General features: G+C 40.1%; 1 protein-coding gene and 1 pseudogene across 1 annotated transcript; one reads left to right on the top strand and one right to left on the bottom strand.

Moving 5' to 3' along the window:
* Positions 1-18,119: 18,119 nt before the first annotated feature.
* LOC133754533 (zinc finger protein 345-like) lies at positions 18,120-31,713 on the bottom strand. The gene is made up of 4 exons (XM_062184979.1): positions 31,656-31,713; positions 28,634-28,760; positions 28,297-28,389; positions 18,120-24,620 (listed from the first exon to the last, which is right to left on the bottom strand). Exons 1-4 carry the CDS (start codon positions 31,689-31,691, stop codon positions 22,327-22,329), a joined length of 2,550 nt encoding a protein of 849 aa, XP_062040963.1. The 5' UTR covers positions 31,692-31,713; the 3' UTR covers positions 18,120-22,326.
* A 23,004-nt stretch (positions 31,714-54,717) lies between these two features.
* On the top strand, positions 54,718-56,610 carry LOC133754534 (vacuolar protein sorting-associated protein VTA1 homolog; annotated as a pseudogene).
* The last annotated feature ends 15,479 nt before the right edge of the window (positions 56,611-72,089 follow it).

Genomic DNA, 72,089 nt, shown 5'->3' with positions numbered 1-72,089 from the left:
AGACCTAAATGAATGATCTCTGTGAGTGAGATCCCAGTGGAAAGAACGGGGCCATCAAAGAAGGAGGTACCCTTCTCCGAAGGGAGGAGAGAACCTCCACTTTGACTATGACCCTATCGGAATAAGATCAAAGTCAGCGAACTCTAAAGTCTTCCATAGCCCTGGCAACTCATGACTAGAGCCTAGGGAGATTACTGACGCCATGAACAGGAGTGTCAAATTGTTAAGTCAGCAACAGGAGTCACTGTGTACTTACACCCCATGTGGGATCTGTCCCTAATGTGTCGTCTAAAGCCAAGTGATGCTATGACTGGTACTGAAACAGTATTTTTACACTTTGCGTTTCTGTGTGGGCGCAGACTGATGAGGTCTTTGCTAATTATATACTGAAGTGATCTTCTGTATATAAAGAGAATTGGAAATGAAAAAAAAAAACAACCTGGTGTTAAAATGGAAATGGCATAGAAAATTAATTAATTTGAAAAAAAAATTATGTAGGATCTCTGTCTTTAATGTGCTGTACATTGCTATTTAATGCTATAATTAGTAATCCAATGGTAGTTTTTTCACTTGATGTTGCTATATGGGCAAAATGTTGAAATCTTTACCTAATATATACAAAACTGATCTTCTGTATACAAAGAGAATTTAAAATGAATCTTTACATGAATGGAAGGGGAAAGGGAGCGGGAAAGGGGAGGGTTGCGGGCGGGAGGGAAGTTATGGGAAGGGGGAAGCCATTGTAACCCATAAGCTATACTTTGGAAATTTATATTCATTAAATAAAAGTTTAAAAAAAAAGAAATAAAAGACTCGATAATTTGGCCCTAAGACTTCAGCACTTATTAATATTTCTGAAATTAATAATCTGTGTGGGTTCTTGCCATGAATTCAGAGACAAATTCTGAATACTGGCTCAAATAGACCAGATGATAAGCTGAGTTTTTAAGCTTTTATTCAGTGAGAGAAACACATAGGAGAGTGAGGGCTTTATCTAAAGGAGAAAGGAAAGTGGAAATTCAGTAGGGTCCATACCAAGCAGGGAGCAGGCCAAGAGCTGTGGACTTGTCCTGTGAGGCCCCACCATTGGGGAGAGTGAGGCAATGGTGTTCTTCCACAGAGAGCACCAGGGACAGGCTTCAGTGATCATGTCCACCTTTACTAATGACCATGTACACTTTCAAAGGGCAGGCAGAAGGGGCATAACTAATTCAGGGCAACCCTAACTCTATAGGATAGAACCAACACTGGCACCAATATGCATCTCCAATTACCTTAAAGGTCTCATAGTTAGGGTAGCTTTCAAGGTGGGCCTGGACCACTCCCAGCAACAGTTTACCTAATTGGCAGAAGGTGGGGGTGGGAGGAAATGTGCCTGAGGCTCCCACCTCCCACCATCAGTCAGGCTAGCCACATGGGCTAGGCAGAAAGTCTCACAGGATCACCCACATCTCCTCCCTTTGTTTTAGGGCAAGTGTGACTCTGCTTAGCGTGGCACGGCAACAAGCTGCAACCCATAATAAGCTTTAAATTAAATTGAAGAATGCCTACCATGGGAATTAAGGGCAGGGAGGAAAAGAAGGGCAAAGGGAAAAAGATCAGGCCCACCATGTTTCAGGCCTTTGTAATTGGCAGGCGGGTGCACAGATATGGGAAAGCAGGGGCATGAGATCACGCAGGGGGCATGGGGAAAGTGTGATGAAGTCATAGCCTTTCAGCTCTCAAGTCTAATGATGTATGACTATACCTGCATCATTCCCCCTTCAGAGACTCCATTCCCTTAATCCTAGGGATGTTGAAGGGTGTAGAATCATCACATCTTCTATAGCTGCTTCCTGTTTATGAGGGATGTAGTGCAGGCCCTGCCTGTCCTGGGTCTGGAAGTCTCTGCCTATCTCATTTAACAAATTCTCTTTGTGAGCTGGAGCAATCTTGGTCACTACCAATGTCTGTGTCCCCTGCATGGTCAGTTACTCCCAGAAGTTGTTGAGTTCTGGAACATGTAAGTTTGTTAATTAGTATGAGCAAAACTGGAACATGACCAATTGTAAGTGGAGTGCCCCTTTAAGATGAAAAGACCACATCCTACAGACTCCCAGATAGTGGGTGGTGATACATTATAAACCCATTTAGCTTGAGTATAGAGAATTATAATAGAAGAACACATTAGGAGTTTTATTATTAATAACAGAGAATCAAAAGAGGCAGGTACACCATGCCTGCCTTCAGGTGCAGCACTCTTGATGTGAGGAAAGCAAAGGCTTTACTTTTCTTTTTGCTTAAGATCTCTGGCTTACAGGAATAATCAGGCATGTCTTTTGAGTACACCTGTTAGGACTTGAGAGGTAGACATTTAATCCTAATTTTACTGAGGTAGTCATGTTCAGTAGCACCTGGTAAGGTCCCTTCCATTTAAGCTGTAGCTGATCTGAAGAGGATCTTTCTGTGAATGGCTTGTTCAGGGAAAGGCGCTGAAGTTGGCTTGTCAGAGGGTGAGCTTTCAGAGACTGGGTCCAGGGTTTGGCATTTCAGGCTGCTATCCACACAGGCTGCAGAGTGATCTCTGGAAAACACAAGCAAAACCTTTGCCCATCATTATGAGGGGATCAGGCCCCTTCCATTGTTGGGTGGTTGGGTCCCTCCATCAAACTAGAGGCAATTGGGTTGCACCTGTGAGAGGTCTCCAGCATTTCAATGCTGGTGGCTCTCCAGGGGGTGAGACCTATAAGAACTTTATGGTGAAAGGAGCAAAGTTAATACACTAATAGTGGGGGTATCATACTCTCCCCTCTGTTTTTTTAAGCATAGTCTTGAGGTCCTGCATGGGAAGTTAGTGCACAGTGACTCCTATGGTTAATTTAACAATTCACACTCTTTTGTGTGATGTCAGTGATCATCCAAGGCTCTTGACATGAGCTGTCTAGGCTATGGAAGCCTTCTGAATCCACAAACTCAGTCAATATTTAGAGAAGGATGTAAGCAAAGTGAAAGTTCTCCCTTTGAAGAGAGTACATCCTTCTTTGATGACCACTTCTTTCCACAGGAGTCTCACCCAGGGAGACTCTCCCTGTAGGTACACCTTTTCGCACAAGTGTCCTGACTTTCCATGCCTGAAATGCTCTTGTGGGCTTTTTAGCCAGATCAGAATGCCTTTAGGGATGACTCTGAGGTCACTGAGCGTTACTTAGAGCAATTGCCATTCTATGAGTCTGCTGTATGGACTGCTTCCCATGTTAAAGCATTTACTCCTCTTTAATTATATTAATTCTATTGATATGATCACTTTAACAATTAGTGCCTCCTACATGACCAACTTAAAACTTAATGCAATCAAATACAGTCACTTTTAAACTTAATTATATATATATATATATATATATATATATATATATATATATATGTCAAAACTTAAGATGGCACTTTCACCATCTAGCCCAAGGGAATTTGGGATCCCATGGTGAAGTAAGTCTAGCCATGAAATTATGATTTAAGCTCTCATTTTGGCTATGCTGTTACACAGAACATGTTAGTCACTCCTTTCATAAGATCTAAAAATCAAACTACATCCTGAGGAATCCCTCAGGACAGAGTCAGTGTCCCATCTTAAAGAGAATAGAGAAATGTGGGAGCAAGTCAGGCTTGCCTGAATGCCCACTGACAATGTCAAATGGAATATTAACAAGTGGTTTTAACCATTAAATAATAGCCTATAAAATATTTACTGTAGGTCCAATGCCTTCTATAAATTTTAAGAATACATGTATTTAAATATATCTTAAATATCTAACATGATGTGGCTTGTTTAAACAACAAACAGAAACATAAAACATTTTTTAGTTCCTTTCTATCAACAAATTTAAAGCATCTGACAAAGAGATTCAGGTCAGATGAATCAAATGTATCTTCAATTAATTTTAGCTATTAAATTTATGAGCAATCCTTCCTTGATAAACCAATTAAGACAGAGCTCAAAGTAAATTTTCCCATGTAGACATACAATATGAATACACACATAACACAACATACAAGATAGAACCATAAAGCAGTTTTAGTAATAGTTTCCTAAAATCTTTAGCTTTTTTTATTACCAACCAATTAAAATTACTTTCTGTTCTTGAAAACTTGATTAACTATACTTTCTTCCAGTTGGAACCTGTAGTGCATTATTGACTTCATCTGTTTACAGAACAATTCAAAACTACTGAATTCAATAGAAGTGGCTGGAAAAAGTCCATCAGAACCTTTAGGAGGGCAGCTAAACACAGAACCAACAATATTTTAGTTTAGAGTAGCAAATCTGATATACAAAACTGTGGATGAGTAAAGACTTTAAATAGCTATGTTTAAAATGATAAACTCATTAACCAACAAGAGGCATTTGCATACTTCACACAGTATTTTCAAAAGCACCTGTAGGATTTTACAAAACATTTAATTCTTTTAGGCCTCTGGGCCTTTCTCATTAAGAGTAACACAAGATTGTCTAGTAACACATGATCATTAGACTTTTTAACTTTCAGACATTTGTATCAGTGGCATTTTATTTTATATTATCAAAACTTAAATTGAGCACGACTTCACATTTTAACAGTATCTGTAATGTAACCCAAATAGCTTGATTAATTAGCTGATGTCTCTCCAAGATGAGAGACATATATCCTTTGACATTTCCAGGAACCCAACTGGAAATATCAAAGTTCAAATTCTTTGGAACTTTGATTTTTTTGAATGCCTGTAAAAGATGACAAGAAAGGAGAGCGGCAAGATGGCGGAATAGGAAGGGAGCACACTATTAGTCCGGGGGAGAGACAGGTTAATAAAAATGGAGATACTGCAGGGTCAAGGAAGAGTAGGGGAAGAAACAGCAGAGAAAACTCTTCTGGAACTAGTGATTCACAGCGGACCTGTGTGGAGAGCGGGGGAGCCCAAGTTCGGGACACCAGCGGCAGACTCAACACACCAGCGCTGGAACGCGAGGTGAGCCGAACCTCAATAGTTCGAGACACCAGCGGGAAAGCAGAAAGAGGAGACTAGAGGGAACGAGGCTTGGAACTCTGTGGGGAAAAGTTCACCAGGCTAACTAGAAGAGAGAGAGGGAAAAAAAAAAGTGACCAATGCGGACACGAGTTTCTTTCTCTACTCTCACCCTTCAAAGGCGAGCAAGACAAAGAGCAGGCGCCATTTTGACATACGTCATAAGCAGGGCGACCTCAGGTCTGCACCGGCCCTGACCTAGCAGAAAGAGTTGACTCTGGGGGGAGGGGTGAAATAACAGAAGATTAGGATATAACTTGGCAACCCAGTGGGAGACTGCAGGAGACTTGGAGCCCACACTGAGGGCAGCACAGATTCCCTGTGTGGTCCTTGGGAAAGAGCTTCCAATCTCTGGCTCCTGTGGGTGTATCATTTGCCTGCTAACTACCTCCAATTACGTTCAGCTGTGCGGAATTACTTCCCTTTTGAATCAAAAAAAGAAAGAGAGATTTACCAAGCCTAACCTGGGAGTGTCATCTTTGACACACCCTCAACCCTGAGGAAACAAACACAGCTCTCAGTCCACACTCATCTCAAGCCTCTAAGGCTCCACTGAAAGCAGACAGTCCACTTAATATAGAGCCATAGTGTAACAAGAAAAAACACCACAGTGAAGAAACCAAATATCTCCAACATGCCAAACAACAAATGCAAAATCCAAGGTAACAAGAACAAGGAAGACACTATGACATCCCCAAATGAAAAAGACACCCCAATTCAAGATTATGAAGATGATGAGATAGAAGAAATGCAAGAATCGGATCTCAAAAAATTGATAAGAACATTAAGAAGTTCTCAAAAACAAATTCTTGAACTACAGAAATCCTTAATGGACAAGATAGAAAATCTCTCTCGTGAAAATGAAATATTAAGGAGGAATCAAAGTGAAATGAAACAACTAGTACAACAAGAAACTGTGATAGTAACAAACAACCACAATGAAATGAAGAACTCAATAGATCAAATGACAAACATATTAGAGAGCCTTAAAAACAGAATGGACGAAGCAGAAGGGAGAATATCAGACTTAGAAGACAGAACAGGAAAGAGGCAAACCAAAGAAAAGAAGAATAAATTAGAAATCTAAAAAATACTGTCAGGAATCTACAGGATACTATTAAAAAACCCAACATTCAGGTTCTAGGAGTTCCTGAAGGCATGGAGAGGGAGAAAGGATTCGAAGGCATTTTCAGTGACATACTAGCAGAAAATTTCCCAGGTTTGGAGAAGGAAAGAGGCATCTTAGTACAGGAAGCTTATAGAACCCCTAATAAACATGACCAAAAGAGATCCTCACCACGACATGTTGTAATCAAACTCACCACAGTGAAACATAAAGGAAAGATCCTAAAATGTGCAAGAGAGAAACATCAGATTACTCTTAGAGGATCTCCAATTAGACTCACAGCAGACTTCTCATCAGAAACCCTACAAGCTAGAAGGGAATGGCGAGACATAGCCCAGGTACTAAGAGAGAAAAACTGCCAGCCCAGAATATTATATCCTGCAAAGCTCTCATTTGTGAATGAAGGGGAAATTAAGACTTTTCATAGCAAACAGAAACTGAAAGAATTTGTTGCCACTCATCCTGCCCTGCAAAAGATGCTTAAAGATGTGTAACACACAGAAACACAGAAACACGGTCACCAATATGAAAGAAGGTAAAGGAAGGAAACCTCACAGCAAAAGATCACAGGAAGCTCAATTTCTCTTTGACATAGAATTAAACTCTGATGCTCTGTTAAAGCAATGTGTTAACATATCTATTATGTTCTCATGATGTCTGTTAAATTCTAATTGTTCAAAAACAGCTGAATTTTTATTAAGAGCTAAGGGTTATTTAAATATGTGCTTATTTTCAAAGATTTGAATAATCACCTTGTAACAATGATCAAATTTGGTCTATGTTATGTCATGATTTTAAGGAATCTTATTTCAATCAGATATTTTGGATTTTGAGCCTTCTTGGCATTCTTGACAGGCATTCAAAAAATCAAAGTTTCAAACAATCTGGTCTCTAAAATTTCCAGTAAATCCTGAACTTTGGTTTTTCCAGTTTGTTCCCAACTTAAAAAATCGAAGGACCTATGTCTCTCATCTTATAGAGACACCAACTAACATCCAACTATTTGGATTATATTAGAAGGACTGTCAAGATGTGATGTGGTACCAGACTTTAAGTTTCTATAATGGAAAATGCTATTAATATAAATGTTTGAGAATTAAAAAGTCTAATGATTTTGTGTTACTAGACATGATAGTTATCTTATTGAGAAAGCCCCAGAGGCCTAAAGGGTTAAATACTTGTAAAATCCTACAGGTGCTTTCAAAAATACTGTGAAGTAGGCAAGTGCCTCTTGTTGGTTGAAGAGTTTATAATTTTAAACATGGCGACTTAAAGTCTTTTGTCATCCATAATTATATATGATGTGCTGCTCATAAAACTAAAGCCTTGTTGGTTCTGTGTTTAGCTGTCCTCCTATAGGTTCCTATGGACTTTTTCCAGCCACTTCTATTGTATTCAGTACTTTGGGATGGCTCTGTAAACAGATGAAGCCAATAATGTATTCACAGTACCAACTGAGAGAAAGTATGGTTAACTGAGGTTTCTAAAAACAAAAAGCAATTCAAATCAATTGGCAATCTACAAAAAGAGTTAAAGATTTTAAAAGCTAGTATTAAAATTGCTATATTGGTCTATTTTGTTATGTTATATGTGTATGTCCACATGGGGAAATTTTATTATTAAAATTATTATAAAATAATTAAAATTATTATAAAAATATTATTATTAAGAGTTTTATTTTAAATGGCTTATAGATAAGATTGTCCATAAATTTAAGCTGCTAAAATCAAAGATACATTTTAATTTGGGTGACCTGAATCTGTGTATCATATGTTTTAAACTTGTTGGTAGAAAGAAACTAAAAACATTTTAGATGGTTGTGCTTAAGTTTACTGGCTAAACAAACTACACCATGTTAGATATTTAAGAGGTGTTTTCAAATACATGATTCTTAAAATTTATGGAAGGCATTGGACCTTCTGGTAAACGTTTTCTTAAGTTGTTATCTAATGGTTGAAACGGTTTGCTAAGTATTCATGTGATATTGCTATTGTCAGCAAGCGATCTAGGACTTGCTCCCTCATTTCTCTATTCTAAGCCCAACTTGTTCTTTCATTTCTCTATTCTCTTCAAGGTAGGAAACTAATTCTATTATGAAGGAATCTGTAGGATGCACAATTTAATCTTTAGACCTTATCAAAGAGATGGCTAACATTTTTCTGTAATAGCATAGCCAAAATAAGAACTTAAATAATAATCTCACAGCTAGATTCTCTTCGCCATCAGCGAAGTATACAGTAAGTAGAAAAAACCTCCCTTTCAGACCAAAGGGAAAGAAAGTTTTAAAGTGAGAATATAATTTTCCTCATGGGCATTGTCTACCTTAGAAAAACTACTACAGAACATGCCTGTGACTATAGACTTGTAGTTCAGGCCACCGAAGATTAGAGATGGGACATGGGCACTCTCTTGACTTGCATCCTCTGGTCTGCTTTAACACAAACCAGGAGGAAAAGAAAGCTAGGCACCAGAAGCAATGGGTGGCAGGCCTATTAATGGCTGATCTGTACAGTGATCTGCCCTCAAGGAGACCCAACCAGCCAGTCCACTGCAGTGGCTTTCAATGTGGTAAGCCTGGGCTTCAGCAGAAGTCAGCTTGTGAAGAGCCCTGGCAGCTCTGCCAAGAATTGGATCACTGGAAATGGACCTGCCCTGGAGTCGAAGGATGCCCAGGTCAGAGCCACAGATCTTATTGGCTCTAAGCTGAGAAGCCCTTCACTCAGCCCAACTTCCAAAGTGACCACTGCAGCTGAGGGGATGGTCAAGTAGGGTCAGCAACATTGCAGGCAGAACTGTAAATTTCTTGTTAGAGATGCCACCTGCCTTTACCTGGCCAGCTCTCCTCCCAGGCCAGCCAAGTAATGAAAGTCAACAGTGTGCCTTCCCCTAGGAGGTTCACACCTCCCTTATGATATAAACCCCTTGTGAAGAGATAGATAGGTCTGGGCCTCTTAACTTACAAGGCCTAAAGCCCACCAGATTATTATCAAGCCCCTTCTATCAGGTTCTATTTGCCTCTCAATCAGAAAACTTAATTGTAGCTTAGACAGCACCCTTCTTAGCTCCTCTAATAATGACTCTGTCCTTTGTTCTAGACCCTGTCTAGCGTACTTGGGCCTCATTCCTTTGTAATCATAACCTCTACTCTACCACCAATGGCTCTACTCCCAACCTGTGTGTACTGATGGTCCTCTTCCCCACTTAATGCTGTATAATTGTTCAAACCTGGTATATGCCACTCTTAGGATCATTGGTTACTATCCTCACTCTGTCTTTTATGACCTTGTCTAAATATGATCAGAGTCGGCAAACTTGGAAGGCTTCCATAGCCTTGGCGACTCATGACGACAGCCTAGGGTGGTTACTGGCGCCATAAACTAGAGTGTCAATTTGTTGGGTCAGCAACAGGAGCCACTGTGCACTTGCTCCTCATGTGGGATCTCTGTCCTTAATGTGCTGTACATTGTGATTTAATGCTATAACTTTTACTCAAACAGTATGTTTCACTTTGTGTTTCTATGTGGGTGCAAACTGTTGAAATCTTTATACTAAATTGATCTTCTGTATATAAAGAGAATTGAAAATGAATCTTGATGCAAATGGAAGAGGAGAGGAAGTGGGAGAGGGGAGGGTTGTAGGTGGGAGGAAAGTTATGGGAGGGGGAAGACATTGTAGTACATAAGCTGTACACTGGAAATTTATATTCATTAAATAAAAGTTTGAAAAAAAAAAGATGACAAGAAGGCTCAAAATACCTGGTTGAAATAAGATCCCTTAACATCATGACAAAGTATAGACCCAATTTAATCAAATCATAACTTCTTTAAAACTCAGTTGTTTTAAACAATTAGAACTTAAGAGGCATTAATAGAACATAATAGATCACTTTAAAATAACACAAAATTTGTCTCTTTGGTTGTTCCAAAGTCAAAAATAAAACCTTAAATTTAAGACCTGTGGGGGCGGAGCCAAGATGGCAGATAGTGAGGATGTGTGCCGTAGTTTGAGAAAATAAAGTTTCATAAAAGTAGAATTACTGTAGCCTCAGGAAAAGACTCAAGAATAAAACTGCAGAGGAAACGCTTCTGGATCTAGTGGATGTTACACTTAGGACCTACTGGGAGCCCACCGCGTGTAAACCCAACCGCGGGAGACGAGCCACAGAATCTCGCCAGCACGGGAACAAACAGAAAGTAAGACAAAGACGTCAGAAACCCAAGACATTCGGGGGGAAAAGCAGAGGCCTCTCTCTTCACTCACCAAGCAAAACAAAGAGCAGGTGCCATTTTACATATGTAAAGCGCCGCCAACGAGTTCACAAACTCAGTAAATTTGAAACTTTGGTGAAACTTGAGAACACAATGAGGGCTGCATAAACTCTTTGTGTGGTCCCAGGGGTGGATCAAACAAATACTCACAGAGGCCAGATTTCAACTACCCTCAATTCCACTCACCTGTGCCAAATTACTTCCCAAATGAGTAAAGAGAGAGAGAGAGAGAGAGAGCAATCCAGCAAGGAGCAAGGGAGAGAACAATCTGGGTGAGTCGCTTTTTGCACAGCTTTAAACCTAAAGAATCAAGCGGGGCTCTCTGGCCACTCCCATCACAGCCTCTAAGGATCCATCAAAGCAGAAAGCCAACTTAGAGGCATATTATAATGAGAAAAAAACACCACAGGCAAAAAAAAAAAAACCATAAATTATCTCCAACATACCAAACAACAAACATAGAAACCGAGGTAAAAAGAGCAAGGAAGAAACTATGACACCCCCAAATGAACAAGACACCCCAATCCAAGATTATGAAGATGAAGACATACAGCAAATGCAAGAAGCGGATCTCAAAAAACTGATAAGAACATTCAGAAGTTCTCAAAAACAAATTCTTGAACTACAGAAATCCTTAATGGGCAAGATAGAAAATCTCTCTCGTGAAAATGAAAAAAAAAAATATTAAGGAGGAATCAAAGTGAAATGAAACAACTAGTACAACAAGAAAATGTGATAGTGACAAAAAACCACAATGAAATGAAGAACTCAATAGATCAAATGACAAACACATTAGAGAGCCTTAAAAACAGAATGGGGGAAGCAGAAGAGAGAATATCGGAATTAGAAGACAGAGAACAGGAAAGGAAACAGGCAAACCAAAGAAAAGAAGAAGAAATCAGAAATCTAAAAAATACTGTCAGGAATCTACAGGATACTATTAAAAAACCCAACTTTCAGGTTCTAGGAGTTCCTGAAGGCATGGAGAGGGAGAAAGTATTAGAAGGCCTTTTTAGTGAGATACTAGCAGAAAATTTTCCAGGTTTGGAGAAGGACAGAGACATCCAAGTACAGGAAGCTCATAGAACCCCTAATAAACATGACCAAAAGAGATCCTCCCCATGACACGTCGTAATCAAACTCACCACAGTGAAACACAAATAAAAGATCCTAAAATGTGCAAGAGAGAAATGCCAGATTACTCTCAGAGGATCTCCAATTAGACTCACAGCTGACTTCTCATAAGAAACCCAACAAGCTAGGAGAGAATGGTGAGATATAGCCCAGCTACTAAGAGAGAAAAACTGCTAGCCCAGAATATTATATCCTGCAAAGCTCTCATTTGTGAATGAGGGTGAAATAAAGACCTTTCACAGCTAACAGAAATTGAAAGAATTTCTCGTCACTCGTCCAGCCCTGCAAAAGATGCTTAAAGATGTGTTACACACAGAAACACAGAAACACGGTCACAAATATGAAAGAAGATAAAATAAGGAAACCTCACAGCAAAAGATCACAGGAGTCTCAAACCATATATTAGAAAAAATCTGGCAAATGACAGGGCTAGTTACTCCTTCTCAATAGTCACATTGAATGTTAATGGCTTGAACTGTCCAGTTAAAAGACAATGATTAGCTGATTGGGTTAAGGAACAAAACCCATCTATCTGCTGCTTACAAGAAACTCATCTGTCCAACAATGATCCATACAGACTGAAAGTGAAAGGCTGGAAAAATATATATACCATGCCAACAGAAATGAAAAAAGAGCGGCCATAGCCATCTTAATATCGGACAACATAAACTTTACCACAAAAACTGTTAGGAGAGACAAAGAGGGGCACTATTTAATGATTAAGGGATCCATTCAACAGGAAGATATAATGATTATCAATGTTTATGCACCTAATTACAGGGCACCAGCTTATTTAAAAGACTTGTTAAGGGACTTAAAGGCAGATTTAGACACCAATACAATAGTACTGGGGGACTTCAATACTCCACTCTCAGAGATAGACAGATCAACAGGACAGAAGATCAACAAGGAGACAGTAGATTTAAATGACACTATAGCCCAAATGGATCTAACAGATATCTACAGAACATTTCATCCTACATCTAAGGACTTTACATTCTTCTCAGCAGTACATGGAACCTTCTCTAGGATTGACCACATACTAGGCCATATAGCAAGTCTCAGCAAATTCAAAAGAATTAGAATCATACCATGCAGCTTCTCAGACCACAAAGGAATGAAATTGGAAATAGGCAACTCAGGAATCCCTAGAGCACGTGCAAATACATGGAGATTGAACAACATGCTCCTGAATGAACAATGGGTCATAGAAGAAATTAAAAGAGAAATCAAAAATTTTCTGGAAGTAAATGAGGATAACAGCACAACATACCAAAACCTATGGGATACAACAAAAGCAGTGTTAAGAGGAAAGTTTATATCAATAGGTGCCTACATCAAAAAATTGGAAAGGCACCAAATAGATGGGCTTTCAAGTCATCTCAACGATCTAGAAAATCTGCAGCAAACCACACCCAAACCCAGTAGGAGAAGAGAAATAATTAAAATCAAAGAAGAAATCAACAGGATTGAATCCAAAAAAACATTACAAACAATCAGCCAAACAAGGAGCTGGTTTTTGAAAAAATAAACAAAATTGACACCCCATTGGCCCAACTAACTAAAAAAAGAAGAGAAAAGACCCAAATCAACAGGATCAGAGATGAAATGGGAAACGTAACAACAGACACCACAGAAATAAAAAGAATCATCAGAAATTACTACAAGGACTTGTATGCCAGCAAACAGGGAAATCTATCAGAAATGGACAGATTCTTGGACACATACAACCTACCTAAATTGATTCAGGAAGACATAGAAAACCTAAACAGACCAATAACTGAGACAGAAATTGAAACAGTAATAAAGGTCCCCCCAACAAAGAAAAGCCCAGGACCAGATGGATTCACTGCTGAGTTCTACCAGATATTTAGAGAAGAACTAACTCCAATTCTTCTCAAACTATTCAAAAATATTGAAAAAGAGGGAATCCTCCCAAATTCTTTCTATGAAGCCAGCATCACCTTAATTCCTAAGCCAGAAAAAGATGCAGCATTGAAAGAGAATTACAGACCAATATCCCTGATGAACACAGATGCAAAAATACTCAATAAAATTCTGGCCAATAGAATGCAACAACACATCAGAAAGATCATCCACCCAGACCAAGTGGGATTTATCCCTGGTATGCAGGAATGGTTCAACGTTCGCAAAACAATCAACGTAATACACTACATTAACAGACTGCAGAAGAAAAGCCATATGATTCACTCAATACACGCAGAGAAAGCATTTGATAAAATACAACACCCTATCATGATGAAAACTCTAAGCATACTGGGTATGGAAGGAACACTCCTCAATACAATCCAAGCAATATATGAAAAACCCATGGCCAACATCCTATTGAATGGGGAAAAGTTGGAAGCATTTCCGCTGAGATCTGGTACCAGACAGGGATGCCCACTCTCACCACTGCTATTCAATATAATTCTGGATGTTTTAGCCAGAGCTATTAGGCAAGAAAAAGAAATTAAAGGGATACAAATCGGGAAGGAAGAACTCAAACTATCCCTCTTTGCAGATGATATGATTCTTTATTTAGGGGACCCAAAGAACTCTACTAAGAGACTATTGGAATTCATCGAAGAGTTTGGCAAAGTGGCAGGATATAAAATCAATGCACAAAAATCAACAGCCTTTGTATACACTGGCAATCCCACGGCTGAGGAAGAACTTCTAAGATCAATCCCATTCACAATAGCTACAAAAACAATCAAATACCTTGCAATAAACTTAACCAAGGACGTTAAAGATCTCTATGATGAAAACTACAAAACCTTAGATAAAGAAGTAGAAGGGGATACCAAAAAATGGAGAAATCTTCCATGCTCATGGATTGGAAGAATCAATATCATCAAAATGTCCATTCTCACAAAAGCAATTTATACATTCAATGCAATACCCATCAAGATACCACAGACCTTCTTCTCAGATCTGGAAAAAATGATGCTGAAGTTCATATGGAGACACAGAAGACCTCGGATAGCCAAAGCAATCTTGTACAACAAAAACAAAGCCGGAGGCATCACAATACGAGATTTCAGGACATACTACAGGGCAGTTATTATCAAAACAGCATGGAGCTGGTACAGAAACAGATGGATAGACCAATGGAACAGAATAGAAACACCAGAAATCAATCCAAACACTGACAGCCAACTTATATTTGATCAAAGATCCAAAACTAATCCCTGGAGTAAGGACAGCCTATTCAATAAATGGTGCTGAGAAAATTGGATTTCCACGTGCAGAAGCTTGAAGCAAGACCCATACCTTTCACTTTACACAAAAATCCACTCAACATGGATTAAAGACTTAAATCTATGACCTGAAACCATCAAATTATTAGAGAGCATTGGAGAAACCCTGCAAGATATAGCTACAGGCAAAGACTTCTTGGAAAAGACCTCAGGAATACAGGCAGTCAAAGCCAAAATTAACATCAGAGAAATGCAAATCAAAACCACAATGAGGTTTCACCTTACCCCGGTGAGAATGGCTCACATTCAGAAATCTACCAACAACAGATGGTGGAGAGGACGTGGGGGAAAAGGGACCCTAACCCACTGTGATGGGAATGCAAACTGGTTAAGCCACTATGGAAATCACTCTGGAGATTCCTCAGAAACCTGAACATAACCCTACCATACAACCCAGCCATCCCACTCCTTGGAATTTACCCAAAGGAAATTAATTTGGCAAATAAAAAAGCCATCTGCACATTAATGTTTATTGCAGCTCAATTCACAATAGCTAAGACCTGGAACCAACCCAAATGCCCATCAACAGTTGGCTGGATAAAGAAATTATGGGACATGTACGCCATAGAATACTATACAGCAGTAAGAAAAAATGAAACCCAGTCATTTGCAACAATTTGGAGGAATCTGGAAAACATCATGCTGAGTGAATTAAGCCAGTCCCAAAGAGACAAATATCATTTGTTTTCCCTGATCAGCGACAACTGAGCACCAAAGGGGAATCCTGTTGAAGTGAAATGGACACTATAAGAATCAATGACCTGATCAGCTCTTGTCCTGACTCTAGATGTACAATGTAATACTTTATCCTTTTTAGTATTTGTTGTTGTTGTTGTTCTAGTACTGGTGGTTGAACTCTGTAATTAACACACAATTATTCTTAGGTGTTTTAATTTTAAATTTAAGAGTGGAAAAAGAGAGGGAGGAGATGTACAATTTGGGATATGTTCAATTGGACTTGCCCCAAATGGTGGAGTTAGAAATGTGCCAGGGGATTCCAATACAATCCTATCAAGGTGGCATGTACCAATGCCATCTCACTAGTCCAAGTGATCAGTTTCAGTTCACAATTGATGGCTCTGATAGGTCGAAGAGTCAAAGGGATCACACAAACAAGACAAGTGTCTGCTAATACTAACTGATAGAATCAAAAAGGGAAAAAAACGATCCAACATGGGAAGCAGGATACACAGCACACTCAGAATGGCAGATGTCCTAAGCAACACTCTGGCCTCAGAATCAGCCCTTAAGGCATTCAGATCTGGCTGAAGAGCCCATGAGAGTATTGTAGGCATGGAAAGCCAAGATACCATGGAAAAGAAAAAAGAAGAAGAAGAAGACCTAAATGAAAGATCTCTGTGAATAAGATCCCAGTGGAAAGAACGGGGCCATCAAAGAAGGAGGTACCTTTCTCTGAAGGGAGGAGAGAACTTCCACTTTGACTATGACCCTATCGGAATAAGGTCAAAGTCAGCCCACTCTGAAGGCTTCCATAGCCCTGGCAACTCATGACTAGAGCCTAGGGAGATTACTGACGCCATGTACAGGAGTGTCAAATTGTTAAATCAGCAACAGGAGTCACTGTGTACTTACATCCCATGTGGGATCTGTCCTTAATGTGTTGTCCAATGTGAAGTGATGCTATAACTAGTACTGAAACAGTATTTTTACACTTTGTGTTTCTGTGTGGGTACAAACTGATGAGATCTTTACTAATTATATACTGAATCGATCTTCTGTATATAAAGATAATTGGAAATGAAAAAAAAAAACCTGGTGTTACATTGCAAATGGCATAGAAAATTAATTATTTTTTTTAAAACATATTATGTAGGATCTCTGTCTTTAATGTGCTGTACACTGTTATTTAATGCTATAACTAGTACTCCAACAGTATTTTTTTTTTCACTTTGTGTTGCTATATGGGGGCAAACTGTTGAAATTGTTACCTAATATATACTAAACTGATCTTCTGTATATAAAGAGAATTGAAAATGAATCATGATGTGATTGGAAGGTGAGAGGGAATGGGAAAGGTGAGGGTTGTGGGTGGGAGGGAAGTTTTGGGAGGGGGAAGCCATTGTAACCCATGAGCTGTACTTTGGAAATTTATATTCATTAAATAAAAGTTTAATAAAAAAAGTGAAAAAAAGAAAGTGCAAATTTCTACAAAGTTAAAAATATTATTTAAACATTAAAAAAAAAGACCTGGTGCATTGAATCAAATCCCATAATTTGGAACAGTTTTAAGTGTCAGAACTGGGAAGAAAGGATAGTACCCACAAGGGAGACCAGGAGGAAGCACCTGGCTCCTGGCTTTGGATCATTGCAGCACACTGGCTGCAGCCCACCAGCCATAGTGGCCATTTGGGAGATGAACCAATGGAAGGAAGACCTTTCTCTCTGTCTCTCTCACTGCCTAACTCTGCCTGTCAAAAAAAAATCAACAAATGACAAAACTGATGAGGATGTGGAAAAAAGTTACCCTGGTCCACTGTTGGTGTGAATGTAAACTGGTGCAAGCCACTGTGAAAGACCGTATGGAGATATCTTACAAATCTGATTACAGACCTACCATATGATCCAGCCATCCCACTCTTTGGAATTTACCCAAACCAAAAGAAATTAGCATATGCAAGAGTTATCTATAACCCCATGTTCACTGCAGCACAATTCACAATAGCTGAGGTCTGGGAACAATCCAGATATCAATCAATTGTTGACTGGATAAGAAAATTATGGTATATACACACTACGGCGTACTACTCAGCTATAAAAAAAAAAGAAAAAGAAACCCTGTCTTTTGCAACAAGATAGATGAAACTGGAAATCATTATACTTAGTGAAATAAACTAGTCCCCAAAAGACAGATATCATATGTTTTCCCTGATCTGAGGTAGCTAATAGAGTACCTAAAATGTAATGTATTGGAGTTAGATACACTTTTTCAGATTTGTTGATTGTTTAGAGCACTTGTCTTTTCCATTGAGGAACAGTGATTTTTTTTAATTTATTTTTTTCCTTCATACTATTTGCTGACTTGTTGAACTCTTACTTAGTGTAGGGTTAACTATACAATCATTTTGTAAAAGTTAAGTGGGAATGTGAGAGGGAAGAGGAGAAAGGGTTGGAGTGTGTGTGGGAGGGAGGGTATCGAGGGAAGTGTCACTTACATTCATTAGTCTGTATATATGAAATATATCAAACTTATATTACTTAAAATTTTAAAAGGAAGTAAATATTTAAAATTCAAAAAAATTATACCAATAACAAGGAGAATTTTAAAGGTGTTTATATATATAATATATATGTGTGTGTGTTTATGACATTACAATGTAAATGCACATATATATAATTTGTAATATAAATGTACACAGAGCAACATTTTGAAATTTGTATAATGTATTTATCATCAGAAAAGAATACTCAGATTTCTGTAATGATCCAGTTTCTGAAAATTACAAGAATGAAGAGTAAGCCATCAAGTTGTAGCTCATAAAGTCTGTTTCTCTGTTTCTCCAAGTCTACCAGCCTCTAAAATTAAATAAACATACATAATTCTGGGATAAAAATAACATTAAGATCCCACTATTTTCCCACATAATTTTCAGGAAATATACTAGTATCTAGAAACACAGTGGCAAATTTATCTATGAATAAAATATATGTATGTTATATATGTTACATATATTCATATATATACTACGTTGAGGAGAAAGAATTATTACCCTTGGCTAAAATGGCCCTGAGACACTGTGTACCTGACAGTTTCCAGAAGGCAACTTACAGAATGTTGGGGGTGATGATGATCTTACAATAAAAATTAAATCACCATGGCCACAGATTCATAGGGTTAGGATTGGTCTAGACTAAAGTATTTGTGCAAAAGAGTGACTCCAGTGAATTTAAAAATTAACAAATTTTCATAATTAAAGGTTAATTTCAAGTTCCATGAATGTCTATAAAGCTAAGAATGAAATCTCCTGCTAATGAGTGATGGAACTGGCCCTAAATTGTTCTCATATACTGTGAAAGTAAAATTTGGACATCTGCCAGAATTTGATAGCCTTACAATGATAAAATAAATCATGGTAGCCTGAAGTGCCCTGCACTAGAATTGGCACAAATTAGGTTATTATTTATTGAGGTGGTAATAATAAATTTGAATCAACATGAAAAATAGAGAAATGTATTCATTTCAATATATGTTTTATATTGATAGTTGTGTGTACAAATGGTAAATTTAGTAGAAGCAGGAATAAGGTTACAAGGAGATGTAACAGATATTAATAAAAGTAGCCCTCAATACACATTTAAATACAGAAAATCTGTGCTTTCTTAAATCAAAGAAAGTTTATGCCATTAAATTCAGTAATTTTAAAACCAAGATAAAATTGTCTTGATCTAATGAATGGAAATTTTAAAGAGAATGACAATTTTGATTCTCGAAATATAAAGAAGCTATAAAAAAGTGTCCTTGAAAGTGTAAAAGAATGTAATGTTCTAAAATTATTTGATAGGCCATAAAGATGGAGATTGCTAAGACAACTTGAACATTATTTAGTGCATTCATGACATGAAAATATAAGTGCCCAAAAGAATCATCATACATTGGCAGTGCTAAGATTGCTTTCCATGTGGATATTGACATACTCAGATGAAATTAATAAAATGAAAGACAAAATATAGAAAATTGATGCACATGGAAGTTAAAACTTTGTCTTGCCCTTAGTAACAATGTCATTTTAATGTGAGCCATAATTAAAAACAAATATGTGGATGAATATTTGGTGAAAAAACAGTCTGGAATAAACTGGAAAAATTACAGTATGATATAGACTTGTAGTTTGGAAAATTTCCACAATCAGAAAATAATTTAAAGTTCCAGGAGCATCTAGAAACATTAAGAATGTATCCTATGCTGATGACCATGATGGTGCTGGCACGGCAATGTACTCAAATCCTATACACATGACAGTTGCTGGGACAACTTCCAGCATTTAGAGTGAGTAGATGACCACACAATTATAAATCAAACCATGGGGCCCATCATTTCCCTGTGTTAGGAATGTTACAAATCAGGTTACTCATTACACATGCAGTTGACAGTAGTAAATGACAAAATAAATATGCACTCGATGGAAGGCATTTAATTTTGATTATATGGTGTATAAATTAGTAATTTGGCAGAAACAGAGTCATAATCATATAGAGATGGGCTAATAATTGGATGGTGGAGTAGGGAGGGAGCTTACTGCTCTAGCCCAGGAGAAAATAGTTTTTAAAAAGTGGAAATAGAGTAGTCTCAGGGAAGAGTTAGGTAAAAAAATGACAGAGGGAATTCTACTGATATTAGAGGGACGCAGTGAACCCACATGGATGGCATGGTGCCCACGGATCATGACTCCAACAGCTGAGAGCCTATGCACCAGAACTGGAAAGTGAGGTGAGACAAGACCACAGTAGCCTGAGCCACCGGCAAAAATGTGGCAGGAAACTAGAGGAAATGAGGCTTAAGTATCCAAGGGAAAGTGTGCCAGCCAAACTAGAGGAGAGAGAGAAAAAAGGGACAGTACAGACATGTTTCTCTCTCTCCAATCACCTCACAAAGACATGCAAGCTGATAGAGCAGGAGCCATTTTGGACATACATAACATCTGTGCCAGCTTGTGTCTGCATCAGGCAAGCAGCCAAGTGGAGACTCCTAACTCCTAACTCTGGATGGATGCAATGGCTGGAGCTGCCACAATCCAAAGCCAGGAGTCAGGAGCTTCTTCTGCATCTCCCACATGGGTGCAGGGTCATCTTCTACTGCTTTCCCAGGCTATAGCAGAGAGCTGGATCAGAAGAGGAGCAACCGGGACTAGAACCAGTGCCCACATGGTATGCCAGCATTTCAGGTCAGGGCTTTAACTTACTGTGCCACAGCGCTGGTCCCAACCTTTCTTCCTTATGGGAGTACCTATTGTATGGGATGTAATTTCCAGCAAATGGCTCTGTCACATGGTTATGTTGATTTTGGAAAAAGTCCTTCACATTCATTATATTCTTAAGTTCTATCCCTTGTTTGAACTACATGTGTTATGAGGTATTCCTTCTGACAAAAGGCTTTCCCACATTTATTACAAGATTTCCACCATGTGATAAATTCTCGATGTTATATTGTGTGATATTGGCATAGTTTTCCAACACTCATTCCATTCATATGGTTTCTCCCCCATGTGAATTCTGATGTTTTATGGGGTGTTACTTATGGATAAAGGCTTTTCCATATGCATTATATACAAAGTGTTTTCCCACATATGAATTAGATGATGTGCAATGAGGGCTGAAATATGGGAAAAAGCTTTCCAAGTCATTATGTCCAAAAGGTTTCTTTTCATGTGAATTTTCTGACGCATTCTGAGATGTGACTTATTGACAAGGGCTTTTCTACAGTCATTGCATTCATGAAGTTTCTCTCCGATGTGAATTCTCTGGTGTGATATGAGCTATGACTTACAACGTATGATTTATAAAGGCTTTTCCACACTCATTAGATTTATACGGTTTCTGCCCTGTGTGAATTCTGTTTTGATATAACTTATAGAAAAAGGCTTTTACACAGTCATTACATTTATAAGGTTATTTCCCTGTGTGAATCCTCTGATGCATTTGGAGTTGGAAGTTAAAATCAAGTTTTTCCACAGTCATTACATTCATGAAGTTTCAACACTGTGTGCATTCTCTGGTGCATTATGAGGTTTGACTTTTGTCCAAAGGCTTTTCCAGTCATTATATTCATAAGGTTTCTGCCCTGTGTGAATTCCCTGATGCATGATGAAGGTTGACTTATGGCTAAATGCTTTCCACAGTTATTACAATCATGAGTTTTCTACCCTGTGTGAATTCTCTGCTGTGATATGAGTTTTGTCTTTTGTCAAAAGGCTTTTCCAAAGTCATTACATTCATGAGGTTTCCTCCCTGTGTGAATTCTCTGATGTTTCTAAAGGATTGACTTTTATCCAGAGGCTTTCCCTTGGTCATTACTTTCATGGGTTTTCTCCCCTGTGTGAATTCTCCAGTGTGATATGAGGTGTGACTTTCATACAAAGGCTTTTCCACAGTCATTACATTCATGAGGTTTCTGCTCTGTGTGATTTCGCTGATGTATCATGAGGCCTAACTTACGGCCAAAGGCTTTTCCACAATCATTATTTATGAGGTTTCTCCACCTGTGTGAATTCTCTAGTGTAATATGAGGTATGACTTGTGTCCAAAGGCTTTTCCACAGTCATTTCATTTATGAGGTTTCTGCCCTGTGTGAATTCTCTGGTGTATGATGAGGTGTGACTTGTGTCCAAAGGCTTTGCCAGTTATTACATTCATGAGATTTCTGCCCCATGTGAATTCTCTGGTGTACGATGAGGTGTGACTTTCGTCCAAATGCTTTTCCACAGTCATTACATTTATGAGGTTTCTCCCCTGTGTGAATTCACTGATGTTTCATGAGGTCTGACTTTCATCCAAAGGCCTTTCCATCGCCATTACATTCATGAGGTTTCTCCCTTTTGTGAATTTGCTGGTGTACGATGAGGCCTGACTTTCGTCCAAAGGCTTTTCCACAGTCATTACATTCATGAGGTTTCTCCCCTGTGTGAATTCGCTGGTGTAAGATGAGTTGTGACTTGCATCCAAAGGCTTTTCCACAGTCATTACATTCATGAGGTTTCTCCCCTGTGTGAATTCTCTGGTGTATGATGAGGTCTGACTTTCGTCCAAATGCTTTTCCACAGTCATTACATTTATGAGGTTTCTCCCCTGTGTGAATTCGCTGATGGTTTATGAGGTTTGACTTGTATCCAAAGGCTTTTCCACAGTCATTACATTGATGAGGTTTCTCCCCTGTGTGAATTCGCTGATGTTTCATGAGGTCTGCCTTGCGTCCAAAGGCTTTTCCACAGTCATTACATTCATGAAGTTTCTCCCCTGTGTGAATTCGCTGATGGTTTATGAGGTTTGACTTGTATCCAAAGGCTTTTCCACAGTCATTACATTGATGAGGTTTCTCCCCTGTGTGAATTCGCTGATGTTTCATAAGGTCTGCCTTGCGTCCAAAGGCTTTTCCACAGTCATTGCATTTATGAGGTTTCTCCCCTGTGTGAATTCGCTGATGGTTTATGAGGTTTGACTTGTATCCAAAGGCTTTTCCACAGTCATCACATTCATGGGGTTTCTCCCCTGTGTGAATTCGCTGATGTATGAGGAGGTGTGACATCTGTCCAAATGCTTTTCCACAGTCATCACATTTATGAGGTTTCTCCCCTGTGTGAATTCTCTGGTGTACGATGAGGTGTGACTTGCATCCAAAGGCTTTTCCACAGTCATTACATTCATGAGGTTTCTCCCCTGTGTGAATTCGCTGATGGTTTATGAGGCTTGACTTGTATCCAAAGGCTTTTCCACAGTCATTACATTCATGAGGTTTCTCCCCTGTGTGAATTCGCTGATGTTTCATGAGGTATGACTTGTGTCCAAAGGATTTTCCACAGTCATTACATTCATGAGGTTTCTCCCCTGTGTGAATTCTCTGGTGTCTGATGAAGTCTGACTTGCATCCAAAGGATTTTCCACAGTCATTACATTCATGAGGTTTCTGCCCTGTGTGAATTTGCTGGTGTATGGTGAGGTGTGACTTCTGTCCAAATGCTTTTCCACAGTCATTACATTGATGAGGTTTCTCCCCTGTGTGAATTCGCTGATGGTTTATGAGTTTTGACTTGTATCCAAAGGCTTTTCCACAGTCATTACATTCATGAAGTTTCTCCCCTGTGTGAATTCGCTGGTGTATGATGAGTTGTGACTTGCATCCAAAGGCTTTTCCACAGTCATTACATTCATGAGGTTTCTCCCCTGTGTGAATTCTCTGGTGTCTGATGAGGGCTGACTTCCACAGAAAGCCTCTTCCACAATGAAGGCATTTATAAAGTTTCTCCCCTGTGTGAATTCGCTGATGCTTTATGACGTATGACTTTTGTGTAAAGGCTTTTCCACAATCACTACATTCATGTGATTTCTCTCCTGTGTGAATTTGTTGACATTTCCTGAGGACTGATTTTTGTCCAAAGTCTTTTCCACAGTCATTACATTCATAAGGTGAATTAATACTGAGTGATTTTCCACAAGGGTTACATGTGTAAAGTTTTTCCCTTGTATTTAGTCTGTGATTTATTGCAAGATGTGACTGGTGAATGACAGGTTCAACATACTTAATGTACTTATAAAATTTCTTTCTTGTGTGAGTTTGTTGATGCATATTGAGGCTAGAATTTTCATGGATAGCTTTTTCTATTTGAGTTGCTTTTCCAAAAGTGACAGTTGATTTATTACAGTTTTCTGCCATATGAACCCTCTCAGATTTACAGAACATCTTTCTTGTGAAGACTTTTGCTTGTCCAGTGGGTCCAAATGGCTGCTTCATGATGTGAATATTGTTGTACTGACTAAGAGGCTCACAGAACTGGAGAGATTTTCCAGGTATCTTAGTGTTATCAAATTTCTCTCCAGCCTGCAGTTGATCAGGCCCACTGTGGGGATACACAGTGTGACATTTATTGCATTCCTCAGGCTTCAATCCTGAATAGATTCCCTTTTTAATAATCATTGTTGGAATGTGGCTTGAATTTAAACTAAGGGTTTTTCTTAATTCAACTCTCTTGTGACCTGATGTCTTGTTATTTTTCATAAAATCCTGATTCAGATTTTTGTCCTGACTTTCCAGGTTGATCTTAATCAGGTCATCCATTTTCATGACCACTGAAATGAGAAAAAAGCAATCATGTCACTGAATCACATGTTACTGTTTCTCCTGGCATACTCATGTAAAGAGAATGGAGTTACTTGTTATCCAAGTGGCATAAGATTTTCACAGAATCAGTATGAGGTACTTATTTGTGACCATTATATGGTTTTTCTCCTTAATACATTAATATACCATGAGGTTTCCCAATGTTCAAACCTGATCCTTTTTACTATGGGAATTTGTCAAGGATGGTAGAATGACATTTGTGCTATGATGAGTGGGATGCCTGCCCTGGCTACTCTGCTTTCAGTACAGATCTCTGCCTATGTAAACTGGAAGGAAGCAGATAATGTTTCATGTGCCTGGGAACCTGTGAGACACCAGGGAAGACTAGAGGAATTCTAGAGTTCTGGTTTCAGACTAGTTAGACTTAAGTGTTGCAGACATCTGGGAAGTGAGCTAATAGAGGGCCTCTTTCTCTCTCTTTCTTCTCTCACTATCACTCTGCCTTTCACAAAGATGAAATAATTATAAAATATTTTAAAGAATGGACAAATATTTAATAAAAATATTCACCCACTACCTAGCAACCATTTTTCCCCTGTCCTTTTTCTCAGTTTATTTTATAAAAATTGTGTGCTTTTTGATTCTCGATATTTCAACCATAAACATGAAAAAGTTTTACTGATCATTTACTTGCAGGTGGAGAAGAGTGAAATGTGCCTGTACTTTAAGCAGGACACATTTAAGGAGTATGATTTGGATCTAAGATTGTCTCATGTTCAGTCTTCCTAGGTAAACATCATTTGTGGGATTTTTCAAATGAAAAACTACCTTGTCTCTACTCTATGCCAGCTTCCCCAAATTCCTAAGGACACCCAACACCTTCAGCCTCTCAGAAATACAACAGGTAGAGAAAAGTCCCAATATACCACTTTAGTTAAACACTCCCAATCAGTTTGAAGAATTTGTTTCTGCAAACTGGGATGTGCTCATCTTCTTTGAAAAGTGTTTTCTAGCTCATTCTGAAATCATCAGTGCTGGTTACCTCCTCTCGATTCTTTCTGTAAACATTCCTGTGTGATAATTTGAATTTCTAGATGCTTTTAATCAGTTGCCTCCTATTTTCACTGAAAGCTTCATTTCCTATGCTTTTCTTATCTTTTTATTTGCTTATTTTTCAATGATACTGAAAAATAAGAGAGAAAATCATACTTCAAACTCCACCCTTAACAAAATCTAAGCCACTCAACATAAACCCAGGAGGCTACTTGAGCTTGGGTCTCAAAAGCGCATTACTTTCTTGGTGAGTCTAGGATCACTTATTTTCATGTTTTATATAAGTTCATGCTTAGTTTATGATTTCTTTTCTTTCAAAGATTTACTTTATTTACTTGAAAGCTAGAATTATAGAAAGAGATAGACAGAGAGAAGCCTTCCATATGCTGATTCACTCCCCATATGGGAACAACAAACCAATGCTGGGCCAAGATGAAGTTAGGAGCCAGGAGTGTCTTTCCTGTCTCCCACATGGGTACAGGGGGCCAAGGACTTGGGCCAACCTCTTCTCTTTTCTCAGGTACATTAGCAGAGAGCTGGATTAGAAGAGGACCAGCTGAGACTTGAAATGGCACCCATATGCAATGCTAGTGCTGCAGGCTGGAGCTTTAACACACTGCACCACAGTGTCATTCCTAGCTTCATAATTTATGATGTCACAACACAGAGGCTTACTCATGACCATTTTTTTTTTTAAAGATTTATTTATTTAATTGAAAGTCAGAGTTACAAGAGAGAGGAGAGGCAAAGAGAGAGTAAGCTCTTCCATCCAATGGTTCACTCCTCAATTGGCCACAGAGGCAGAACTGTGCTGATCTGAAGCCAGGAGCCAGGAACTTCTTCTGGGTCTCCCTCAGGTGCAGGGGTGCAAGGACTTAGACCATCTTCTACTGCTTTCCCAGGCCATAGCCAAGAGCTGGTTTGGAAGTGGAGCAACTGTGTCTCGAACTGGTGCCCATATGGGATGCTGGTGCTTCAGCCTAGGGTTTTAATTCACTGCACCACAGCACCGGCCACATGACCATCTTTTAGCATTTACTTATTTGCTTACTTGAGAGTCAGAGAGACAGAATGAAAGATAAAGACAGACTGAAACAGAGGTTTGCCAACTATAGGCTCACTCCTCAAATGTTTCCAACAGACTATAATTTTCTTATTTATTTGAGAGGCACAGAGGGAAAAAAAAAAGAGACTAAAAAAGAGAGTTCACACTTATTGATTCAGTCCTGAGCAAGTTCTATGCCTGGGCAAAATCATGAGAGGGAACTCAATCTGAGCAATGAGTTAGAAATAAGTTTCTGGGGGCTGGCATTGTGGTAAAGCAGGTAAAGCCACCACCTGCAGTGTCAACATCACTTATGGGCACCAGTTTAAGTCCCAGCTACTCCACTTCTGATCCAGCACCCTGCTATGGCCTGGGAAAGCAGTAGAAGATGGCCCAAGTCCTTGGACCCCTGTACCCATGTGGGAGACCTGGAAGAAGCTCCTGGCTCCTGGCTTCAGATCAGTACAGCTCCAGCCATGACAGCCAATTGGGAAGTGAACCAGTGGCTGGAAGACCTCTCTCTCTCTGTCTCTCCTTCTTCTCTCTCTCTGACTTTGAAATAAATAAATAAATCTTTAAAAAAAAAAAAAAAAAAAAGAACAGAAACAGGGCAGCACCGTGGCTCAATAGGCTAACCCTCTGCCTGTGACACTGGCACACCTGGTTCTAGTCCCAGTTGGGGCACTGGATTCTGTCCCGGTTGCCCCTCTTCCAGGCCAGCTCTCTGCTGTGGTCCGGGAGTACAGTGGAGGATAGCCCAAGTCCTTGGGCCCTACACCCGCATGGGAGACCAGGAGAAGGCTCCTGGCTTCAGATCAGCATGGTATGCCAGCCACAGTGTGCTGTGGCCATTGGAGGTGAACCAATGGTAAAGGAAGACCTTTCTCTCTGTCTCTCTCTCTCACTCTCCACTCTGCCTGTCAAAAAAAGAAAAAAAGACCAGAAACATTAAGATTAAAAAAATAAGTTTCTGTATGTTGCCTAACTAACAAGCACTGAAGGAACTAATAAGTGCATGAAGGAAAAGGTATAAAAGTATAGATAAGGACAAGTTAGAATTTGGGGAATGTTGTATCCCATAGGTTTTGGTATGTTGTGTTGTTATCCTCATTTACTTCCAGAAATTTTTTGATTTCTCTTTTAATTTCTTCTATGACCCATTGTTCATTCAGGATCATGTTGTTCAATCTCCATGTGTTTGCACGTGCTCTGGGGATTCCCGAGTTGCTAATTTCCAATTTCATTGGGGAGCCATTGTAACCCATAAGCTGTACCTTGGAAATTTATATTCATTAAATAAAAGTTAAAAAAAAAAAAAAAAAAGAATTTGGGGAATGTATCAAACCTAAATAAAAGCCTTAGTAACATCAGGAAATGACTGGATTTTTTTTTTTTTTTTTAATCAAAGAACATCTTCACTAAGAACAAAATTTAGAAAAGATACTGGTATCTCTAAATGCCTGTGTCTGATCCACAAAACCAGCTGTCAGCAGGAGTAAGGCTTGAGAAAATTTCATGGAAAGACTACTAGTCAACATATACACACTTTCTGCTTTGGCCTCCCTGTCTCTTATGTGCAGACTGACCTGAAAGGCTCTGATTCAAGCATTTGTCCACCATCCATGGCTCTTCTCCTTGCTCCAACTTGAAGATTAAGTCAGGTTTGGTAATGCAGTACCCTATTAATGGAAACAAAGTAAGACTTTGTAAAATCACTATCTTGGGTTATTTGAAGGACTACAGCTTGGTTAAGGAGCTATGCAACAAATGTTCCAATTTGAATCTTTTGTTAGATGGTAGATATTCAGATTATTCATGGACTCAAATTCTAATCCTGTCCAATATTAAACATTATAAAGTGTTCCCTTGCTTGTCAAATAGCAAGAAAATGTTATCACTGGGAATGTGATGGGTGTCACTCACCCAAGGAGAAGAGGCTGCTGTAGGTCTCCAGCATCACATCTCTGTACAGGATTTTCTGAGCATTGTTCATGTTCTGCCATTCCTCCCAGGTAAAGTACACAGCCAGGTCTTCAAATGCTATCATCACCTGTAACATTACACTTCCAGTCAACATGTTAACTCTGTCACAAAACAAACACTGACAGTTGTGTATGAATATGAAGGAAAAAGGAAGGATATGGTTTTACATTAGACTTGTTGAGTGTTTAGAAAGCCACACAGAGCATTCAACAGAGTCAAACCCATTATCTACTGGCTGTGCGAAATGCCCAAGCTGGAGGGAAACAGGAGGTTCAAATCACAAAGGCCACATCTGTCAAGGGGAATTGCACAGCAGGCTAAAAGAGGGGCAATACTGACTACACCGCAAGGTGGAGGCGCTGGCCTATTTTTTAAGATTATTTATTTGAAAGGCAGACTTACAGAGATTGGGAGAGACAGGGAGACAAAAGGATATATCTTCTATCTACTGTTCATTTCCCAAATGCCCACAATGGCTGGGACTGGGCCAGGTCAAAGCCAGGAGCCTGGGACTCCGTGGGTCTCCCATATTGATGGAAGGGTCCAAATACTCAAGTCATTTTCACTGCTCTTTCAATCAGATTAGCAGGGAACTAGGTTGGAAGTGGAGCAGCAAGGACTCAAATCCTTTGTTTACATGGGATGTCAGCATTGATAGTGGAGGCTTAGCCTGCTGGATTACAATTCTGGTGACTATTGCAGGTTCTTAAACAAATCTCTAAGCATTTTTCTCAGTGAGTCACAAATGCAGATTGTACTGCAGACATTCCCAGGTTCTCTTTTTGGGCAAATAATTCCATTGCTTTCACTTTAATTATGTATAATGTTATTTCAAATGTTTATCATTTGAATGTTTTGGGCAGTTATTTCAATTGTTTATCAGTAGAATAATCATAGACAAGGGCAAAAGCTAATTTGTATTCTTTGTCTTACCTGTATTTTCTCTCTTACTTAAAAATATTTATTAGCTTGATAGAGCAAAATGTTGATGTACTGAGAGATAGAGAGCTTTGACACATTAATTCACTTCCTAGATAACCACACCAAACAGAGGTGGGGCAGGACTGAAGCCAGGATTGAGGAATGGAATCTAGGCCTCCTTCATTAGTGACATCACCATTGCTTCCCCAGGTCTGCATTATCTGGGAGCTAAAAACTAGAGCCGGCATTGGAAATCAAACATAGACACTCTGAGGTGGCATCATAAACACTAAGCTAAATGTCTGCCCTGTCTTTTAATATATTTTTTTCTCTGACATATTGGAAATGATATGCATGGTGTTTTCCTGGAAATTATTTTCTGTTCATTCCCATTGCAGTTTCACTGATGATTTCTTGCCTTTTATTCTCAATGCTTCTACATACTTCTCCTTAACATTGCCCATTCAAGAGTCAGTATTGCAGACCGGCACTGTGGCTAAACAGGCTAATCCTCCACCTAGCGGTGCCAGCACACCGGGTTCTAGTCTCAGTCGGGGCACTGGATTCTGTCCCAGTTGCCCCTCTTCCAGGCCAGCTCTCTGCTCTGGCCCGGGAGTGCAGTGGAGGATGGCCCAAGTCCTTGGGCCCTGCACCCGCAAGGGAGACCAGGAGAAGCATCTGGCTCCTGGCTTTGGATCAGCATGTTGCACCGGCCACAGCGCGCTGGCCGCGGTGGCCATTGAAGGGTGAACCAACAGCAAAGGAAGACCTTTCTCTCTGTCTCTCTCTCTCTCTCACTATCCACTCTGCCTGCCAAATAAATAAATAAATAAATAAGCCTCCAGTAGATTCTTCACACATTCCTTATTCTATTCCAGAATCCAATTCAGCTTCTCAAAGGTATTAAGGACTCCATTACTCTAACAATTCAAAACAAACTTAACTGATTTGTGTTTTAGCACTAGGTAACTCTTCACTTGCGGAATGCTAAGTGTTTACTTCATAGGTAGCACTAAAACACTGCTCAGTACATCATCTACATTTAGACTGTTTCAGACAACACGACCCCAAAAATGTAGCATATTGTGCTTAGTTTCAACTCAATTCATGTAACAAATATATATTTTGCTATAGCAACAGAAAGACAAGAGACCAAACTGCATTATGATAGATGACAGTAATGATGCATAATTGTGCCAAATTCATCATTCATTTCTGTATATACCATGAGAACAAATTTTATGTTTATTTTTCTATTTTAAAATTTTCAAAGATTTATTTATTTATTTGAAAGTCAGAGTTACACAGAGAGAGGAGAGGCAGAGAGAGAGAGGTCTTCCATCTGCTGGTTCAGTCCCCAATTGGCTGCAATGGCTGGAACTGCACCAATCTGAAGCCAGGAACCAGGAGCTTCTTCTGTGCCTCCCACATGGGTTCAGGGGCCCAAGGACCTGGGCCATCTTCACTGCTTTCCCAGGCCATAGTAGAGAGCTGGAGAAGAAGTGGAACAGCAGGGTCTCAAACCGGTGCCATATGGGATGCCAATGCTTTAGACCAGGGCATTAACCCACTGAGCCACAGAGCCAGCCCCATATTTCCATTTTAATTAACTAGTATACTGGGACCAGCACTGTGGCATAGCAGGTAAAGCCACTGCCTTCAGTGCTGGCATCCCATATTGGTGCCAGTTCAAGTCCCAGTGGCTTTCCTTCCAATCCAGCTCTCTACTATGGCCTGGGAAATCAGTAGAAGATGGCCTAAGTCCTTGGGCCCCTGGACCCATATGGGAGGTCCAGAAGAAGCTCTTCACTTCTAGCTCTGGATCAGTGCAACTCTGGCCATTGTGGCAAATTGGGGAGTGAACCAGCAGATGAAAGACTCTCTCTCTCTCTCCCTCTGCCTCTCTGTAACTCTGGCTTTCAAATAAATTAAAAAAAAATCTAAAAAGAAAATAAATAAATAAACTAGCATTAAACACCTAAAATAAGTACTGACAAACTGGGGGATAAAAAAAAAAAAACAAAAAACAAAAAACACTTACAGGTGATATATTCATTTTCTTTCCTCTTAGGAACATGTGGAGGACCCAGAATCATACCTGGGAGAGAAGGTGAATGACAAGAGTTCAAAGAAAACTCTGGAGGCCAACGCTGCTGCCTGCAGTGCCAGCATTCCATATGGGTGCTGGTTTGAGTCCTGCCTGCTCAACGTACAATCTAGCTATCTGCTATGTCCTGAGAAAGCAGTGGAACATGGTCCAAGTCCTTGGGCCCTACACCTTCATGGGAGACCCAGAAGCTCTTGGGTCTTGGCATTGGATCAGCTCAGCTCCAGCCTTTGCAGTAATTTGGAGGGTGAGCCAGCAGATAGAAGACTCTCTCTCTCTCTCTCTCTCTCTCTGCAACTCTTTCAATAAATAAATGAAATCTAAAAAAAAAAAAAAAAAAAAACCAAAAAACAAAAAACCTGTACTTTCCTTCTGCACTGAACAGTGGGAAAAAAAGAATATGATAGAATGCATAAATAACAATAAATACATTAACCAAGAAAATACCAGCTTTACTGTGGAGGAATAAACCTGTAAAAATGGAAATACATAGGAAAATGCACCCACCTATATTACGTGGCAGAGATTAAACAGAAGTTATCATTGGTTTAACGAAAGCATTATCTACAGATTTTTTAAATAATAGTGTAAAAGTAAAAAGAAATGTTAAGAGTGTTCAAATAAATGATTATCAAAGATAAACATTATGTTGTTATTAAAGGTTACACTAAATAAAGTTAACAAATACACATAATGTATATTTAATGCAGTGCACTTTACCAGTAATGATTCTAAATAGACCTTTTCCCTTCACAAATCCCTGGATTGGGGCTGGCAATGTGGCCTAGTGGGTTAAGCTGCTGCCTGCAAACAGCATCCCATATAGGCACTAGTTTGATTGCCAGCTGCTCCACTTCTGATCCAGCTTTCTGCTATGGCCTGGGAAAGCAGTAGAAGATGGCCCAAGTCCTTTGGCCACTGTACCCATGTGGGAGCTCCTAGATCCTGGCTTTGGATTGGCACAACTCTGCCATTGCAGCAAACTGGGGAGTGAACCATTAGATGGAAGATCAATCTCTCTCTCTCTCTCTCTCTCTCTCTCTGCATCTCCCTCTCTCTGTGTGTAACTCTTTAAAAAAAAATAAATCTTTTAAAAAAAGACCCTGAGAAAAAATATTTGCAAACTATACTACAGATAAAGGGTTGATAACCAGAATCTACAAAGAAATCAAGAAACTCCACAACAACAAAACAAACAACCCACTTAAGAGATGGGCCAAGGACCTCAAGAGACATTTTTTGAAAGAGGAAATCCAAATGGCCAACAGACACATGAAAAAATGTTCAAGATCACTAGTACTCAGAGAAATGCAAATCAAAACCACAATGAGGTTTCACCTCACCCAGGTGAAAATGGCTCACATTCAGAAATCTACCAACAACAGATGCTGGAGAGGATGTGGGGAAAAAGGGACACTAACCCACTGTTGGTGGGAATGCAAACTGGTTAAGCCACTATGGAAATCACTCTGGAGATTCCTCAGAAACCTGAACATAACCCTACCATACAACCCAGCCATCCCACTCCTTGGAATTTACCCAAAGGAAATTAATTTGGCTAATAAAAAAAGCCATCTGCACATTAATGTTTCTTGCAGCTCAATTCACAATAGCTAAGACCTGGAACCAACCCAAATGCCCATCAACAGTTGGCTGGATAAAGAAATTATGGGACATGTACGCCATAGAATACTATACAGCAGTAAGAAACAATGAAACCCGGTCATTTGCAACAAGATTAAGGAATCTGGAAAACATCATGCTGAGTGAATTAAGCCAGTCCCAAAGAGACAAATTTCATTTGTTTTCCCTGAGCACCAAAGGGGAAACCTCTCGAAGTGAAATGGACACTATAAAAAACAATGACCTGATCAGCTCTTGTCCTGACTCTAGATGTACAATGTAATACTTAATGCTTTTTAGTATTTGTTGTTCTTGTTGTTGTTGTTCTAGTACTAGTGGTTGAACTCTGTAATTAACACACAATTATTCTTAGGTGGTTAAATTTTAACTGAAAAGTGATCCCTGTTAAATTTCAGAGTGGAAAAAGAGAGGGAGGAGATGTACAATTGGGGACATATGCAATCGGACTTGCCCCAAATGGCGGAGTTAGAAATGTGCCAGGGGATTCCAATACAATCCCATCAAGGTGGCATGTACCAATGCCATCTCACTAGTCCAAGTGATCAATTTCAGTTACCAATTGATGGCTCTGATAGGTCGAAGAGTCAAAGGGATCACACAAACAAGACAAGTGTCTGCTAATACTAACTGATAGAATCCAAAAGGGAAAAAACGATCCAACATGGGAAGCGGGATACACAGCACACTCATAGAATGGCAGATGTCCTAAGCAACACTCTGGCCTCAGAATCAGCCATTAAGGCATTCGGATCTGGCTGAAGAGCCCATGAGAGTATTGTAGGCATGGAAAGCCAAGATACCATGGAAAAGAAAAAAAAAAAGAAGAAGAAGACCTAAATCAAAGATCTCTGTGAGTATGATCCCAGTGGAAAGAACGGGGCCATCAAAGAAGGAGGTACCTTTCTCTGAAGGGAGGAGAGAACTTCCACTTTGACTGTGACCCTATCAGAACAAGATCAAAGTCAGCGAAATCTAAAGGCTTCCATAGCCCTGGCAACTCATGACTAGAGCCTAGGGAGATTACTGACGCCATGAACAGGAGTGTCAAATTGTTAAGTCAGCAACAGGAGTCACTGTGTACTTACATCCCATGTGGGATCTGTCCTTAATGTGTTGTCCAATGTGAAGTGATGCTATAACTAGTACTGAAACAGTATTTTTACACTTTGTGTTTCTGCGTGGGTACAAACTGATGAGATCTTTACTAATTATATACAAAATCAATCTTCTGTATATAAAGATAATTGGAAATGAAAAAAAAAAACCTGGTGTTAAATTGGAAATGGCATAGAAAATTAATTATTTTTTTAAAAAAATATTATGTAGGATCTCTGTCTTTAATGTGCTGTACACTGTTATTTAAAGCTATAACTAGTACTCCAACACTATTTTTCTCACTTTGTGTTGCTATATGGGGGAAAACTATTGAAGTTTTTACCTAATATATACTAAACTGATCTTCTGTATATAAAGAGAATTGAAAATGAATCTTGATGTGAATGGAAGAGGAGAGGGATTGGGAAAGTGGAGGGTTGTGGGTGGGAGGGAAGTTATGGGAAGGGGGAAGCCATTGTAACACATAAGCTGTACTTTGGAAATTTATATTCATTAAATAAAAGTTTAATAAATTAAAAAAAAGGTCATATATATAAATATATACAATGTAAAAAAAAAAAAAAGACCCTGAATTTCACTTGACTTACCCCATGACATACCAGTAAATGTGATAGAATTATACAATTTGTTAAAAGATTTATTTATTTGAAAGAGTTACACAAAGAGAAAAGGAGAGGCAGAGAAAAAGAGAGAGAGAGAGAGGAGAGAGGAGAGAGGAGAGAGGAGAGAGGGCGAGAGGGAGAGAGAGAGAGAGAGAGAGAGAGAGAGGAGAGGAGAGAGGAGGGGGGGAGAGGAAAGGAGAAAGAGAGGTCTTTGAACTGCAGGTTCACTCTCCACATGGCTGCAATGGCTGGAGCTGTGTAGATCCAAAGATATGAGCCAGGAGCTTCTTCCAGGTCTCCCACAAGGGAGCAGGGGCCAAAGGACTTGGACCATCTTCTACTGTTTTCCCAGGCCATAGCAAAGAGCTAGATCAGAAGTGGAGCAGCCGAGTCTCGAACTGACACCCATATGAGATGCTGGCACTGTAGGTGGTGGCTTTACCTGCTATGCCACAGAACCAGCCCCAGAAATAGATAATTTGTAAAGTATTTGCCTTCTCATATTTTCTTTTTCTGACAGTTATCTTCTGAAAAACCCTGGGGCCTGCCTATTGAAGAGATAGTATGTAGGCTGGCACCACAGCTCACTAGGCTAATCCTCCACCTGCAACACTGGCACTCTGCATTCTAGTCCAGGTTGGGGCACTGGTTCTGTTACAGTTGCTCCCCTTCCAGTCCAGCTCTCAGCTGTGGCCTGGGAAGGCAATGGAGGATGGCCCAAGTGCTTGGGCCCTGCACCCACATGGGAGACCAGGAGGAAGCACCTGGCTCCTAGCTTTGGATCGGCACAGAATGCCGGCCATAGTGGCCACTTGGGGGGTGAGCCACTGGAAGGAAGACATTTCTCTCTGTCTCTCTCTCTCACTAACTCTGCCTGTCAAAAAAAATAAATAAATAAAAAAGATAATATGTAGCCAAGATTCACCACAAACCCCAGACACTTAAGTGAAGCCTCAATGAGTTCCCCAAATGACTAAACTCTCATTTCTGCTCTTGGACTGATCATAGGAACTGCCCAGCTGAGTGCAGCCCATAACTCAGAGTCAGAACTCCAAATCAAATGGCTATTTGTTAAGCCATTGTGTTTTCTGATTTGTCCTACATCAAATGCTGATATATATCAGTAAGTATGGCAGAAAGTTGAATTACATGCAAACTACAATGCATACAACTTCAAAATTTCACTTAGAAATTCCCATAAAACAGGGCCAGCATTGTCACATAGCAAGTAAATCTGCCATCTGCAATACAAGCACCCCATATGAGCACTGGTTCATGTTCTGACTGTTCTGCTTTTGATCCAGCTTCCTGCTGATGGCCTGAGAAAAGCAACGAAAGACGATCCAAATACTTGGGCAAATGCTACCAATGTGAGAGACCCAGATGAAGATCTTGGTTCCTTGCCTCATTCTGTCCCGGCCCTGCTCAATGCGGCCATCTGTGATGTGAACAAGCAGAAGGAAGATCTCTCTGGTTCTCTCCTCTATATACAATATTTTCAAATAAACTTTTTAAAAACTTAGAAAAAATCTGCTATAAAACACAATCTTTGCCTATCAATTAGACCTTAGAAAAGCTGTTAATACTAAAAAAAAAAAAAAAAAAAAAAAAAGTCCTGAGATTCACACAAATAAATTATCTGGAGACCATAAGATTGGTTTTCACATTTCAGCTTATATATGGTCATTGTGTACTTTGAGTTTATATTTTAAGAAGCTTATTATCACATGAAATCTAATTTAATATAATTTTACTATCTCAGAAACCAAGATAAAGGTTCACAGTAATTTTCTGTAGCTGCATGTATACTGCATATTGTTCAAGAAGAATGACTGAAAGGGGGAATATTTTTATGATATGCTTTTTGTTTTTCTTAAAGATTTATTTATTTGAAAGTCAAAGTTACACAGAGAGAGGAGAGGTAGAGAGAGAGAGAGAGAGAGAGAGAGAGAGAGAGAGGGGTCTTCCATCCGATGGCTCACTCTGCAAATGGCAGCAATGGCCAGAGCTGCACCAACTAACGCCAGGACCCAGGAGCTTCGTGCAGGTCTCCCACATGGGTGCAGGGACCCAGGGACTTGGACGATCTTCTACTGCTTTTCCAGGCCATAGCAGAGAGCTGGATCAAAAGTGGAGCAGCTGAGTCTTGAACCCATGCCAATATGGGATGTGGGCACTTCAGGCCAGGGCATTAACCTACTGTGCCACAGCACCAGCCTCATGATATGCTTTTTGAAGTCACACACTCCAAATATAGCATTAGTAGCAAAAGGGAAGACATGCTCATGAAAGTTTTCTAAAGCAGTACTGTTTGAACTGGTGACAATTTCTGAAATGGATCTGAAAAATAAATGTTTTTTTAATTAAGTGTGGCAAGATAGAGAACATTAGACAGAAGTTACAGTGCCAGGTATTTACAAATCATGTGACACTACACAAAGCACTTTCCGTGATCCCTGTTAAATATAACAGTGGGAAAAATAGAGGGAGGAGATGTACAATTGGGGACATGCTCAATCGGACTTGCCCCAAATGGTGGAGTTAGAAACGTGCCAGGGGATTCCAATACAATCCCATCAAGGTGGCATGTACCAATGCCATCTCACTAGTCCAAGTGATCAATTTCAGTGAACAACTGATCACACTGATAGGTCAAAGAGTCAAAGGGATCACACAAACAAGACAAGTGTCTGCTAATACTAACTGATAGAATCATAAAAGGAAAAAACGATCCAACATGGGAAGTGGGATACACAGCACACTCATAGAATGGCAGGTGTCCAAAACAGAACTCTGGCCTCAGAATCAGCCCTTAAGACATTCGGATCTGGCTGAAGAGCCCATGAGATTATTGTAGGCATGGAAAGCCAAGACACACTGGCAAAAAAAAAGAAGAAGAAGAAGACCTAAATGAAAGCTCTCTGTGAGTGAGATCCCAGTGGAAAGAATGGGGCCATCAAAGAAGGAAGTACTTTTCTCTGAAGGGAGGAGAGAACTTCCACTTTGACTATGACCCTGTCGGAATAAGATCAAAGTTGGTGAACCCTAAAGGCTTCCATAGCCTTGGCAGCTCATGACTAGAGCCTAGGGAGATTACTGACACCATAAACAAGAGTGTCAAATTGTTAAGTCAACAACAGGAATCACTGTGTACTTATGTCTCATGTGGGATCTGTCCTTAATGTGTTGTCCAATGTGAAGTGATGCTGTAACTAGTACTAAAACAGTATTTTTACACTTTGTGTTTCTGTGTGGGTGCAAACTGATGAAATCTTTACTTAGCATATACTGAATCGATCTTCTGTATATAAAGATAATTGAAAATGAAAAAAAAAAAAAAACCTGGTGTTAAATTGGAAATTGCATACAAAAGTAATCAATTTTTAAAAAATATCATGTAGGATCTCTGTCTTTAATGTGCTGTACACTCTTATTTAATGCTATAACTAGTACTCCAACAGTATTTTTTCACTTTGTGTTGCTATGGGGGGGCAAACTGTTGAAATCTTTGCTTAATATATACTAAACTGATCTTCTGTATATAAAGAGAATTGAAAATGAATCTTGATGTGAATGGAAGGGGAGAGGGATTGGGAAAGGGGAGGGTTGCGGGTGGGAGGGAAGTTATTGGGGGGAGTCATTGTAATCCATAAGCTGTACTTTGGAAATTTATATTCATTAAATAAAAGTTTAAAAAAAAGCACTTTTCTCCTGAAAAACCATTTGTTTCATCTTTTTTACAGAGATACTGGCAAAACTTCCTTGAGCTACCAGGAAGGACTATTAGAATACAGGGGGCAGGAGTCCTCCAAGATGGTGGAATAGGAAGGGAGCACACTGATAGTCTGGGAAAAGATAGTTTAATAAAAGTGGAGATACTGTAGTTTCAGGGAAGAGTTAGGGAAAAAAACTGCAGAGGAAACTCTTCTGGAACTAGTGGGACATAGTGGATCTATGTGGAGGGCATGGGTGCCCACAGACTGGGACCCCAGCTGCCGAGTCCACACAGCAGCACTGGAAAGGGAGGTGAGGCAAAGCCTCAGTAGCCCAAGACACAGGTGGGGAAGTGGCAGTAAGAGCCTAGAGGGAACAAGGTTTGAAGCCCTGTGGGGGAAAGTCCAACAGGCTAACTAGAAGAGAGAAGAAAAAAAAAAATAATAATATAAAAAATAAAATAAAAGGGACCCGTATGGATACGATTCTCTCCACTCACCTTACAAAGGCAAGCAAGACAAAGAGCAGGCACCATTTTGGACATACATAAAAGCTTCACCACCTCAGGGCTGCACCCACCCTCAAATAAGCAGAAAAACCTGACTCTGGTGGGGAGAAATAACAGGAGGTTAGGACCTAGTGAAAAGTGGAGCTTATGAACTGTGACTGAAAAAAAAAAAAAAAAACCTGAAGGTGTATGAGAGAATTCATGGAGTGCCTGAGAGTGAGTACTCTCAGGAAATGCCTCAAACTTGGTAACCTTAGCAAGCTGGTGGGAGATTGAAGGGGAAACTGAGCTTACACTGAGGACTGCACAGACCCTTTGTGTGGTCCTTGGGGTAGAGCAGACGAATATAATACCCACAGGGGGCAGAGCTCAGACACTGACTGCCTTCAATTCTGCTCAGCTGGGCAGAATTAATCCATTCTGAATAAAAAAAAGAGAGAGAGAGAGAGAGAGAGAGAGAGAAAGAGAGAAAATTGAAAATTTACCATGCCTTACCTGGGTGTGTCACCCTTAACACTGAAGAACCAAACAGAGCTCTCTGGCCACACCCATCACAAACCTCTAAGGATCCATCAAAAGCAGACAGTCCACTTAATCAAGTCATAGTATCATGAGAAAAATCACCACATCAAAAAAAAAAAAAGAAACCAAAGAATATATCCACACTACCAAGCAACAAATGCAGAAACTGAGGAAAGAAGAACAAGAAAGACATTATGATACCCCAAATGAATAAGACACCCCAATTCAAGATTATAAAGGTGGTGAGATAGAAGAAATGCAAGAAGCAGATCTAAAAAAATTTATGATAAGAACACTTGGAAGTTCTCACAAATTCTTGAACTACAGAAATCCTTACTGGGCAGGGTAGAAAATCTCTCTCATGAAAATGAAATCTTAAGGAGAAATCAAAATGAAATGAAGCAATTAGTAGAACATCAAATTGTGATAGTGAAGAGAAATTAAAATGAAATGAAGAATTCAATAGATCAAATGACAAATGCATTTGAGAGCCTTAAAAAAAGAATCAGTGAAGCAGAAGAGAGAATATCGGACTTAGAAGACAGAGCACAGGAAAGTATACAGTCAAACCAAAGAAATGAAGAGGAAATTAGAAACCCAAAAAATATTGTTGGGAATCTACAGGATACTATTAAAAAAAAACCCAACATTCAGGTTCTAGGAGTTCCTGAAGGCATGGAGAGAGAGAAAAGATTAGAAGGCCTTTTTAGTGAGATACTAGCAAAAAACTTCCCAGGTTTGGAGAAGCACAGAGACATCCCAGTACAGGAAGCTCATAGAGCCCCTAATAAACATGACCAAAAGAGATCCTCACCACGACACGTTGTAATCAAACTCACTACAGTGAAACACAAAGAAAAGATTCTAAAATGTGCAAGGGAGAAATGTCAGAATACTCTTAGAGGATCTCCAATTAGACTCACAGCAGACTTCTCATCAGGAATCCTACAGGCTAGGAAGGAATGGCAAGATATAGCCCAGGTACTAAGAGAAAAAAACTGACAGCCCAGAATATTATATCCCACAAAGCTCTCATTTGTGAATGAAGGTGAAATAGAGACCTTTCATAGCAAACAGAAATTGAAAGAATTTGTTTCCACTCCTCCAGCCCTGCAAAAGATGCTTAAAGATGTGTTACACATAGAAACACAGCCATCAATATGAAAGAAGGTAAAGGAAGAAAACCTCCCAGTAAAAGATCACATGAAGTTCAAAACATATATTAAAAATACCTTTGGGAAAATGGCAGGACAAAGTTGCTACTTATCGACAGTCACATTGAATGTTAATGGCCATACCTCTCCAGTTAAAAGACACAGACTGGCTGAATGGATTAAGGAACAAAACCCATCTATTTGCTGCTCACAAGAAACACATCTTTCCAACAAAGATGCATGCACACTGAAAGTGAAAGGCTGGAAAAAGATATTCCATGCCAACAGAAATGAAAAAAGAGCTGGTGTAGCCATCTTAATATCAGACAAAATAAACTTTAACACAAAAACTATTGAGACAAAGAGGGGCACTATATAATGATTAAGGGATCAATTCAACAGGAAGATGTAACTATTATAAATGTATATGCACCTAATTACAGGACACTAGTTTATTGAAAATATATGTTAAGGGACTCAAAAAGGAGACATAGACTCCAATACAATAGTAGTGGGGGACTTCATACTCCACTCTCAGAAATAGAAAGTTCAACCAGACAGAAGATCAACAAGGAAACAGCAGATTTAATCAACACTATAGCCCAAATGGATCTAACAGATATCTACAGAACTTTCAATCCTACACTTAAAGAATTTACATTCTGCTCAGCAGTGCATGGAACCTGCTCCAGGATTGACCACATGCTAGGCCATAAAGCAAGTCTCAGCAAATTGAAAAGAATTAAAAGCATAGGATGCAGCTTCTCAGACCACAGTGAAATGAAGTGAGAAATTAGCAACTCAGGAATCCTGAAAGCATATGCAAACACATGGAGATTAAACAACATGCATCACTGAAAGAAAATTACAGACCAATATCCCTGATGAACACAGACGCAAAAATCCTCAATAAAATCCTGGCTAATAGAATGCAATAACACATCAGAAAGATCAGCCACCCAGACTAAGTGGGATTTATCCCTGGTATGCAGGGATGGTTCAATGTTTGCAAATCAATCAATGTGATACACCACATTAACAAACTGCAGAGGAAAAACCATGATTATCTCAATAGATGCAGACAAAGCATTTGATAAAATACAACACACTTTCATGATGAAAACTCTAAGAAAACTGGGTATGGAAGGAACATTCCTCAATACAATCAAAGCAATATATGAAAAATCCATGGCCAACATCCTATTGAATGGGGAAAAGTTGGAAGCATTTCCATTGAGATCAGGTACCAGACAGGGATGCCCACTCTCACCACTGCTATTCAATATAGTTCTGGAAGTTTTAGCCAGAGCCATTAGGCAAGAAAAAGAAAGTAAGGGACACAAATTGGGAAGGAAGAAGTCAAACTTTCCATCTTTGCAGACAATATGATTCTTTATTTAGGGGATCCAAAGGACTCTACTAAGAGACTATTGGAACGCATAAAGGAGTTTGGCAAAGTAGCACGATATAAAATCAATGCACAAAAATCAGCAGCCTTTGTATACACAGGCAATTCCACAGCTGAGAAAGAACTACTAAGATCAATCCCCTTCACAATAGCTACAAAAATAATCAAATACCTTGGAATAAACTTAACCAAGGATGTTAAAGATCTCTATGATGAAAATTACAGAATCTTAAAGCAAGAAATAGAAGAGAATACCAAAAAATGGAAAAATTTTCCATTCTCATGGATTGGAAGAATCAATATCATCAAAATGTCCATTCTTCCAAAAGCGATTTATAGATTCATTGCAATATCAATCAAAATACCGAAGACATTCTTCTCAGATCTGCAAAAAATGATGCTGAAATTCATATGGAGACATAGAAGACCTCAAATAGCTAAAGCAATCTTGTACAACAAAAACAAAGCCAGAGGCATCACAATACCAGATGTCAGGACATACTACAGGGCAATAGTCATCAAAACAGCATGGTACTGGTACAGAAACAGATGGATAGACCAATGGAACAGAACAGAAACGCTGGAAATCAATCCAAACATCTACAGCCAACTTATATTTGATCAAGGATCCAAAACCAATGCCTGGAGTAAGGACAGTCTATTCAATAAATGGTGCTAGGAAAACTGGACTTCTACATGCAGAAGCATGAAGCAAGGACCCTACTTTACACCTTACACAAAAATTCACTCAACATGGATTAAAGACTTAAATCTATGACCTGACACCATCAAATTATTAGAGAACATTGGAGAAACCATGCAAGATATAAGCATAGACAAGGACTTCTTAGAAAGACCCCAGAGGCACAGGCAATCAAAGCCAAAATTAACAATTGGGAATGCATCAAATTGAGAAGTTTCTGTACTTCAAAAGAAACAGTCAGGAAAGTGAAGAGGCAACCAACAGAATGGGAAAAATATTTGCAAACTATACTACAGATAAAGGGTTGATAACCAGAATCTACAAAGAAATCAAGAAAATCCACAACAACAAAACAAACAACCCACTTAAGAGATGGGCCAAGGACCTCAATAGACATTTTTTGAAAGAGGAAATCCAAATGGCCAACAGACACATGAAAAAATGTTCAGGATCACTAGCAATCAGGGAAATGCAAATCAAAACCACAATGAGGTTTCACCTCACCTCAGTTAGATTGGCTCACATACAGAAATATACCAACAACAGATGCTGGTGAGGATGTGGGGAAAAAGGACACTAACCCACTGTTGGTGGGAAAGCAAACTGGTAAAACCACTATGGAAGTCAGTCTGGAGACTCCTCAGAAACCTGAATATAACCCTACCACACAACCCAGCCCTCCCACTCCTTGGAATTTACCCAAAGGAAATTAAATTGGCACATAACAAAGCTGTCTGAACCTTAATGTTTATTGCAGCTCAATTCTCAATAGCTATGACATGGAATCAACCTAAATGCCATCAACAGTAGACTGGATAAAGAAATTATGGGACATGTACTCTATAGAATACTATAAAGCAGTAAAAAAAAAAAAAAAACAATGAAATCCAGTCATTTGCAACAAGATAGAGGAATCTGGAAAACATCATGCAGAGTGAAATAAGCCAGTCCCAAAGAGACAAATATCATATGTTCTCCCTGATCAGTGGCAATTAACCAACCACCTAAAAGGAAGCCTGTTCAAGTGAAATGGACACTATGAGAAACAGTGACTTGCTCACCCCTTGTACTGAATGTTGATGAGCAACTTATTACTTTATCCCTTTTAGTAGTTCTTTGTTTTACTTAATACTATTGGTTGACCTCTGTAATTCACACATAATTATTCTTAGGTGTTTAAATTTAACTGAAAAGTGACCTCTGTTAAATATAAGAGGGGGAATAAGAGAGGGAGGAGAGCAACAATTTGGGACATGCTCAATCTGACTTGCATCAAATGGTAGAGTTAGAAACGTGCCAGGGGATTCCAATTCAATCCCATCAAGGTGGCATGTACCAATGCCATCTCACTAGTCCAAGTGATCAGTTTCCGTTCAGAATTGATCATAATGATAGGATAAAGAGTCAAAGGGATCACATAAGCAAGACTAGTGTCTGCTAATACTAACTGAGAATTAAAAAGGAGAGAATGATCCAACATGGGAAGCAGGATACACAGCAGACTCATAGAATGGCAGATGTCCTAAACAGCACTCTGGCCTCAGAATCAGCCCATAAGGCATTCGGATCTGGCTGAAGAGCCCATAAGAGTATTTTAGGGATGGAAAGCCAAGACAATCCAGCCAAAAAAAAAAAAAAAAAAAAAAAAACCTAAATGAAAAATCTCTGTGAGTGAGATCTCAGTGGAAAGAATGGGCCATCAAAGAAGGAGGTTCCTTTCTCTGAAGGGAGGAGAGAACTTCCACTTGGACTATGACTTTGTCTAAGTAAGATTATAGTTGGTGAACTCAAAAAGCTTCCATAGCCTTGGCAACACATGACAAGAGCCTAGGGTGATTACTGAGGCCATAAACAAGAGTGTCAATTGTTAAATCAATAACAGGAGTCACTGTGCACTTATTCCCCATGTAGGATTTCTGTCCTTATTGTGTTGTTCAATGTGAATTAATGCTACAACTAGTACTCAAACAGTACTTTACACTTTGTGTTTCTGTGTGGGTGCAAACTGTTGAAATCTTTACTTAATATATACTAAATTGGTCTTCTGTGCATAAAGAGAATTGAAAATGAATCTTGATGTGAATGGAATGGGAGAGGGAGTGGGAGATGGGAGGGTTGTGGGTGGGAGGGAAGTTATGGGGGGGGGGAGCCACTGTAATACAAAAGCTGTACTTTGAAAATTTATATTTATTAAATAAAAGATAAAGAGAAAAGGAATACAGGGGGCAGCATAGCCCAGGTACCAAGTATATGACAGAGTAGGTTTCACAGACCTCCATTTCTAGAGATCATGATAGTGGAATGAATTAATGGGCATGTGGTAGGAACCCTCCACCCCAGGCTGCACCATTAAGACCACTGTCTTTCTAATCCATTCACAACTCTCTTTTGAATGCTGGTCCAGAACTTCTATTACCACCAAGCCTTGAAAACTAATGGATGAGGTAAGTTAATATCAAGTATATCTTGTTCACTCTGGTCAGTATGATCCATAACTGCTTGGACAATGCAACTAGGATCTTTACTTTTTAATGACTCTTGTCTCTGCTCTTAGTCTTAAGGTGTTATCTCAGAGAGCATTAAGTTGTATTCTGTTAGAAAAGATTCCTATTTATTGAGCTCTCTTCTTCAAATACCATAACAACTTCTCACTTCCAAAGGAAATGGGACTGTTCCCCAGTACCCAAACTTCAATGTTCCCAGAAACTATGCAATGTATAAGTTCTGTAACCTCAAATGAGTAGCTATTGACAGGCTATACAGTACAGGAAACCAGAAACTTCATTTAAAGGATATACACCAGAAACCCCATAAATGCAATTGCAATACAGTGTAAGTCAGCCGGCACACATCTCACAATAAGGACATTTCACTAATATTATTGCTATACTCATCTTAAAGATGAGTAAACAGTGACAGAGGTGCAACCTACATTCAGCTCATATAGAATTCAGCTCAAATGGTCTGAATATCCATCTACATCCCACGGCCATCTTGTATGAGACCAGTTGTCTACAGAAATTTTAGAACCCCTTTCTGTATATCTGGAGACCCATTGGTCTTCTGTCAGACACCTCATATACTTTTTTTTTTAAAGATTTATTTTTATTTATTTGACAGGCAGAGTTACAGAGAGAGGTAGAGAGAGAGAGAGAGAGAGGTCCTCCATCCACTGTTTCACTTCCCAGATGGCCACAATGGAGCTGTGCTGATCTGAAGCCAGGAGCCAGGAGCTTTTTCTGGGTCTCCCACATGGGTGTAGGGGCCGAAGGACTTGGGCTATCTTTTACTCCTTTCCCTGGCCACAGCAGAGAGCTAGATCAGAAGTGGAGCAGCCAGGATTAAAACTGATGCCCATATGGGATGCTGGCACTTCAGCCCAGGGCGTTAACCCATTGAGCCACAGCGCCAGCCCCTCATCTTCTGACAAAAAAAAAAATCCTTGAAAATTCAACATTATTCATTTCTTCTATGTCTTTGGAACTGAGGATCTACCATTGGTATCCCTTCCTGAACCAGCCAAGGTCTATAGGGTGTACCTGAATGAGAGATTATAATGCCTCCAATCTACATCTGCACCTATGCCAACAAGAGACAGGAACCTGTCCTGCTCTCCAAAGTTCCTTTTACCCCCACACTAACATTCACAGACATAGAAACCAATCACACAGTCCTTGAGCAATATGAGGACAGCTTCAGGACCAGAAATTCTTTAAAGATGGTGGGAGTGGTTGCAATGGCATATGCTGAGAAGGAAAATAAAGGAGACTTTTCATGATCTTTCCCTGTTGACATCATGGGCTAATGAAGCAACTTTCCCTGTAAAACAGTGCACACCTCCATTAGGAATAAATTTGCTAGAAAATCAACCTCTTAGGATACAGCAGGGATACATAAAAACTTGTCTAACCACATGAAGTGCTCACATAATATTCCAATTCCTCATTAATTCCTGGCTTGGCAAATACATTTGAAAGAAACATACTATAAGTTGGCCAGCACCACAGCTCACTTGGTTAATCCTCCACCTGTGGCGCCGGCACCCCAGGTTCTAGTCCTGATTGGGGTGCTGGATTCTGTCCCAGTTGCTCCTCTTCCAGTCCAGCTCTCTGCTGTGGCCCGGGAGTGCAGTGGAGGATGGCCCAGGTCCTTGGGCCCTGCACCCGCATCAGAGACCAGGAGGAAGCACCTGGCTCCTGGCTTTGGATCAGCGCAGCGCACTGGCCATGGTGGCCACTTGGGGTGTGAACCAATGGAAAAAGGAAGACCTTTCTCTCTCTCTCTCTCTCTCTCACGCTCTCACTGCCTAACTCTGCCTGTCCAAAAAAAAGAAAAGAAGAAAAGAAACACACTATAAGTGGAGAAATTAAAATGTGGATAGAATTTTTGGAAATTGCCATTAAATATTTTATTACTTTTTCAATTCTCATAATTAAATTGTGGTTCTAAAACCTCAAATACTTCTTTTTTGATTTTTTATTAAACTTTTATTTAATGAATATAAATTTCCAAAGTACAGCTTATGGGTTACAATGGCTTCCCCCTCCCAAAACTTCCCTCCCACCCACAACCCTCCACTTTCCCGCTCCCTCTCCCCTTCTAATCACATCATGATTCATTTTCAATTCTCTTTATATACAGAAGATCAGTTTAGTATATATTAGGTAACAATTTCAACAGTTTGCCCCCATATAGCAACACAAAGTGAAAAAAAAAATACTGTTGGAGTACTAGTTATAGCATTAAATAACAGTGTACAGCACATTAAAGACAGAGATCCTACATAATATGTTTTAAAAAAAAATAATTAATTTTCTATGCCATTTGCAATGTAACACCAGGTTTTTTTTTTTCATTTCCAATTATCTTTATATACAGAAGATTGATTCAGTATATAATTAGTAAAGATCTCATCAGTTTGTACCCACACAGAAACACAAAGTGTAAAAATACTGTTTCAGTACTAGTTACAGCATCACTGCACATTAGACAACACATTAAGGACAGATCCCACATGGGATGTAAGTACACAGTGACTCCTGTTGCTGACTTAACAATTTGACACTCCTGTTCATGGCGTCAGTAATCTCTCTAGGCTCTAGTCATGAGTTGCCAGGGCTATGGAAGCCTTTGGAGTTCGCTGACTTTGGTCTTATTCCGATAGGGTCATAGTCAAAGTGGAAGTTCTCTCCTCCCTTCAGAGAAAGGTACCTCCTTCTTTGATGGCCCTGTTCTTTCCACTGGGCTCTCACTCACAGAGATCTTTCATTTAGGTCTTCTTCTTCTTTCTTTTTTTTTTTTTTTCTTCTCCATGGTATCTTTGCTTTCCATGCCTACAATACTCTCATGGGCTCTTCAGCCAGATCTGAATGCCTTAAGGGCTGATTCTGAGGCCAGAGTGTTGTAAAACCTCAAATACTTCTACAGATAACTGGAAAAAAAAAAAAAAAAAAACCAAGGACTCTTTTTAACTTTAGTGTTTAAAGAAGAAAATAATATCCCTGAATAAATCATTTTTAATCCTTTAAAATGATTCTTGATCTTACCTACTAAAACAATTTGTGGATCATATTTCACAGTAAAATAGTAATAATTTGGTGGATTAATATGGCTGGAAAACAGGGTGAATGCCTTGTAAAATCTTTGTGAATATTTAAAACTGTGCTATCTGGTAATTCTTTACCCAAAACTTCCTGAAATTCATCTGTCCATCAATCCAGTTATCTGTATATTTTTAACAAAGCTATATCAAAAACAAAACAAAACAAAACAAAACAAAACAAAACTGCACTTAAGTTGCGGTTTCTGCCAAAAAATTAGGCAAGAGACAAATATAAAGGTATCATGGAGCTCCTGCTTTTACTCCTCTTGTCTAAATGAGAATTGGCATGAAATTATAGTCAAACTCTTGAGGATTTGAGTGATGGTCTCATGGGCCATTGACTGTTGGCACACAGCTATTAGTAATTTTTTCTATGGATAGTGTATGAATTGTGCTATTCAAATGCCTATATCATCACTGATCTGGTAATTGCCTTTCAGTGACTTCATTCTTCAAATTGAGGGACACCAGTTTTGAACTTCTATCTTAAATAACTTCATCTCAGACCCAGAAGAAAATTATTACTTAGTTCCCAGCATCATACAATGTAAACAGAAAATGAAGTTTTAGGCATCAAACAAGAATAGTATCATGAAATAGTGGATTCTCTTGTCCTTTCTGAAAATTATTGCTCCCTATAGTGGTAGCCACACACTTCTGACAGCAGGAGTTGGTGATTTTGGAATTACGGTTGTAAATTCTGTGGGGATTCCTGAGAAGAAAGTGGGCAGGCAGCAGGCAACACTCAATTGTTGTTGATTGATCTTTTACAACTCATTTCCTCTCACTGGTTTTAAATACATCTTTTATTATTATTATTATTATTTGACAGGCAGAGTAATAGACAATGAGAGAGATAGAGAGAAAGGTCTTACTTCTATTGGTTCACTCCCCAAATGGTCACTATGGACGGCACTGTGCCAATCTGAAGCCAGGAGCCAGGTGCTTCTTTCTGGTCTCCCATGTGTGTGTAGGGGCCCAAGCACTTGGGCCATCCTCCACTGCACTCCCTGGACAAGAACCTGGTGTCCATATGGGATGCCGGTGCCACAGGCGGAGGATTAACCAAGTGAGCCACGGCACCAACCCCTACTTAAACCTTCTGAGTAATGACCAGCATTTATAATTTCAAACACTTGGAAATAGGAGCTCTAACACTTGATTTTACTGAATCAATAATGAAAAATATAGTCCCTAAGATATAAAGAGAGTGATGATCACAGAGTGAAACTAATTCAGCATCCTACAAGGACTAAATTTGAGGTCAAGCTTGAGCTACTTATCACTAATAGAAATGTCACTAATAGAAACAACCAGTGTTATCTGACCAAGTTTTACTAGGTGGGAATGGCATCCCATGTTTGTGCCAGTTTGTGTCTCAATCTCTCCACTCCTGATCCAGCCCCCTGTTATTGAACCTGGGAAAATAGCAGCAAAAGATGGCCCAAATGTGTGGGCCTCTACCCACACCACAGTGCCAGCCCTAATAAATCTTATTAAAAACCTAAAGGAGGAAAATGTAAAATGTATAAATTACAGTTATATATAGGTATAAATTTCTGAAAAGTACATAATTTCATCCTTTTAGAGATCTAAAATTTATTTGTAAATTATATAATTAAAAGATAAAGAAACATTGATTCTTATGCCTCTTCAGCATAAGACATCAACTTTTCCAGGTTCTAGATGCAGTTATTCAGAGTTTCATAGATGTAATCAGTAATGTGGCTCAAATAAGTCTTACCCAGGGGATCCCAAATTTAAACAGGGTACTCAATACCATTTTAGAAAAGTTCCAAAATATGTATCAGAAGAAAAAAATAATTTATTTGGTACATCTCATTTTAATTATAGTATTACCTAAATTTCCAATAGTCAGATGTACTCAAAAAATCCCACAGGTGGGAGAGATGGCCTAATACAGCAAGTAATTATTAAAATAAAAATTTTAAGCTACAACTTAACTAGGGAAAATAACACTCCACAGGTCCCAAACTAAAATAATTAAGATGACATAATAAAAAAAAAAACTCAATGTCTTCATGCATTAAAATTTATTACATTAGATTTAATTAACAAAAAGGTGATTATTCCAGCTCTTTACCACTTGGCAGCCCAATTTTACCTGTTGAATCTGGAAAAAAGTAAATGGCATCTCATGGTAGATTACTAAAATCTTAATGCTATATGCCATCGATTATGTCCACCATACTTTATATCTAATATTAATATATCTGATGCCTCTTAATAGATAAATGACCCATCTTAACTATTACAAAAGTGGCAAATGTGTTTTGCTCAAAGCTTTTCCAATAGCTCCTTAGTCTAGTTTGCCTTCACTTTGAAAAGACACTTCTAGGCTATACATGAGCATCTCATTGACTTTGCCATCAAACACAATTTTTGCAAAGAATTTAACTGTACTCACCTTTTATCAGGAGCACAAGAACACATCACATTGATGACTTCCTCCCTGAATGAGACTATTTGACAGACTTGTGAAGAACATACAACGCTAATACCTTTTAGTCCTTCCTGGGTTTTGGTGCAATGCATGCCTCATTTAAAAAATTAATTGTCATGGGTGCTACAAATCAGCCCAGCTTAACTGGCCCCCCTTCCAATGAAAAGTGCTAAAATTCAGTCAAATTAAATTCTGTAGGCACTATCATTAGTGCTCTCAGTGAATTCTTCACTTGTGGAGCTCATACGCCTTCTAAATTCTTTGCATCATCTATGATATCCATTACTTCTCAAGGGTGTGATGCAAGAAATAACCTCTCTTGGAACCTTGCCATGTGCCAGTAAAATTAAATTAGATGGCTATTAACTATGCTATACTGGAAAAACAGTCACCTACACACCTTGAGCCTGTGATTCTACAAACCTTGATGTCTAGTAGGACTTTGGCCATGGATATATAATGGTAAAATGTGAGAATGGCTACTAAGGCCTCCTTAATAAATGATGGACCCAAAACTTGGCATACTCCTTTTGGCAGAGGGGATGGCTTCCAATGTCTACTGTCTATGTCCAGATGCCAGGGTACTGCAGGAGGTCACTATTCTAACAATAAAAAAGAAAAACCATTTAAGTTCAGCTGGACACCATTCTGCTGACTGTTGATCTCATTACTATTAATCTGGATGCCTTCATTGATGACAATCCCGAGACCCAAAGTAGTCACAGCCATTATCTGCTAACAAAAGCTTAAACCAAGAGTTATGGATTTATACCTGTTATAACACAATTCCTCAGAACCCATCTAGTCCAAACCTTGAGAGTTGAAAGCTGTTATACTTGGCCCACCCATAAATAGGACATTAATTGTGCCAGATGGGCTCTATATCCTTGTACTGCAAGGAGGATGTCACAGATATTGATGCTCCAAACTTATCCAGCTCCCTACTTATGTGTCTGGGAAAGCAGCAAAGGATTGCCCAAATGCTTGGGCCCCTGAACCCATGTGATATCTGGAAGAAGCTCCAATCTCATGAGATCAGCCTGGTCTAGCCCCAGTCATTGCAGCCATTTTGGAGGAGAACAAACCAGAAGGAAGATCAGTCTCTCCCTTTCTCACTCTAACACTGCCTTTCAAATATATAAATAAATCTTTTAAATGTAATCATTTCAATAGATTCTTCAGTGCTCAATCATGATGACCTTTACTATCTTAAGGACATTTTCATTTCTTTTTTAAAGATTTGTTTATTTGAAAGGCAGAGAGGGGGCTGGTGTGCTGCAGTATGCAAAGCTGCCATCTGTTATACTGGCATCCCATATAGGCACCAGTTCAAATCACACTTGTTCCACTTCTGATTTAGCTTCATGCTAATGACCTGATAGAGTGGAAGATGGCCCAAGTACTTGGGCTCCTGCCACCCCTATGGGTGACTCAAAAGAAGCTCCTGGTTTCAACCTGGCCCTACACTGGCCATTGGAGACACCAGAGGCATGAAACAGATGATGGAAGATTTCTCTATGTCTTTCTCTTTCTCTCTCTCTCTCTCTCTCTCTAACTGTGACTTTCAAATAAAGAAGTAAATAACTTTTAAAATGATTTTAGAAAGGGCAAAGAAACACAGAAAGTGGGTGAAGAGAGAGAGGAAGAGAGGTCTTCCATATGTTGGTTCACTCTCTAAATGTCTGCAACAGCTGTGGCTGGACCAGGCTCTCACATCCCCTAATAAGTAGTAGATCTTGCACTTAGGTGAAAGGAACTAAAGAATTTAAGCCACTACCCCATGCTTCCCAGAGATATTAAGCAGGAAACTAGTTTGGAAGTGAAACACTGAAAACTTAGATTAGCACTGCAATATAGAATGTGGGCATCACATTCAATGACAAACAAATTCGAAAACCAGGAAGAAATCAAGACACATGCTAGGTACAAAAATTGAGCCATGAAGACATATAGAAAACCTAAACAAACAAAAAACCAAGACAGATATTGAATCAGTAACAAAAACCCTCCAAAGAAAAGCCCAAGACCAGAAAGCTTCACTGCTGAAGTCTACCAGACTTTTAAAAATAGAACTAATTCCAATTCTTCTTAAGCTATTCAAAGCAATTGAAAGAGAAGAGTATTCCCAAACTCCTTCTATTTGGCCAGCGTCACCTTATTTTCTAAACCAGAAAATGATACAATAGAGAAAGAGAATTAAAGAACATTAAATCTGATAACCACAGATCCCAAAATTCTCAACAAAATACTAGCTAATAAAATCCAACAACAGATCATAAAGATAATTTACCTGGACCAAGTGGAATGTACCCAGGGTATGCAGGGATAGTTCAATATATGCAAATCAATAAATGTGATATGTGACACTAGCAAACTAAAGAATAAAAACCACATGATGATCAATAAATGAAGAGAAAGTATTTGATAAAAAGCAACCTTTCATTATAAAAACCTTAAGCAAGTTGGGAATAGAAGGAACATTCCTTATCACAATCAAGGCAATATATGACAAATCTTCAACCAATATCATATTGAATGGGAAATCGTGGAAGCATTTCCACTAAGATCTGAAACCAAAGTTGCTCTCCATCACTACTGCTGTTCAATACACTACTGACAGTTTTAGCCATGGCAATAACGCAAGAAAAAGAAATCAAAGGAAAACAAATTAGAAAGGAGAAAGCCTAATAACCTGTTTGCAGATGATATGATCCTAAATATCGGGAAACCAAAAGACTCCACCAAGAGATTATTGAAACTCACAAGAAAGTTTGGTAAAGTTGTAAAATATGAAATCAACACACAAAAATCAATAACCATTATATACACAAAAATGCCATGGCTGAAAAATAACTTATCAGATCAGTGCCATTCTCAATAACCATAAAATTTTTTATTACCTTGGAATAAATTTAGTCAAGGATGTGAAAGATCTCTATAAGAAAAATTATAAAACATTAAAGAAAAAAAAGAAAACACAAAAAAAGGAAAAATCTTTGATGTTCATAAATTAGAAGAACTAATATCATCAAAATTCCCATTCTACCAATAGAAATTATTTTTAATTTTACTTTTACAATCATTTATTTATTTGAGAGGAAATTATAGAGAGATGGAGAGACAAAAACTGATGCCTTCTACCTGTTGGTTAATTCTCCAAATAGCTGTAATGGCTGGTGCTGGGCCGATCTGAACCCATGAGCTAGGAGCTTCCTCCTCATCTCCTATGTGGATACAGGAGCCCAAGCACTTGGGCCATCTTCCACTGCCTTCCTAGGCCATAAGCAGAGAGTTGGATCAGAGGACCAGCTGGGACCCAAACTGGCATCCATGAGATGCCAATGCCACAGAGGTTCAAACTACTATTCCACAGTGCCAGCCCCTCAAAAGTAATTCACAGATTCAATGTGATCTCAATCAAAATACCAAGAACATTTGGAAAGAAGACATTTCTCTCTGTCTCTCACTGTCTATAACTCTACCTGTCAAAATAAAAAAATAAAATAAAAAAAATTTTAAAAATAAAAGAACATACAGCATCACCTGATGGTTCAGGAGCATGACAAGTAGGACCCTGTGGTGGCCTATTACTGAACAGTTGCTCAAGAAATGATCTGAGGGGTGTTTGTTGGTAGTCATTGTTTGATCATTACATATTTCACCAAGGGGGTCATTTATATGCCATGCAAATTAGAATGAAGATTGATAATAAAACTCCTGGGTGTCATAAATTTTTATCAAAATTAACAGGTCAGTTAGGAGCTCTTAATAAATAGGTGGGGGGTTGACACTGTGGTACAGCAGGTTAAAACCCTGGCCTACAGTGATGGCATCGATATGTGCTCCAGTTCAAGTCCCAGCTGCTCCACTTCTGACTCAGCTCTCTGCTCTGGCCTGGGAAAGAAGTAGAAAGATGGCCCAAGTCCTTGGGCCCCTGCACACATGTGGGAGACCTGGAAGAATTTCCTGGCTCCTGGCTTCAGATCAGCACAGCTCTGGCCATTGCGGCCATTTGGGGAGTGGATGGCAGAGGCTGACTCTCTTTCTGTCTCTCTACCTTTCTGTAATTCTGCCATTATAATAAATAAATAAATCTTAACAACAACTATTAGACCGGACTTGGACAGGACTCAATTATCCCAATGAGAGACTTCAATGATGCAAAAGCAAAGAGGTTTATTGTTCTAGCTCAATCTAGGGTCCACTCCTCCAATCATCACAATGGTCATCTGATGAGGACCCATCCCATTTCCTTTGTGGGGTTTATATAGGGTTTTCAGAGACATTCTATACATTATAGCACCATCAGCAAATTATCTCATGCTGTGAGAATTTAAAGAACATTTCTTAAAATTGATTAGTAAATCCAGTAGTGGGAATAGACCTAGTAAAGGTGGTTACATGGCTTTGGGGTTGATGCTTTTTAAAATGATTGGCTAAAGTAGCATCCAAGCCATGAGGGTGTATGTTCCAAACTGCAGGGTTTGGGGATGTTATCAATCACCTTAATGGCCTAAAAATACACCTGGAAAAGACAGCTGGATAGCAGGTATTTCCCTGCTATCTGCTGATTGGCTGTTGCTAGGGGAGTTTATCACAAGGGGAGTTTATTTTTCTTCTTTCGGGAGATTTTGCCAAAGGGTTCAGGGTCTGGTCAGGCCTGAGTTACAAGATGGAGGCCTAGTCTAAAATAGCTACGCCTTGACCCAGGCTCAGATTCTTCACAAAAACAACAAAAAGAAACAGTGGGGGTGATAATAAGCTATTACCCAAGGAGTAGTTGGTTCTGCCCATTTGGGGAATTATTCTTGGAAAATGTTTATATATGCAAACAATGAACATTGTGCTGGGTGATTTCACAAAAAACATGATCATGTTCTTCTATACTGCAAGTCTTTTAACAGATGTCATAACCGTGCTTAACATAACACTGATGAAAATGTGAAACACATGAAGTATGCAAGGTGGAAGGTAACATATATCCATAATTGCTTAAACAATGAGGAGACTCCTCAAGTAGGCCCTATTGCAATTGAGGAAGATACTGATGGTGAAGAAAATGAAGATGCTGTAGTAGCATCTCTGCCCATTCAACACACCTCAGCCATCATCATCTTCAGCATTTGACCCAGGCAGCATGCCATCAGACAGCTATAGTTGAATACAGGGTCCTCTGGGTGCACATGCCCTAGCCTACACACCAGCAAAAGTGCCTCATAGCATTGGTGTAACAAGGAATACTATCCAACCTGCTCTATAGACTATTCCAGCCATTGATCCTGCACTTTTCAGTATGGTTTCCCAAGGCTATATCCACCTAAAACCTGAGGAGTTTGTTAGAGCTCAGAAATACTGCAAATATGCTAGCAGTGCCTTACAATATGAAGATGCAAACACTGCCATTCAGAATATACAGAAAGACCTCAAGTTACTGATGACTGACAGACAATGAAGCCTTTGTACAACAGATCCATGTCTCTTTGGCATAAAGAATTAACTCCATTACTGTCTTCAGCCTATCAAGAGTACAATTTCAAGAAAGACTTCAGTTGAGTTGAATATGACAATAAAATCTGTGTGTATCAGATTCCTTTTGAAGCATTCATCAGTAGCCTCAACCAGTTTTTATTGTCCATTTAATGGCTTTGGTAATTTATGGGTACAGAGGGCAGATGTTGGCAAGATCCTAAAAACACCCTTTGAACCCTGCTCCAGCAAATGAAAACACAGAAAATATATACTGGAAATAAGCTTTATTAATTTACATACATGAAGAGAATTTTTTAAAAGGCATACTATTTGGACAAACAAATCATATTATTTTGCTGTAAAATTCTAAATCTAATGAAAGATTCCAGAATTGTCTAGATTAGAGATTATCTTTTTGTTTTCCTTAACTTATAAAACAAATACAAATGTCCTAAAGTGCTAGATAAACCTGAAAAAAATTATGTTCAAAACATAGTTTTTATTCATTAGAGTTTAACATTGACAGAAAGGAAAGTCATTCAGTAAAGAGGTAGAAATGCTTTCAGACTTAATATTAATAATGTTGGTTTCCCAAATGCTTTTTCTTATCCATTAAGCTTAAGGTGAATTGGTATTTGCTGCACTAGCAGTCTGACTGCATGTCTTAGAGAATGAAAAATAGAGGCCTGTAGAGATGCCTGAAGAGTTGGTGCTTTTAAGTTAAGATTCTTCTCAGCTGCTGAGGAGTTCATTCCATTGAGTGCATAACTATGGATGATTCAGAAGATTTATAAGACTTAAGATACTCAGTTGTTAAGTTTATGAATTTTGTGGTAAATTATGGACTTACTGTGTCACTCAAATTTGCTGTGTTAAAAAAATAAATACAAAGATTATTTTTAAATAAAACTTAAAAAAAAACTATAGGCTTGTATTGAACAAGATGTATCTAAACTTCATAAAATGCTGTTATTTTAATACAAAACATACATAAGCATATGTTTTAAACATAAATAATTGATTATAAAAGCTTGTGTTTCTACTCAAATACACTTGTGAAAAGAAATTACAATTTGGCTGGCGCCGTGGCTTAACAGGCTAATCCTCCGCCTTGTGGTGCCGGCACACCAAGTTCTAGTCCCAGTTGGGGTGCCGGATTCTATCCCGGTTGCCCCTCTTCCAGGCTAGCTCTCTGCTATGGCCCGGGAAGGCAGTGGAGGATGGCCCAAGTCCTTGGGCCTTGCACCCGCATGGGAGACCAGGAGAAGCACTTGGCTCCTGGCTTTGGATCACCACGATGCGCCGGCCGCAGCGGCCATTGGAGGGTGAACCAACGGCAAAAAGGAAGACCTTTCTCTCTGTCTCTCTCTCTCACTATCCACTCTGCCTGTCAAAAAAAAAAAAAAAGAAAAAAGAAATTACAATTTATCCACAAAATAATCTAGAATTTCCTAAAGTATCTAACTTAAATAATGAAGTAAAACATCCTAAAACATCTTTTCTTTGTGTGAATTTAATTACAGTACCTTACATTAGTATTCTCCAGCCCAAAGGTTATTAAATGTTTTGAAAGGGAGATAAACTCCATGAGGTTGGTAGATTTTCTGTTCTCAATTCTTCATGTTCTTCGGGCTGGTGATGTGATGCAAAGGCTAATCCTCTGCCTGTGGTGCTGGCATCCTTTATGGGTGCCAGTTCTAGTCCCAGTTGCCCCTCTTCCAGTCCAGTTCTCTGCTATGGCCTGGAAAAGCAGTGGAAGATGGCCCAAGTGCTTGGGCCCCTGCACCCACATGGGAGACCAGGAAGAAGCAGCTGGCTCCTGGTTTTAGATCTGTGCAGCTCTGGCCATTGCAGCCACCTGGGGAGTGAACCAATGGAAGGAAGACCTTTCTCTCTGTCTCTCCCTCTCTCTATCTGTAATTCTACCTCTCAAATAAATAAAATCTTAAAAAATATATTCTTTATATATTCATATTAATTACAACCTCTTATTTTAGAAAAATGAGGGTTAATGGTTTATGACTTCTACTAGTCTGTGATTGTTACAAAGTAAAACTTCTAGTCAAGGTATGATTTTGTAAATTCCTTATCAGCAATCAAATTATTATAACAAAAATTATGGTACTAAGTTAATAGTCTTTAAATAAATACAAATTAGGAGAATATTTAGCAACTTAAAAACACCTCACTATCAAAATTATTCAGATGCAGACAAGATAAGCCTCCTTGTGGGGTAACCACATGCTGAATATCTTTTTTTATTTATATGTCTCACTGTCACAGGCTGAACAGCAACAGAACACAGTATGAGAATGATGAGCACTCCTCTAATTCTAGAGACATATGTGCCCTGTCAGGACTTCATTGGCCTAACTCATCAAAAGACTCAGGAATAAATGTTTCTGTTTTCAAGAGAATTGTGGGGCTGGCACCATGGCGCAGTAAGTTAATCTTTCACCTGTGGCACTGGCATCCCATATGGGCACTGGTCCTAGTCCCAGCTACTCCTCTTTCACTACAGCTCTCTGCTATGGCCTGGGAAAGAAGTAAAATATGGCCCAAGTGCTTGGGCCCCTGCACCCATGGGCAACTGGGAAGAGGCACCTGGCTTCTGGCTTTGGATCAAGCAGCTCCAGCTGTTGTGGCCATTTGGGGAGTGAACCAATGGATGGAAGACCTTTCTCTCTGTCTCTACCTCTCACTGTCTGTAACTCTGCCTCTCAAAGAAATAAATAAAATCTTTCAAAAAGTCTGTTAAAGTGAATTACAACCACCATTGTATGTTTTCTTTCACAATTTCAAGTGGACATAGCTCATAAAATAAAATAATTCATAGGTTGATGCCATGGCTCACTTGGCTAATCCTCTGCCTGTGGCACCAGCACCCTGGGTTCTAGTCCCAGTTGGGGTGCCGGGTACTAGTCCTGTTTGTTCCTCTTCCAGTCCAGCTCTCTGCTGGGTCCAGGAGGGCAGTGGAGGATGGCCCAAGTGCTTGGGTCTCTGCACCTGCATGGGATACCTGGAGGAAGTACTCTGCTCTGGGCTTCAGATCAGCAGAGCACTGGCCATAGCAGCCATTAGGGGAGTGAACCAATGGAAGGAAGACCTTTCTCTCTGTCTCTCTCACTGTCTATAAATCTACCTGTCAAACATAAATAAACAAACAAGTAAATAAATAAATCATAGTTTCATAAATACTAAAGCTTAGACAATTGGTACCAATGAATAGCTTCTTTCATAATCTCTCTTTATAAATAATTAATAAACCAATTATTTTCTTCCTACTCTGCAAAGCCAGTCAACACAATTGATTTCAAATTTAGAATTTTCTTTTTCTTTTTTTTTTTTTTTTTTGACAGGCAGAGTGGATAGTGAGAGAGAGAGACAGAGAGAAAGGTCTTCCTTTTTTTTGCCGTTGGTTCACCCTCCAATGGCCGCTGCAGCCAGTGCATCTTGCTGATCTGAAGCCAGGAGCCAGGTACTTCTGGTCTCCCATGCGGGTGCAAGGCCCAAGGACTTGGGCCATCCTCCACTGCCTTCCCGGGCCATAGCAGAGAGCTGGCCTGGAAGAGGGGCAACCAGGACAGAATCCGGCGCCCCAACCGGGACTAGAACCCGGTGTGCCGGCACCACAAGGCAGAGCATTAGCCTGTTAAGCCACGGTGCAGGCCCAAATTTAGAATTTTCAAATCACCAGAAATGCACAATGTTAATGCTTTTGCAGCTTTATAAGAGCATAAAATAATAATAATTTTTAATTCTTGCACTTTTTAACAGCAGGCAATGTTCAGCCTGAAGCCAGGATCCCAGAACTCCATGCAGGCCTGGGTGAGTTCAGTTAATTATGAGGCCACACAGTATTCAGTGACACCTGTCTTTATAAAGACACATCTCAATACAAAATAAAACTCCCTACTCAGGACTTTTGAGATCCAAGAGAAAACTCAAATATTTTGCAGATGAGTGCAAAGCAGAAATCTGGAGACTTCTGTGATCCAACAAGTTCCCTGCCTACCTGAGAATCAGCTTGTCACCAGGGAGATCAAGGGAAGAGGACCAAGCAAAGCCACTTGGAACCCGTGCCCAGAGTCTTATCTCTTGAGTGAACATAAAGGCAGCCAAGTCATTGGGCACTGGCAGTTTTGGACCACCTTAATCCTGAAGTGGGTACACAAACTAGTCCAACTCAATTTGGGCTGAGTTATCAGACTGGAAATCTGGACAAAGATTGCCACCCATTAAGGAATCTGGACACAGGAATGGCCAAAAAAGAACCATCAGGAGATGCGCACAATAGGAGTCAGAGTACTAAGTGGGTAATAAATGCACAGATCCTAGACCAAGGCAACAGGCAATGCCAACCTTCTCTTTTGTTGCAAAGTTTTCTTATTTTATCTTAAAGGCCTTGAGAAACAGATCTGTAGACATCTCATGTGTAAGACAAACATGGATCATTCATAATTGGCCTATAAATATTAGCATTCTTACCCTGATCAATAAGCCTCAGGAACTAGCTCAGGGAGGGGCAATTAAAGGCAATCACTTCAGTTTCATTTCTAGGGAAGTATACATCCTCCATGAACTGCTTCTTACAAAATATTTCTCCAATTTTCCAGGAGAAATACATCAACTCTGAAGAGGCTACTTTTTTTTTTTTCCCATAGAGTCCAACACCTGTCTTGGGAATCACCTGTGATACCAGGTAGATGGATAAGAAAGCCAATTGGAATCATCAACTAGAAGACAATTGACCCAAATCACTATATTTCACTCTACAGAAAAACGCAAACTGAATCACAAAGAACTCCAGTCATTCAATCCCTGGTTTAATCAAAGGGCATATTTGCATTACTCCAGATATGCGGGCCTCTCTTTCTGTTGTACCTTCATGTGGACTATCTGCATAGGGATACAGAGTGAGGGGGAGGCTGCAGCAGTAAAAATGGTCAATGTTTCAATTATAAAACTGATTTTTAATTATCTCAAATTCAGTCATAAAAATTCTGCTCTAAGCAAGACACATAAAGCCAAGCTCATCCCTTTCTCAACAAAACTTTAATGCTAACTGCATATTTAGGAGTGTACTATTGCATTTAATTCCAGTACTTCTCTACATCTTATTTTTTAAGATTTTATTTATTTGAGAGGATCAATTATAGACAGTGAGAGGAAGAGACAAAGTTATACCATCTGCTGGGTCACTCCCCAAATGGCTATAACAGATGGAGCTGCACTGATCTGAAGCCAGGAGCCAGGAGTTTCTTCTCTGTCCCCTCCTTGGGTGCAGGGGCCTAAGCACTTGAGCCATCTTCTACTGTTTTCCCAGGTCATAGTCATAGCTGAGAGCTGGATCAGAAGAGAAGCAGCTGGGACTAGAACCGGTGCCCATATAGGATGCCAGTGCCACAGGCAGAGGAATAAACTACAAAGCCACAGTACCAGCCCCTCTACATCTTATAAGCATATCTTATCTGTAAGAAGAAAACTGAAAAGTGAGTCAAGTATATCACAAATTATGTTAGAAATGATCTTTAATTAAAAAAAAAAAAAAAGGAAAACCCTATAATAGAAATCCTCACAAATGATCTGTGCCCTATTACTTTACCCTTTGGAATACTTTTCAAGATTTCTTCTGGCCTTCTTACCTTCCCTTGTTCCTCATACCCTTTCAATATCACTGCCCTCTCTGTTCCTGCAGCTCTCTCCCTTTGGAAGCAGTCTTGTAAACTGTCAATCATTATTTCAAAATGTTTTGTAGGAAGGGCCTGAATGGCCTTCTAATGTCCCTTAATATATATTTCCATAAAATAGATGATAGAGGGGCTGGTACTGTGTCCCAGCAGGGAAGCTGCTGCCTGCACTGCCGCCAACCTATGTGGGCGCTGCTTTGAGTCTCAGCTGCTCCATTTCTGATCCAGCTCTCTTCTAAGGTCTGGGGAAGCAGCAGAAGATGGCCCAAGTCTTGGGCCCCTGTGCCCATGTGGGATAACTGGAAGAGGCTCTCAGCGGCTTCAGTTCAGGGTAGCTCCAGCCATTGCAGCCATCTGGGAGTAAACCAGAAGATGGAAGGCCTTTCTCTCTCTCTCTCTCTCTCTCTCTCTCTCTCTCTCTGCCTCTGCTTCTCTAACTCTGCCTTTCAAATAAAAATAATAATAATAAAAACAGACAGTAGAGCATACTGGGAAAGCCATTGCCTGTGATGCTGGTATTCCATATTGTGCATGAATTTATGTCCCAACTGTCTACTACTGATCCAGCTCCTTCATGTGCCTAGGAAAGCTACAAAAGATGGTGCTTGTGCTCCTAATCCCACATGGGAAATTTGGAAGATACTGGCTCCTGACTTTAATCCAGTCCAACTGCAGCTGTTGTGGCCAATAGGGGTGTGAACCAGTGGATAAATGATTTATGTCTCTCTCTCTTTGTAACTCTGCCTTTCAAATAAATAAATATTTTTAATTTTTTTAAAAAATTTAACAAATGGCCCTATATATTCTGACTCATCTTGACATGTAACAAGAGCCAAGAACGTTGCTGCTGACTTTATGTAGTGCCTCCTCAATCCATTCTATAAGAAAAAAATATGTATTTCTTTTGCTATCCAAGCACTCGAATCTAAAAGAAACAATACTACCCAGTACAGCTCTGTTTAAGGCTGCTCCTGCACTGAAGAAAAGTAAAGGAGCAAGGGGCCCAAACCCTGTGTGGCAGGCTGGCAGTCTCCTCCTCACTCTGCATCTGAGTTTCTGGTTAGAGATGGAGACAAAGGCAACTCCAGATACTGCAGCAGTACACAAACAGCCTCAATCACAGACACTCCTTGTGTTGTGCAACAGAAGGAGAGCACAGAGCACTATGTAAGGGAGGAATACATTGAACAAAAAGGAAAGGATGTGAATGGACATAGCTAAGAATTTCCCCACTCTGCTGATCATGATCTCAAGGATGTCCAGGCCAGAATTCCATTTCACTTTGGAAAGCCCACTCCATAAAGTTTTCTCCACCTAGGTGTATTCTTCTGTGAGGAATCTGTCTTCCTGTGAAGGATGGTACCACCACAGACTGAAAACCAGTCAAAAAGCAGAGTGATGGCTTTAATTCTCAGAGGTGAATGGACAACCACATCTATGAATTCTGCCTTGAAAAATAAGCTTCCTTCTGCTCTATGAATCTGATATAGGTTTGGGCTAAAATGAGAAACACAGAGACCAGTTGGGTCTGTTAGGTGAGAAGAAAGGAAGCTTGATTTCCAGTAGTTACTTTGTAGCATGTTAGTTTTGAGAGGATTTCATTTTCCACTTCTATTTGAAGAAATGGAAAGGTAGAATCTGTGCCAGCCTAACACATGGCAGCTTTAGCCATTGATGACATCACAGCTTGCTACCCAAAAGTGGCAGCCAAAATGAACTCAACAAATGAGAACCAAAATAAAACAGGAGTCTAACATAATACCAACATTTGTTCAGCAGATATTACCAAGATCCTGACACACAGCATAAAGGGTGGGGCTGGCTTTGTGGCACAGTGGATTAAGCCACCACCAAATGAAATACTGGGATCCAATATGTGTGTCCACCCTTTAAAAAAGATTTATTTGAAAGTCAGAGTTTTGGGGGCAGGTGATGTGGCACAGCTGGTTGAGACACTGGCCTGCATCCCATATGGTCACTGGTTTGGATCTTGGCTGTTCCACTTCCAATCCAGCTGCCTGCTAATGTGCTTGGGAAAGTGGCACAGTATGGCCCAAGTCCTTGGTCCCCTATATCTATGTGGGAGATCCAGAAGAAGCTACTGGCTCCTGGCTTCAAATCAGCTCAGATCTGGCCACTGTGGCCATTTGGGGAGTGAACCAGCAGACTTAAGACCTCTCTATCTGTCTCTATCTCTATCAATAACTCTGTCAAATAAATAAAATAAATCTTTTAAAAATGTCAGAATTATGGAGAGGAAGGAGAGTCAGATGGGATGGCATTGTGGACTAGCAGGTAAAGCTGCTGTCTGCAGTGCTGGCATCTGCTATAGGTACAAGTTCATGTCCTGGCTGCTCCACTTCTGATCCAGTTCTCTGCTAGTAGCCCTGGAAAAGTAGAAGATGATCCAATACCTGGGTCCTTGACACCCAAGTGGGAGACCTGGATGAAGCTCTTGGTGCCTGGCTTGGGCCTGGCCCAGTCTTGGCCATTGCAGCCATCTAGGGAGTACACCAGCAGATGGAAAATCTGTTTCTCATTCTCTCCCTTTCTCTATCTCCTCCTTGCAAATAAATAAATAAATGCTAAAAAAGAGAGAGATCTTCCATCTGAGATGGCTGCAATGGCCAGGGCTGAACCACACAGAAACCAGGAGCCAGGCATTTCATCTGGGTCTCACACATGGGTTATAATGGCCCAAACAGTTGAGTCATCCGCTGCTGCTTTTCTCAGGCCATCAGCAGGGAGCTAGGTTAGAAGTGGAGCAACTGGGACATGAACTGCTGCTCATCTGGGAAGCTGGCATTGCAGATGGTGGCTTTCCCCATTGTGCCACAATGCCAGCCCCATGAGTGCCAGTTTGAGTCACAGCTGTTCCACTTCTGATCCAGCTCCCTGCTAACACAACTGGGGAAGCAGAAACAGATGGCACAAGTACTTGGTTCCTTGCACCTACATGGGACACTGAGTTGGACTTCCAGGCTGGGCCAGGATTATTCATTGCAGGCTCTTGAGTGAACCAGCAGATGCAAGATCCTCATCCTTCTGTCTCTGCCTCTTTCTCTGTAACTCTGCTTTAAAATAAAATTTTTAAATATTAATAAAATAAAGAGAAAGGGTGAGAGAGTGGCCACAGTAAAGTAACAGAGCAAAGCTATGGTTGTGCTGTCCCTCAGCAGCCTTCTGCCTCAAGTGGGAAGTCTCTGGCTTACAGACACTGACATAAGACACATTCACAACACATTTCAAAACAAGAGATGAGAGGTTTACAAGGCATATTGATTTTATGATGACTTTCATCCATTAGGTACACTGGGTTTAGGTATATGCCTTTTGTGCAGCCAAGTTAACCCAGGTCTAATTCAAAGAGATATACTGAGGAAGATGTGCTGACAGGGGAGACAATGTCCTATTGCTCTTATAGCATCATAAAGGGAAGGAAAAGGGCTTCTCATGTCCATGGTTATAAGGAGGACAGAAGCACAAACATTTCAGAAGGCAGGAGCAAATTTCAAATATAGTTACTTTAAGTAAATAAAAGAAAATAAATTTCAGAATATAACGTGGGGTAGAAACACACCATCAGTTCATCAATTCTCACAGGGATCCAGGAAAACTGCCCTGTCTACCCATAAACCAAATGTTTCAAAACACATTTTCTGATTAAATTCAGAAGATTACAGGAATCAGCACTCTGGGTATTCAAATGCCAAATTAAGTTTTAGTTTCCACTATGGGCAGATGTAGCCGAATCACTCAGAACATGAGAAAAACTTTTCGATAAGAAACATGAAATATTCAGTCACACAGAATAACTGTGCTTAGTGCTCAAAGTGAACCCCAGGATAAGCACCCAGAAAACCTGTTAGGTCTTGGGGCCAGCTCCATGGTGTAGCATGTAAAAATTTATTTATTTATTTAAAAGGCAGAGTTACAGAGAGGCAGGGCACAAAGAGAAGTCTTCCATGCACTGATTCACTCTGAAAATGGCTGCAATGGCCAGAGCTGGATCTACCTGAAGCCAGGAGCCAGAAGCTTCTGTTAGGTCTCCCATGCAGTGCAGAACTCAAGAACTTGGGCCATCTTCCACTGCTTTCCCAGGAGACAGCAGGAAGCTGGATCTCAAACCAGCACCCATACGGGATGCCAGCACTGCAGGTGGTGGCCTCACCTGCCATGCCACAGTGCCAGCCCTCAAAATAAACCTATTTTAAAAAGCATTTTAAATGAGGGATGGGAGAGAGTTTGTTTATCCAAAGCAAGGATAACATAACATAACATAACTACTACACAGAAGAAGCTCCTGGCTCCTGGCTTTGGATCAGCACAGCTCCGACCACTGTAGCCAACTGGGGAGTGAACCAGCAAATGAAGACTTATCTCTCTCTGCCTCTCCTCTCTGTGTTCAACTCTGACTTTCAAGTAAAATAAATAAATCTTAAAAAAAAATAAGGTAACTACTAGTACTCATTAACTTAAAAAATATAGAAATGTAATGAAACTCAAAATATAACCAAAATCATCATCTACTACAAATTATATATATATATTTTTTTTGACAGGCAGAGTGGACAGTGGGAGAGAGAGACAGAGAGAAAGGTCTTCCTTTTGCCATTGGTTCACCCTCCAATGTCCACTGCGGCCGGTGCGCTGCGCTGATCCAAAGGCAGGAGCCAGGTGCTTCTCCTGGTCTCCCATGGGGTGCAGAGCCCAAGCACTTGGGCCATCCTCCACTGCACTCCCTGGCCACAGCAGAGAGCTGGCCTGGAAGAGGGGCAACCAGGACAGAATCCGGTGCCCCGACCAGGACTAGAACACGGTGTGCTGGCGCTGCAAGGCAGAGGATTAGCCTGTTGAGCCATGGTGCCGGTCCAGAAATTATAATCTTTGAGAGTCATATTAGACAAAATTTAACCCCTCCCCCCCTTTGAAAAATGCACATGGGACTGGTGTAGTAGGTTAAGCAGACCCTGGCAGTGCCAGCACCCCACATGGGCACTGGTTCAAGACCTGGCTGCTTCATTTCCAATATAGCTCCCTAATTCACCTGGGAAAGCAAAGGATGATGGTCCAAGTGTTTGGGCCCCTGAAATCAAGTGTGAGAACCAGAAGAAGCTCCTAGCTTCTCATTTTAGCCTGGCCCAGCCCAAGTCATTGTGGCCATTTGAGGAGTGAACCAACGGATGGAAGACCTCTCTCTGTCTCTCCATCTCTCTGTAAATCTGCTGTTCAAGTAAATAAAATGAATAAAAAAAAAAAACCTATACAATGTTGTATTTTGGTTATTCCCTCATACAAAGAAAGCTCAGATGAACTGTAGATGAATCCTCCTGGCTTGATGCAATTCAGAAGGATTGTTTTCTGCCACCCTGTGCTAGACATCAATGAGAGTTATTAATGGGAAGATGAAAGGACACATCAGACTGCTTCCTCACATGGCACCTTTTCTTAAAGACATCACTGCTACATTATCAGATTATGTCTCTCATATGAAACATGTCTCTCCTAAAAATTTTAAAGAACTTGCCGGAAACTTATAGCAGAGCAGGGAATGATGTGCCAAGAACAGTGAGTTAGCCTGAGTAGTTTAGGAATCCTGTTCTTGGCTGTTTTCAAGTTCATATTAATGTACACACAACATAGTTGCTGATAAAGTGTCTTACAGTTGTTTCCTGGGTGTGAAGCAACTGTTTTCAGCAGAAATATAACTGCTTGCCCACTTACAAGCACTGATAGGGAGTACATGTGAGAAAAGGTCAAAAACACACTGGGTTTGAGAGGAAGAATGCTGTTACCCTAGCAACCTCTATCCAGGATTCCCTTTCTATTTTTACTTCCTAGGTAACCTTACTATGCTAAATGAGTTTCACAGATTAGTAATCTGGTGACAACAGGACTCTAACAGAATCTATGAATCACTGAGTTAATCAAGTGAAAACGTCGTTATACTGAAAGTTAGTCTATAGCAATAGTTTTCAGGGCCACATTGCTCTCTTTTTAAAAGATGTTTTATTTATTTATTTGAGAGGTAGAATTACAGATAGTGAGATGGATAGACAAAGAGAAAGGTCTTCCTTCTGCTGGTTCACTCCCTAGTTGGCCAAAATGACCAGAAGAACTGCACTGATCAAAATCCAGGAGCCAGGAGCTTCTTCTGGGTCTCCAACATGGGTGCAGAGGCCCAGGCACTTAGGCCATCTTCTACTGTGTTCCCAGGCCTTAGCAGAGAGCTGTATCAGAGGAGCAGCTGGGACTCAAACAGGTGCCCATATGGGATGCTGGCACCACAGGCAGAGGATTAACATACTGAGCCACAGTGCCAGCCCAAAGCCACATCTTTTACTGTACTGTGTGGGCATCTCTGTGGGGGGAGAGGGGCACATTTTCCCTTTTCTTCCTTACCCCTCTTCACATTAACACCTTGAACAAAGGCTTCCACAGACCAGTCATTTTGAAAATCTACCACTAATATCCTCCCATGTTGAAAATGTCATGAGGTTAAACACAGAACCCAGAATAAGAAAAGTAACTTGAAGCTGGTGTTGTGTCTGAGTGGGTAAAACCATATGTGTGCCGATTCAAGATCTGGCTGCTCCACTTCTGATCCAGCTCTCTGCTATGGCCTAAGAAAGCAGTGGAAGATGGCCCAAATGATTGGTCTCCTGTACCTGTGTGGGAGACCTGGAAGAAGGTCCTGGCTTCTGGCTTCAGATCCATGTAGTTCTGGCCATTGTGACCATCTGGGGAGTGAACCAGCAGATGGGAGATCTCTCTCTTTCTCTCTATCTTTGCCTCTCTGTAACTCTGCCTTTTAAATAAATAAATATATATATTTTTTTAAAGTAACCGGCCGGCACTGTGTCTCACTTGGTTAATCCTCTGCCTGCAGCGCTGGCATCCCATATGTGCACCGGTTCTGTCCCAGCTGCTCCTCTTCCAGTCCAGCTCTCTGCTGTGGCCCAAGTGCTTGGGCCCCTGCACCCACGTGGGAGACCAGGAGGAAGCACCTGGCTCCTGGCTTCGGATCAGCACAGTGTGCCAACCATAGTGGACATTTGGGGGGTTAACCAATGGAAGGAAGACCTTCCTTTCTGTCTAACTCTGCCTGTCAAATTAAAAAAAAAAAAAAAAAAAAAAGCAACTGGCCCTCTTAATTAAAACCATATAGACTGTAAGATAATCAGCTTGGTGGAGCATTGAGTGACTGTAAAGAACTAGAAAAGAAAAATTGATACTTTTCTGTATTTATGTTTTCGTAGCTCTCCACTATGAAAATCCAGATTGAAGTAGCTCATTATTAACTCACACGGTAGACTTGCATTAATTTCAGTTCACTTCTCACTTTGCAAAGGGATTGGCAGCAGGTAATAAAAGTTGACATCCCTAATAACATGAGAAGAATGGTTGAAGACAGAAATCGAAAAGCAGGAAAATAAATCAGCCTCAAGCTCCAGATTGAAAAAGAGTCTGTTAATTATACACGGAAGAGAGATCAATCCACAAAGCTACTGCACAAGCTTCACGTGCTGCTGGGAAAGTCAGCCAAACACACAGTGCCCCAGCTGTCAAGTGTGTCCACGGGATCCAGCATGGGGTCCATGAGAGCCAGATCCTACTCTGATCTTCCATCTCCACCTCTCCACTGCCTCGGGCTCCAGCTGAGGGCCACCGAGCCCCACCCAGCTGGAACTACCAGGGGATATAGCCTGAGGCCCAGCCACAAGGCATTCTCTGACCCACCCAAAGTGAGAACTGGGCTTATTTAAATGGGACTCCTTCCTTTGCCTGTTCTCAACTGCCCTGCTTGTGCCGTTCCTCGTCCAGTGTACTTTAAGGAGAATTTGAGCGAGGCGGACTGTGGGACCGGCCGAGAATTGGGAGACTGGGAAGTGGCTATGGGAGACACAACACCTGGGCCCCAGCCTTGACTCTGCCGGAGAAGCTCCCAGGATCACTGAGAAGCAAGTGATCGAGGTCTGGGAGCCGCCACCCGCCATCCCACCCACCCCTCTCCCACACACGCATAGATGCCCCCTCCTGTTCTCCATACTTGCCGTGGAAAATCTCGGGAGCAGGTCCCCTTTCTTCAGGACACACGGGGAGCAAAGCGGGGAGTGTGGGACAGGAGTCGCTGGAACTTGGGACCCACGGTGGCAGATGCAGAGGCACAGAAGCGGCGGGCGGCAGGTCTGGGGCGTGTGCTCCCGAACTGCCTGCAACTGCACTTGCAGAGCAAGACTGCCCAGTGAATGTGGGAGAAGGAGCAGCGCGGCCTCTCAGGGCCCTCTCTGATCAGTAAATGAACTTCCGTTCCCAACTCCGAGCCACTTGGAAAGGCACGCGCATGCGCACGTTCTTCCGCATGCACACGCACAGGCGTTCAGAGCAGGAAAACATTAGAGCACCGGGTGACTCTGGGAAATGGAGTCCAGGCCAGGGCATTCCTGGATAGACTTACTGGCCCTCTCCTAGGACTTCAGTGTGGGGTGGGCGGAGACAGGCTGGGAACCAGAGGGCGTTTGCTTTTGTTTACATCCCGCCTTCCCTTCCTTCCCACCCCAGATCTCAAGGGTTAGCTGCTGTTCTTCCTTTCTTGAACAAAATCTTAAGAAGTGACAGCCACTGCTGCTGAGTCCCAAATCCCGGTTCCCTCACACACGCTGTTTCCCTCAGAAAAATCCTACTGGCTGCTTTATTCCTGGACAGCTTCTCTCAAGTAATGAATGACAAGGATTTCAATGTAACTCTTAGCACAGGTGTACACAGCATAGTTTAACATCTAGATTTGAGGATACAATTTTTATTTGTGTCTTTTATTTGTGGTTCTTTTCAAAGCATTTTACACCACCCTCTAATTCACCAAGTACAAAAAAAAAAAAAAAAAGAGAGAGAGAGAGAGAGAACTGGATACAGGACTAACATTGCCAAGTATCTTCTAGGGGCCAGATTACCAGAGTAAATGCCTTACTTTGTATCAATTATACCTTAGGTTAATTCTGGAGACAGTATTCTCAATTTACAAAGAGAAAGCTGAGGTGGAAAGAGATTAGAATTAAATTTTCCCATGGAAGTATGGTAAAAAAGTCTAGGTTAAAGGCCAACCAAAGTGAAATATTGGTTTAAGAAATCTTTAGGGACCAGCACTGTGGCATAGTGGGCTAAACCTCCTCCTTCAGCACCGACATTCTATATGGGGGCTGGTTCAAGTCCCTGTGCTCCACTTCCAATCCAGCTTTCTGGTCTAGCCTGGGAAAGCAGTAGAAGATGGCCCAAATGCCTGGGACCCTGCATCCACATCGGAGACCCAGAATTTCCTGGCTCCTGGCTTTGGATCAGCTTAACTATGGCTATTGCAGCCATTTGGGGAGTGAACAAGTGGATGGAAGACTTCTCTCTCTCTCTCTCTGCCTCTGCCTCTCTGTAACTCTGCCTTTCAAATAAAAAAAAAATCTTCTTTAAAAAAAGAAATATTTCTTTTATCTTGGGGCCCAGTTTCTAAAATCCAGATTTCTCATCTCTAAAATAAAAAGTGAGGAAGAGGAAGAGTATCTACAATCCTAATCTTCACTGTAGAGAAACACATAGGATTATAACTTCTCTAAAAAAGAAAGGAGATTCAAAGTTGCTATTGCTATATGGTTATTTTTCTCATGTTTAATATCAAGATAGCATATAAATATTATGCATTCTTAGGTATATGTGTGGTGTTTGGTTTTTAAGATTTTAAGTAGAAATGTAAATGGAAGCAGGATGACATGGAGTTCTGTTTGTG

Source organism: Lepus europaeus, unplaced genomic scaffold (genome assembly GCF_033115175.1).
Source record: "Lepus europaeus isolate LE1 unplaced genomic scaffold, mLepTim1.pri SCAFFOLD_150, whole genome shotgun sequence".
Taxonomy (NCBI): domain Eukaryota; kingdom Metazoa; phylum Chordata; class Mammalia; order Lagomorpha; family Leporidae; genus Lepus; species Lepus europaeus.
The sequence above is the reverse complement of the archived record's forward strand: the minus strand, read 5'-3'. Positions and strand labels throughout refer to the sequence as shown.

Excerpts from the sequence above, each read along its gene's own strand:
- LOC133754533 (XM_062184979.1), bottom strand. The coding sequence starts at position 31,691 with ATGTTCCTAAGAGGAAAGAAAATGAATATATCACCT. Across the intron at positions 28,761-31,655 it reads AGAAAATGAATATATCACCT|GTGATGATAGCATTTGAAGA; the intron begins GTAAGTGTTTTT and ends GTAATGTTACAG. Across the intron at positions 24,621-28,296 it reads CTTGAATCAGAGCCTTTCAG|TGGTCATGAAAATGGATGAC; the intron begins GTCAGTCTGCAC and ends TTCTCATTTCAG.